This window comes from Lepidochelys kempii, chromosome 9, assembly GCF_965140285.1.
Source record: "Lepidochelys kempii isolate rLepKem1 chromosome 9, rLepKem1.hap1, whole genome shotgun sequence".
NCBI lineage: Eukaryota > Metazoa > Chordata > Testudines > Cheloniidae > Lepidochelys > Lepidochelys kempii.
Window position 1 is genome coordinate 76,690,094 of NC_136388.1, and position 60,948 is coordinate 76,751,041.

A 60,948-nucleotide genomic window follows, 5' to 3' on the forward strand; every position below is an offset into this window, starting at 1 on the left:
AACCACTTAAATCCTACTTTCTGTATTTAATACAATCACTTTTTACTGATTAATTAACCCAGAGTATGTATTAATACTTGGAGGGGCAAACAGCTGTGCATATCTCTCTCTCAGTGTTATAGAGGGCAAACAATTTATGAGTTTACCCTGTATAAGCTTTATACAGGGTAAAACAGATTTATTTAGGGTTTGGACCCCATTGGGAGTTGGGCATCTGAGTGTCAAGGACAGGAACACTTCTGTAAGCTGCTTTCAGTTAAGCCTACAGCTGTTAGGGGACGTTGTTCAGACCTGGGTCTGTGTTGGCAGCAGGCTAGTGGGTCTGGCTCAAACCAGGCAGGGTGCTGGAGTCCTAAACTGACTGGGCAGAAAAGCAGGGGCATAAGTAGTCTTGGCACATCAGGTGGCAGCTCCCAGAGGGTTTCTGTGATCCAACCCGTCACAATCTAGTTTAGTTTTGACTTTATTTTCAGTCTTCCAAATAGTTTGTTGAAAGTAATCCCAAGAAGTCATTAATAATATGTAACAGATTACTTACTGGATCCAATAAACTGTAATTTGTAATAGTCACTTAAATGAGCTTGCTCAGAAATAGAGGTTCCACTGTTTATTCAAGAAACATCCATTTTGTCTTTTCATACTCCTTCACTTAGTAACTGTTCTATGCCAGGTGAGAGATCATCTCCTTATTTTCATAGTTTTTCAAGATGATGTGATCTTGATAGGTCAGACCAAGCAATTGGACAGGTTTTTCACCTATATTATTGTTCTCTGTCTGCACCTAGCGTGGATCCTATCAAATGCCATTATTTTTCTGCAAGGCACAGAGGCATTTTATTAACAATCATAGAACCATAGAAATGTAGGATTAGAAGGCATTTGTGTTCTTGTAGAGTTTAACTCCTGTGAGGAAGAAGGAGTCGTTTTTATTTTGCTGTCTAGGACCTCAGTGGCCCTACTGATAAACCTTGCTTTCATTTGATTATTTCTGAGATCCTAACCAAGTTTCAATATTTATTAATTTTTTCATGCAGGTCTGGCTGTGTTTGGCTGCAGTATGTCACACCCACGAGCAGGGAATGCCTGCTGGCAGAATAAGAAAGAGAAGGGGAGAGATTGGAAAATCTACCAGAGACATGGGACTGAAAGCAGTACATCCATGCAGGGACAGTACCTGGAACAGCAGGCACATACTAGGAGAAGAGAACATTATGGTAAGGAAATTACTTTTTCCTTTTGCAAACCAGTGTTTCAGCTGGCCCCAGGCCATGACTGGCAGAATGCCACACCAAATGTTGCACTTCTTGCCTGGGCAGCAAGGACCCCTCCACATTTCTGTAACTAAATTGACTCTTTCACAGTATTGCCAACCCCAGGCATTCAGAAGTCATGAGTCTTGTCCCCTAAAGCCCCAGGATTGCCTTTACAACCATGAGATTTTAAAATGTATATAAATGTTGGGTTCTTTTTATGTGCCTTCTGGGTAACTTTAGGGTAAACTCTGGTCATATTTTCAAGCTCTTCTCCACAATGTTGAGAACTAGAAATTTCTAAGAAAGAAAGAAAGAAAGAAAGAAAGAAAGAAAGAAAGAAAGAAAGAAAGAAAGAAAGAAAGAAAGAAAGAAAGAAAGAAAGAAAGAAAGAAAGAAAGAAAGAGCTGAGATTTGTGTATTTATGAGACTCCAGGAACTGGGGTTTTAAGAAACATACCAATTATTGTAAAATTTCCAGAAGTCTCACAGTTTATGAGCTGGCAACCCTGCTTTCAGAGAAAAGAATTGTGCCAGCTATTAGGAATCTCGATCGTGAAAATCTCTGACACATTAAACTGCTGATTTGGTAGACCTTTTTATCAAAAACCTGAGAAAGCAGTGATGCTTGGGGACCATTGGAAGTTGCATCTGATTTCAGCAGGGTTTCCCTTTTTGAGCTGTAGGGAAAGCAGCCAAAGGCAGATGTCTCTAGAAGAAGAGACCCAAACTAACATTATGCAACTGAAGGTTTATTACAAATTGGATTAAAGAATAGATTACTGTAGTACACTCTGCAAGAGGCTAATCTTGCAGACCACTAGGAAAGTAACATCAGAGCTGGAGGTCACTACGGACAAGTTTGGTAGTGTGCTCCCCATTGAGCTTGTTAGATCAGTTTTCTAAACATTGAACTGGCTTCTTCATTCCTTATGCAAATCTATTTCTATATGTATCATCTACAGCCCTGCCTGGTTTGGGTCATGGCAATCTGCGAAATCCCTTCTAGCTACATGTGCTACCACAGGAGCAGAGATTATCTAGGTTCAAGAAGGAACTAGATAAGTTCATGGAGGATAGGTCCATCAATGGCTATTAGCCAGGATGGGCAGGGATGGTGTCCCTAGACTCTGATTGCCAGAAGGTGGGAATGGTGACAGGGGATGGATCACTTGATGATTACTTGTTCTGTTCATTCCCTTTGAAGCACCTGGCATTGGCCACAGCTGGAAGGCAGGATACTGGGCTAGATGGACCTTTGGTCTGACCCAGTATGGCCGTTCTTACATAGGTCTGTTGAGCTAACAGTCCCTAACTGAAATACCCAGAAGCTGGTGATGGGGCATTTTTAGTGGAGGCTCCCCAGCTCTGGAACTCCCTCCTGCCAGTGTGTTAGAGGCTGATGACTTTCAGAGCATGGTATAAAGACTCATATAATCTCTCAGGCTTTTGCTTGCAGAAAATGGTGATGTGTGTGGTAATGTGATTGTGGTATTATGAGGGAGATTGTGACCTACCCTTATGACACCCCACTAGGGAGGAAAGATAAACTAGTCTGTTTCCTCTCTGATCTGCCCTTGGAGTAACACAACTACGTGCTATCCTCGGCTCAGGATGGACTGATATTCTATGATTCTATGACTGTAATGTTCCAGTTTAGACCTACGTGAGTTATTTTTTCAAAACTGCTCAGAGACTGTGTGACGGATCCCCTTATACATTTAGAAATGAAAGAGACGTAATTTCAAGTGAATTATGCAGATAGCAATGCAGATGGATTTCAAATTAAAACAAAGGAAACCAAAAAAGATTCTGCTGGGTCAGTCTAATAGTGAAAACACATTGTCATCAAACTGGCCAAGGTCCTTTGTTCTTTTTTGATTCATATGTATGCAGAATGAATTGTGAAACAGTTAGTTTACAAGAAAACAAGTATACAGACTGCTGTATCATAACTATCTATTAGACACTGGCTTGACACTTATACATAACAGGAAGAGGATATTGGCCATATCAGTACAGAATCTCTTTAAAATATAGGTGTTATATTTATTACTAATGGAAATTTATGAACCTTGAGAACCCTTGTGAATATGTTTAGGCATTCTGGGGTTTTGTATAAGGTGGTGAATCAAACAAGTGTTCTAGGGCTCCATCCACTGCCATTAAAGCTAGCAAGACTTGAGGGTGCTCGCCATCTTATGGGATCAATGCTATAACTACAGCTAGGTGAAATCCAGGGTTCCATTCTGCAAGGGTTCATGCAGACATTTTCTCTGCAATTAGGTTCACACTCCAGAGTTTTGAGCTGAGATCCTGTCCTGCCTTTTTAGAGCAGAGCAGAGTAAAGGGGCCCTAAAATCCCCAGTTCCACCTGGGGGAGGTTTCCCCCAGCAAAGCACTGTGAAAGCTGTTTGTCTTGCAAAGACCTGCCCATTGGGGGTATGCCGGGGTGAGGCTTGGGGGAAATTAGAGGGGCATTTCAGGGACGATGCCACAGCACACCCAGCTGCTGAGATTCCAGGCAGCACTGCAGACCATAGTGCAGCCCCTAGAGGTTGCCCAAGGGGTAAGTTTTGCCATAGGCATCTCTAGCCAATTTATAGATACCTTTCCCCTCTGCTTCATGGGCTAAGTATTCTAGGCTGTGCTGTTTAGAGGTGCAGCCCAAAATCTCACCACTGATTTGCATATTGTGCTCATCTCACACAAACCCTCTTTGTCAACACTATTTTTGTTTGCAGCTGTGGAAAAAAAAAACCTCATTTTTACTTGGCTGTTGTCTTCATCATTTCTTTCTGTATTCAGTTATCCCCAAATATCAGCCATCCATATTCATCTTTGTGATTGACTGATAGATAGATATGAAGTAACATATTAAGGTCCAAATGTTCAGACTGGCCTTAATCAATTTTTCAGTCAAAATTCTACAACTGCAATCATTTCCTGCTGAAACTTATTTATCTGCTTCCGTTCATCTTAAAGTGTGCCCATGTGAAGCTTGGGGAGATATAACAGATGGCAAACCATGAATTAGAACCAGCCCTCAGAATATGAAGTCCTTTCAACCCAAACTTTCTCACTAGCTCAGCTCTCTTACCCAGGAAAAGCTGGGGAGAAAAGGTAGGCTATGCAGTGTGACCTGAATATCAATCACTCTGGGCTCTGGCAGACCATTTGGGACCAGGATGCTTGTTACTGAAGATTCCTCCATTCTCCTTTGAATCAAAGCACGGGAATTGTTAGCCTCTCAGCTAATCTCAGCAGCCATAGTGAGAGCCTCATGCATTAAAACCAGCAACAGCTTGAATTGTATCCAGAAACAAACCGGAAGACAACGCTGACCCTGGAGCACTGATATAATGTGCTCTCTTCAGGACCTGCCAGCAGGAAACAAAAGAGCAGCCACATTCCGCAGTTTGAGTGGTGCTTGTAGGTGGCTCCATGTCGAATACAGCAATCCCGTCTGCAGCTGATAGCAATATGAACTACTGTAGCAAGAATCACAGAGAAAAAATTATTACAAACTTCTGTCAAGATAGTGATAAAAAATATGTATATTCATAGCCACTACCACAGGCAGCTGGGGGGCTCAGCAAGACACCAAAGTAGCAAGCATGAACAAGATTTGTGCATACTCACTCAGCTAAGGATGCTGATATAATCTCCAGCATTTCATAGGGTGGTTTCCTCCCAGCCAACCAGCAGCAGCTCAGATAAAACTGAGATAGGCTTAGGGTTTGCTGTCTCTCTGGGGAAATCAACCAGACCAGCTACTGCAGAATAGCTCCCCATATGTACACTTTTCTGAAAGAAGACACTTTATCACAGAATAAAATGCGGGAGAGGTGTCACATGCTTCAGCAGATGTGGTGTTATCTCAACTTCAGTAAGGCTTTTGATACTGTCTCTCATGACAGGTTTCAGAGTAACAGCCGTGTTAGTCTGTATTCGCAAAAAGAAAAGGAGTACTTGTGGCACCTTAGAGACTAAACAATTTATTTGAGCATGAGCTTTCGTGAGCTACAGCTCACTTCATCGGATGCATACTGTGGAAACTGCAGCAGACTTTATATATACACAGAGAATATGAAACAATACCTCCTCCCACCCCACTGTCCTGCTGGTAATAGCTTATCTAAAGTGATCATCAAGTTGGACCATTTCCAGCACAAATCCAGGTTTTCTCACCACAGTCTCTACGTAAAAGAATAAATAGACACAAATCAGATGTCAAGAATTATAACATTCATAAACCAGTCGGAGAACACTTCAATCTCTCTGGTCACGCAATCACAGACATGAAGGTTGCTATCTTAAAACAAAAAAACTTCAAATCCAGACTCCAGCGAGAAACTGCTGAATTGGAATTCATTTGCAAATTGGATACTATTAATTTAGGCTTAAATAGAGACTGGGAGTGGCTAAGTCATTATGCAAGGTAACCTATTTCCCCTTGTTTTTTCCTACCCCCGCCCCCAGACGTTCTGGTTAAACTTGGATTTAAACTTGGAGAGTGGTCAGTTTGGATGACCTATTGCCAGCAGGAGAGTGAGTTTTTGCGTGTGTGTGTGTGTGTGTTTCCCTGGGGAAAAAAAGGGGGGGGTGAGAAAGCCTGGATTTGTGCTGGACGTGGCCCACCTTGATTACCATGCACATTGTAGGGAGAGTGGTCACTTTGGATGAGCTATTACCAGCAGGATAGTGAGTTTGTGTGTGTGGTTTTTGGAGGGGGGTGAGGGGGTGAGAGAACCTGGATTTGTGCAGGAAATGGCCCACCTTGATTATCATGCACATTGTGAAGAGAAAAGGAGTACTTGTGGCACCTTAGAGACTAACCAATTTATTAGAGCATAAGCTTTCGTGAGCCACAGCTCACTTCTCACGAAAGCTTATGCTCTAATAAATTGGTTAGTCTCTAAGGTGCCACAAGTACTCCTTTTCTTTTTGCGAATACAGACTAACACGGCTGTTACTCTGAAACCTGTCATTGTGAAGAGAGTTGTCACTTTGGATGGGCTATTACCAGCAGGAGAGTGAGTTTGTGTGGGGGGGGGGGGGTGGAGGGTGAGAAAACCTGGATTTGTGCTGGAAATGGCCCAACTTGATGATCACTTTAGATAAGCTATTACCAGCAGGACAGTGGGGTGGGAGGAGGTATTGTTTCATGATCTCTGTGTGTATATAATGTCTGCTGCAGTTTCCACGGTATGCATCCGATGAAGTGAGCTGTAGCTCACGAAAGCTCATTCTCAAATAAATTGGTTAGTCTCTAAGGTGCCACAAGTACTCATTTTCTTTTTGTCTCTCATGACCGTCTCATAAGCAAACAAAGAAATATAGCCTAGACAAAGCTCTCATAAGGTGGGTGCACAACTTGTTGAAAAACTGTACTCAGAGAGTAGTTATCAATGGTTCACAATGAAGTTGGAAGTATATAGTGAGAGGGGTCCCTGAGAGATCTGTTCTCGGTCTGGTTCTATTCAGTAGCTTCATAAATTATTTGGATAATGGCATAGCAAGTACACTTATAAAGTTTGCAGATAATGCCAAGTTGGGAGGAGTTGCAAGTGCTTTGAAGGACAGGAATAGAATTCAAAATGATCTTGAAACACTGAAGAAATGGCCTGAAATAAATAAGATGAAATTCAGTAAGGATAAATGCAAGGTACTACACTTAGCAAAGAATAATCAATTGCAGAAGCACAAAATGTGAAATGACTGCCTAGGAAGGTGTACTGCAGAAAAGGATGGTGGGGGGGGGAGTGTGATGTTATTGAAATGAACTGTAACCATATAGATCATTGTTGCAACAACTGTTATATATTTGCACCAAATCTTACAAAGAAGGTTCAGTAAGGTGTCTATGGAAAGGTTATGGTATGCTGGTTATGATTATGCAATCTGTATGCATGTATCAATTTCGTAGCTGAAATTATGATTGTTGGCTATGTACTTGTGTCTCAATGTGTTTGAATCTAAGTGGCTTTAGTGAAGCATTTGGTTAGCTTCTTGAGAAAGGAATTTGCAGATTAAGTGCCCAATCAAGAAACATTTAACTGACAATGGACTTTGGGAAACTCCAAACACTTAACTGACAGTGGACCTTGGGAAACGCCAATCCACATGAGAAGTCTTCCTGGGAACGTTCAAAGTAGCATGTGAGCAATAGCTGCTCTTCCTGTAAAGAACTGAGTCATGCGTGGATATGTGACTTGCCCTTGTGACTCCAAACTCCATCTTGTTGCTGTTATTTTCCACAGTAAGAACAAAGGGGTGTCCTTCCACATGGCAGAGAATATAAAAGGTCTGGGAACCCCTCCATTTTTACTTCAATTGTGCTTCGTACCTCTGGAGGAACTTTGCTACAAACTGAAGCTCTGAACAGAGGACTGAATGACCCATCCAAGCTGTGGATGTACTCCAGAGACTTGATTTAAGCCTACAGTTTATTCCATCACTGCTATAAGCCTGAACCAAGAACTTTGCCATTACTGTATGTAATTGATTCCATTTAACCAATTTTAGCTCTCATCTATATTTTTTCCTTTTATGAGTAAACCTTTAGATTGTAGATTCTAAAGGATTGGCAAAGCGTGATTTGTGGGTAAGATCTGACTTCTATATTGACCTGGGTCTGGGGCTTGATCCTTTGGGATTGGGAGAATCTATTTTCTTTTACTGAGGCATTGGTTTTCATAACCATTCATCCCTATAAGGAGTGGCACTGGTGGTGATACTGGGAAACTGGAGTGTCTTAGGGAATTGCTTGTATGATTTATGGTTAGCCAGTGGAGTGAGACCGAAGTCTTCTCTGTTTGGCTGGTTTGGTGTTCCTTGGAGGTGGAGAACCACCAGCCTGGGGCTGTGACTGCCCTGCTCTAAGCAATTTGTCCTGAATTAATACGCTCAGTTGTGTCCCACCAAAGGCAGCATCGTTACAGGGGGCATAGTGGATCACAAACTAATTATGAGTCAACAATGTAACACTGTTGCAAAAAAGCAAACATAATTCTGGGATGTATTAGCAAGAGTGTTTTAAACAAGAAACAAGAAGTCATTCTTCCACTCTACTCAGCACTGATAAGATCTCAACTGGAGTATTGTGTCCAGTTCTGGACACCACACTTCGGGAAAGATGTGGACAAATTAGAGAAAGTCCAGAGGAGAGCAACAAAAATTATTCAAGGTCTAGAAAACAGGACCTACAAGGAAAGAGTGAAAAAACTGAGTTTGTTTACTCTGGAGAAGAGGCCACTGAGGAGGTACACACGTCTTCAAGTACATAAAGGATTGTTTCATTATTACAAAGAGGAGGGTGATAAATTGATCTCCTTAACCACTGAGGATGGGTCAAGAAGTAATGGGCTTAAATTGCAACATGGGAGATTTAGGTTAGATGTTAGGAAAAATTTCTTGTAAGGAACAAATTGCCCTAGGGAGGTTGTGGACTCTCCATCACTGGAGGTTTTTAAGAATAGGTTAGACAAAACCATCTATCAGAGATGGTCCAGGTAATACTTAGTCATGCCTCAGTGAAGGGGATTGGACTAGATGACCTATTGAGGTCCCTTTCAGTCCTACATTTCTATGATTCTATGATTCATAGTTGGTGTAGGTCAAGTTCATTGCCCACAGAGGCTCCTTGCATCCCTCCATTCCCCTCTATTTCAGGGGCTCTCTACAACACCTCACCCTCATGCCAAAGGCTCTGTGTGTCCCCCCATTTTCCCCTCTGACACACACTAGAGGCTCTGTGTCCCCCACATGTCCCTGTACCTCATTCTACCCTCCCCCCATGCCAGGGGCTCTGTGTGTCCCCTTCCCCATATCATTGTCTCCCCATCCTCCCCACTATGCTAGGGGTTCTGTGTATTCCCCATGACCTGCTTCCCCCATTCCAGGGGCTCTCTGTGCCCCCTCCCCATTTTTCCCTTTTCACCCCCATATCAGGGTCCTCCATTTTCCCCCTGCCAGGGATTTTTGTGTCCCTCACATTCTCCCTTCCCCACATACCTAGGTCCCCTTTTGTCCCCCTCTATGCCAGGAACTTTGCCCACCTATTCGTCCTTCCCTCCCTGCCACTCCCTCACCACACTACACACACACACTTTTTTTTTTCCTGTTGGGAATAAGCCATTCAGGGAGTCAACCTGTTAAACTTTATTGGGAGGATAGACAGAGTTGTGATGGGAGGTACTGTTATGCTGAAGTGTGTTAATTTCCGCCATCAACTGGTTCTTTGATCTATAGAAAAGAAAGTTGAAGTTGCTGTGTCTAGTAACCATATGCTCCCCATGTGTTCCCCATTTCTCCCTTCCAGGTTTCTGATTTTCACCAAAATCTGTAGGAGTCTGCCTGTTGATGCCGAGAACATTCATGAAAAGAAAAGGAGTACTTGTGGCACCTTAGAGACTAGTGAGCTGTAGCTCATGAAAGCTTATGCTCAAATAAATTGGTTAGTCTCTAAGGTGCCACAAGTACTCCTTTTCTTTTTGCGAATACAGACTAACACGGCTGTTACTCTGAAACCTGAGAACATTCATGGTAATTTTGGAATTCATCACTTGTGGCATTCAAAAGTTATTGAACTGAGGGTAGGACCTCGCTTTATTCATCCAATTAGTGCACTTTCTAACATGAAGTAATTCTAGAATAAAATCACTTTAATTCTGGAATAGAGAGTCCACACAGGGAGCTCTTCCAGAACAGCTGTTGCTGAGTAGTTTGTTCCCTGTGTAGATAAACACTTATCTGGCATCACAAGTATTTAGGTTACTTCAATGCCTAAATTGTGGGGGCAGAATTTCACCCCCAATTATTGTTGCTCGTAGAAATGGAAACCAGTGTTTGAAAATCTGCCAGAAAGTGTTTGCAGGAGGGTGAATTTGTTTGTGACGTTTCCTGTATCTCATGCCCGGTTCTACACACCTGGATTACAATACGGTCCATGCAGTGTGTAAATCTTTATGCAGTTTAAATCGATAGCAGCTCTTCTGTATATCGAGTACGATATTGCGCTAAAATGGATTCTGCTAGAGCATTGTTTTTTAAGCAATTTTAAAAGCCCCACTAAAAGCCAATTTATAGCATTTTTAGTTTGGCAGTTTCAAAAGCTCCTTAGTTACCATTATACAGTAAATGATTCCACATGGATTTAAATTTTAATTCCAGCATATGAAATTGCCCCTGTGCTTCTGTCTGCAGTGTCACGTAGCCTGGATTGCTCTAAATAATTTACAGTAACATTCCCCTGCATTTGAACTCATTGTTCTCAGTCAAAAGCTGAGGGGAAACAGCATACTTCAGAATCCTAAAAATAAAAATTTCCGAGCAAAGAGAAAGAAAAAGCCATGTGTGAAGAAGTGGAATGCTTTCCAGTAGAAAGTGATCAGGAGGCTGTGCTATTACTTGTTGGGGAAAGAGAATTATTTATGAACTACAATCAAAGGAATAAGGGACACAAGGGCCAGATGCATCAGCTGTTTCTTTTTTTATTAGCTTCTTTTACACAGGCCAAAGAAAACACAAATATAGCTCCACTCAGTGAAAGGATAGCATTAGACCCAGATGTCCGAATATACGTAGGTGAAACAAGCAGCAGGTAAAAAAAATACTGAATCCGATAACGAAAAAGGGAGTGCCTACCCAGCCTGACCTGAGGGGCCTCTAGTGCATTTCTATCTATTTGACCATGCTAAACTGGTTAGCTGTTCCCATGGGAACAAAAGCAACCAAAATTCTGGAAAGAACCCTTCAAAATTCCATGGTCAGCATGGAAATGCCAGATAGAAAGCTGCTACTCTGAAGTGTTAGAGTCCTTAAGTTAGTGCTTCACTCCGAACAATCACACGCATGTACATACCCCTAATTTTTTAGTACTATCCAAGAAATTTAACAACATGATTCCCATTAATTTCAATGGAAGGGAGATGGTGAAAGATTCTCTGAGTGTGGATTCATGTAGTTGCACATTGAAAGAAAACAGTGGGGCATGTCGTGGACACGTTAATAGCGAGGGCTAAGCCATTCTTTTCTGTGGAAAATATCCCATGGGAGAGTAAGGTGCTGCCGTAGAACTCCACAAGGTTCATCATGCGCATTTACCACTGTCCTCAGCCAGGGTGGTTTGTAGTCATGTGACTAGAGCAGAGCATGTGACATGGCCTTTGAGCCCTGTGTAGCCTGAAAATCAGAGAAGAAACCAAGCTCCAAGCTTGTAGAATTAATGGCAGCTGCACAGCATGCCAGCCACTCTGCTTTGCTTCCCCAAGGCCCACACCCTTTTCCTGAGGCCATTGACTCCCCAGATGAGTCTGCTCTGCACCCATTGCTAGAAAGAAATGTTACCATTAACTTATGATTGTTTTGTAGTAGTGTTTTCACCAAGTTGCTAGGGCATCATCCTATACACCACAGCAACTCCCCACTGCCAGCCACACGTCAGGCAAGCACAACCCAAACCTGCAGTACCCCAGTTGTGCAGGATTTTCACAGCAGACTTCCACAAGTTCAAGGCAAACATGCCACAGAGTTCCATTCCCTTCTTCTGCTAGTTTCTGGGCCTTTCTGACCCCCTTTCACTCTCTTTTATTCTCTTCTGAGCTGTTCAACGGTGAGGAGCGTCTGGACTACAGTCAAGAAAAATAATTAATAATTAGGGTTGCCAATTTTGTTCGGACGTATTCCTGGAAGTTTCATCACATGACATAATCTTTCCTTCCTGGAGACTGCAGGACAATCCTGGAAGGTTGGCAAACCTATATTGATTTACTGATTTTTGTTAGTAAATACAGTCATATGTTGCCCTGGGTGCTTTCACTGTGATTGAAAACATACGGTGTAAAGAAAAAATCATATATAACAGACTGCCCATAAAAACACAACTAGTAATTACTCACCTATAATGAACAAACCCACTCCTCCTTTCAGACCCTATATTCCTCAGACCATTCACCCTTAAAAACCCTAAAGGGGGAGGGAAGGGTGCTCCAGTACTGAAGGGCCACCTTCTCAATCAGGCCCCGATCTGTTCAGACTTTGTCGAAGCCATAACAATTGGCTGAAACTCCTGCAGGAAACCAACAAGCAGCTGAAGCACTAGATTAATAAAATGCCTGTTAAAAGGATCGATGAGCTGGGAAAGAGGCTGATGACTGAATGGCACTGAAGGCATTCAGCACCTGGGAGAAGCAGGCCCTGAAAGCCAATGCCTCGCATGAGATCCATGGAGGGGAATCTGTGCTAATTGGCAGACATGGTAGATAACTGGAAAGCAGCAGGGTGGCTTCTTTACATGTGTTTCCACGCATCACAAAGGCATTTTCGAAGCCTGCACACCTCATACATATGTCACCCAGTCAAGCTCCAAAACATTTTTAGCCCACTGCCCCACAAATGTGGGTTATACAGTCTATTTACAAGGTAAACTCTCTGGGCCAGGGATTGTCTCTTGCTCTGTGCATGTGCAGCACCTAACACAACAGAGCCCCCGTCTCGGATGTGGCTTCTGATAGCTACTGTAATATAAATGATGAATAACAATGTTTATGTCGCTGAAGGCCATTGTGCAGGTATTCCATTATTTGGGTGGGTTAACTGCAGCACAGCCACCGGCTCAGATGTAGAGCTGCATAGCCAGCAAAAGGATGCTGCTTGCATAGAGATTTGCTAACACAAAAAGCAAAAATGAGCAATCAACAACATCAAGCTGACCATGAACATTTACTGAACGACATTTCTTTTAAAACAGCATAAACCCCTCCCACAACAAGATCACCAACAATCACGTCTGAATGTTTCATTCCCTTCTCGTCACACAAACGCTTTCCCAGTTCTTCCGCCCTTAATATGCGTGCAGAGCTGCCCCTGAGTTTCACAGGAGCTATACCAATATATCTGAGGATGGCACTGCGACTCTTGTTAGCTGTGCAGTTCTCTTGTCGGCAGTGTCTTTAAAATAATTGTCAGAAATTGTAGTGCATACATTAATACAAATCAAGACATTAAACTGGAACACATGGAATGAAAATGTTGCACCTACATGATCGTTCCCTCCATATAGAAGTGTGACATCCATTATCTTTACATACGTCGTTTACAGGAGCAGATCGGTATGCTACAGTATATCAGTTGAAATTATATGATCTATTTAAAATGTAGGAAGTAGAGTGTTACATAATTTCTCATCATAATGTTAGACTGCACCATAAACACAACCCCCAAGAACAGCAATAATGCAAACAGAAGCAAGTGTGCAAATCAGGGATCTTTTCTCACTGCTTGCATTGTATGGTATTTTGTGAGCTCCGTCTCTCCTGACAGCAGCTCACGTCTGAGGCAGCCTGAAGATCTTCCTTTCATCTCTCAAGTCACATTCTGGGTTACCACACAACAGTGCTTTGGACTGATTTTTGTTTTGGTTTAAGAGATCATTTTTCATTTATTAAAATGACTTATTTCCAAAACATTGCTGGTTCCCCTTTGTTCTTGACAAGGCTACTGATTTATTGCTAAGTACTATGTATCCAGTGCTCAAGCACTCACTTCATTTTGCCAAATTTTTATCACACTTTTATGAAAACTAAAGAATCTGTTTACATCTTTTCAGATGCTAAATCATGGCTTGGTAACAGCCTTCAGTTCTTCAGTCTTCCTAACTGACCAGAAATACTTCTCCAACTTCACTGAATTCCCACACCCACAATCCCAGACACCCACTCAACTACTTGGGACTCCCTCATGCACCTCCATCCTTCCCCTCCACATCCCAACATCCTCCTCCCTCTCTGTGCAGGATTTTATACTTTTTCAAAGGGAAGAACAGCAAGCGCTGATGTGACTACCCCTTCTCTATCACGCTCTTCTCCTTTCTTCATGCTCACACTGATGGTTTCTCACCTCCTAACCCCATCCTTTTGCAGCTCATTTCTTTGCTTGTCCACATTCTTCTATCATTCCTTCTCTTTACTACTTTATCTCTCACTTCTCATCAGTTTCCTTCCTCTGACAATACGAGCATTGTCTGGTATGCCCTATTCTAATTAAAACCAGCCCTTGCCCCCACAGGCATCTCTTAACTAATTACCTCAGCTGCTTTCACCTCCAAACCCATTGAATACACTGTCTACAACTGTTGGCTTGAGTTCTCCATATCCAAATTCATCCTGACCTCCTCAAAATGGGCTTCCATCCGCTCCACGCCACTGTAACTGCTCTCATCATGGTCTCTAACAGCCTCTTCATGGCTAAATCTGTACTCCATTTTCATCCTTTTCAGCTGCATTTAACATCTTTGTTCATACCTTCCTTGGGTTTCACCATCCTGTCCTCCCATGGTTCTCCTCCTAACTCTGCTCATACTTTCAGTGTCTCTTTTGGTAAGTCCTTCTCCCCTATCCCATATGCATCTTTCAGGGTCTATGCCACTCTATCTGGTTGCGCATATATCCGCCTATGTACATTCATGTTCTTACTACTGTTTTCCTCATCCTCCATCCCCTAGTCCTTCCAAGTGCTTGTTACATCCTTTTGTTGAATGTTGTTTAATTAGATTTTAAGCTGTTCCAAGAAGGTAACATCTTTTTCTTCTTGTACAAGCACCCGGAGGGGTCCCATTGGGACCGCCATAGGCTACAGTAATGTACATAATTAGTAATGATTATATTTAAAGGAAATGATCACTAGGTAGACAGTAGTATTAGCTGTTATGCACTGTAAGGTCTGTATTGAGGTTACAGTACCAGCAATGCTATCTGAAGCATAATATATTCTGCCTGATGTCATTTCTCTTAGCATCTTGTTTGGGCTTTTCAGAGTTTGTTGCTGTCTCTACCAAGGGATGAAGATCAAATGCTTCTGGAAGACCAAGGTACACTATCCCCCTTGCCACCAGGGCATCTTGTGCTCTGGCTTCAGGGAATATATTTCTCTGCAGTCTTCGGCTTTGTTTTCATGGCAGACTTAACACTGGTTCAGCTGTGGGTTTTCCCCTTAAGAAGCTCCACATTCATACATCCAAATGCCTCGATCTGTGCCATATGGCAAGGCAGCCAGCATGCCCTGAGGTATAGGAAGGACCTAAAATAGCTTATTCTGAGTACTGCTAACCCAACATTACTGCAGTGAAAACAGTCAGCCACAGCCAGTCACCTGAATCAATACATGATGGTCCTCCAATCCCTTTCTTCAAGCCCCCTAGGCAACCATTCTTTGTGTACTGACTTGCCATCTACTTGTACTCTGACCCAAACCAGAAGTGGTCTTCTTTCGTATGCCTCTGCTGAGACTCCTCAGTCCCACCCTGCTTGCAGCTGTTCCACCTTCACCCATCTCCGATGTTTTATCCAGCAGCATAATGCCAAGTACTTAGCCCATATATCAGCAGGCAGTCACCTAGCCAGAGGCTGAAACCAGAATCTTGATGCTGCTGGGGGCAGAAGCAAACCAAAAGCATGAGTTTAACTCCTCTGAGAGGTCCCCCAAAATGTATGATAGACTATCTCAGCAGCTGCTGCCTGATCATGGGATCAAGTGGATTGGACAGCAGTGCAGGGAGAAGATAAAGGTGCTCAAGGTGAGGTACTGGAAAGCTGTGGATAACAATAAGAAATCCAGTGCTGCCCTGATGTCCTGTCCATCTCATGATTAAATGGATCATGTTCTGAGCAGCGCCCTGAGCACAGAGAGTCGCTTCAGCATGGACACACCTGTGGAGCTGGGACAGGTTTGCATTCAGAACTTGGATGTCCGCAAAGAGGGTGCCCTCCGTCTCACCAAACAGCCACCCAGAGCTTGGGGGGACACCAGCCTCAAAGAGAGCTCTTCCTTGATCCAGACCAGGAAGAGCATAGCCAGGTGGAGGGGACCCAAATAGGAGAATCCAGGGAGGACTCTGCATCTCAGCCAGGTAATATGGTTATTATTATGAGGGATATTGCAAAATATTTGGGCAGGTTTTACCCTATACTCCCAGCAGCTGCTTCAGTTGCAGGTAGACATTGAGCCATTATGTTTGTCTAGACCTCTCCATCCCCAGCTCCCAACAATGCTACTTAAAATGGGGGACAAGAAAAAGACTTACAAACTGGCATCTTAGAGTGGCTGAATGCAGAAGCAATTTTTTACTGGAAAAGCACTTAATGCAAAAGGAAAAAGCCCAGGCAAAATGTACTTTACTGTAACTCAATTCTTAAAGGCACTACTTTCCAAATACCTCCCACTAGGCAGAAGCTGATTTATTGCTGTTCTTATCTGGGTCCACTTTTCATTCTGTAAATATTCTAAGTGGTCTCTGAGATTGCTTGGTAGGGCAAGCTTCCCGCCCTTGTAACTTGCAATCCTTCTCCAGGCACTTATCTGTTCATCTGCCACAAGGAGACAAAGCTCTCCTCCCCAAGGCCTGAAACAAGTGGCCCTTCTATTCTGGAACCTGAAGCTGAATGACATGTAAGGCTGCACCAATCCGAAATGGGATTAATAGAACCACCATTGCTATTCTCTACTTCCCAGAACCTGAACCACACCCTCATCTTCAACTCTCTTTCCCAAAAAGAGCACCTCACAGCAGGCAGAAAAGTGCCAGCTGAGAGAATCCTCAACGAGAACAGTACCCTTTGGAGATGGAAGTTGTTCCTACTTAGCTGCAGCTGCATACTGTGAGTATGAAATTATAAGGAGTCAGATTATTCAAACTTTTTCTTCTTCTTTTTGTCAGGACCAAGTGAGACAGTATTAGGTTCATACCGGGAATGGAAGGCAACTTGGAGGATCAGTCAGTGTGATCAAAAGGCTTCAGAATTTGAGGTCAAACAGACAGAGCAATGGCAACGACTTAACCATGGGTAACCTTAGCTGTGCATTGCCTGGTTTTCAGAAGTTTGAGTTTTGCTCAGCTAAATGCCCTCCCTGCAAGGGGTCAATAAACCACCAAGCAACTTTAACTCTGCAGTAATGTATTTTTTTGCTATTAAATTTCCTAATGTTTTGAACAGGAATAAGATACGTTGTTGATAGGCAGTAGTCATTTAGGCAATTGTGCATATCATGTCTTTCCATTTGCGTATCAAGCCAGCCAGCACACTCCCACATACAGCAGCTGGGCCCCACCAGCCCTGCTTCGACACACACCCCCAGCCATGCCCCTGACCTGTTCCCAGCATTCACTGCTTCAACCTCTCCCCCCACACACACACACACACACTACTGTACCCAGGCCATCCCACAACAAGCAGGGAACATATGTCTTTGAAGTCATCACTTCTGGTATAGAAACATTTCTCCTGATGTTACTTCCCCCATGCTCCCCATAACCTAACTCAAATGCAGTCCCTAGAGTGAGGGCAAGTATGTTACAGTGGAATGATACCCCTGGTCATATTTCAGAATAAGTGGACGGTGGAGTTTGTGGCAGGGCCAGCAACTGAGATCACAGACAGGATTTCTGTTTCCAAATACTGACAATTTTATGTCAGTAAAGATCCTCTGACCGCTGTTCAATATATGCAGTCGTGCAAGTAGGGTGGTACTCGCCAGTACACAGTACCGGCAAGAGATTTTGAGCGGGTACAGGGTACTGGAAAGACTTGGGGCTCGCACCCCTGCCCCCAGAGCGGGGGTGGGGCTGTGCTCTGCTCTAGGGAGGGCATTCATTCTTTATATGGCTTTAATAGCACAATGCATATGCTAACAAACTTAAACAAAGGCTTTGTTTAAGTTTGTTAACATATATATTGTGCTGTTAAGTTGGTCAGGAGTCCTCAAGAGGGGAGGTGGGGCGGGGGGAGGGATGGAAGGTGTTTAAACAGTGTTTTTGAGTCTGTTTCTGAATTATCCATGACATACATACTGCATTGCATCAAGTCCAAATCATTAGAGGAATGCCCCTGCTTGCACTGACCAGAGGATGTTTGGATTCTGATGTCAGCCCAGTTCTGCAGCCTGACAGGAATCATGCGTTGTCCCCAGTGTGCACAGAATTCTTCTTTGCAGCCAGACTAGTCTAACATGCATTTTGTTAACTAGAACTGGAGCAGAAAAACAAAGGCCTCATTTTCCAGCTTTGTGGGTGAGAGGAAGATAAGTGAAGATAATAACGCCAGACACTGACAGCCTTAAACCAGCTGCTTCGGGAATCTGCCAAGAACTTTGCTGAAAATATGTTCCTCATCTTAATAACAGATCTAAGACTTATCACACATCTGCCCATCTTTATTCGATGGAAGCTCCTTCTGATCTGACAGCTCAGGCATTGTCATTTCATCCAGAACAATTTACAAACTTGGAACCTAATCCTGTAAACTCTTAATCATTTGATCAATCCCACTGAAGACAATGGGACTATTTGCACGTCTGTGGACTTTTGGACTTTTGTGGTAAGAGTTTCAGGAGTCTGTTCTGTTCCTATAAAGGAAGGTGAATCCCCCATTGACATGCAATGTTTGGGTACAATACCATAATGCAGTTTAGGATACAATTCTACTTAAAATTTGTCTTTTAATAAGTTATACATATGCTTAAATAGCTCCTCACCCAACTCCCATATTCCATATAAACAGACTGAAATACTACATATTTTGGGGAAAGGTGGGTAGTTAAGCATGACGATGTTTGTATGTACAAAAACCCATTTCATCACTGTACTGGAAAATATAGCTGAACTTAATTTTCTATGGAATTTGAAGAAAGTTTAACAGCCCCAATTGTTTTCTGTGTTAATCAGTGTGAACCTGAAAAAATTACATGCCTTCTAAGAGAAAAGAATCGGTCCACACTTACTGGAAAAAAAATTCCTTCCAACTGGTGTTCAGAAGAGTGCTACAAGACACATACATAACCTCATGAGCAGAGGGCGGAGAGGATACTCTCTCACATTATGACCAGCAAAAAAAAATAAATAATAATAAAATCTTAAAGAGGCAAAGGGTCACAGATTTGCAAACCTAAAAACCTGTGTTTTGCTTTACACCACCTCAGCACATACCAGGTTTATGAACATTAAAAACTTAACTGCAAAGGAATACTGAAGCCTGTTAACCTGAATGTGTACCAGCCAGTATACCCTCACTGACTAAAGGTCCAGTCACACCTGAACAGATAAAAATTAATCTTGCCCTTTTAGGCTAAACGGAGTCATGTCACTGAGTCCATCTCTGTTGTTACATAACAGATAACAAAACTCCAGTGGGGCATGGTGCTGGCACATAGGGTCTCAGGTACGTGGTGTGATTTTTTCAGAATCTCTTTTGGGAATAGTCATGTAGGTGAAATAGCTGGTACTCATGATTATGCTATTTCTGTGCATGTATATTTATCTTGGTATCAGAAGTTATGAATATTCGCTATGTTTACTACATGTTTGCTCTTGTGGTAACACCCAAAAGGTATTTAGCCAGCACGTGAAGGGACAAGTCAAGTTGAACAGCCCATTAAGGAACACTTACCTCACAATGGACCCTGGAAAACGCCTGTCTACACTTAATGGACTTTTTGTGAATGTTCTAACTAGAATATGGGTGGGGGTGATGGACATGTAACTTGCCCGTGTGACTCCAAACACCATCTTTCACAGTAAAAACAGATTTCCCTTTACTTGGCACTTGGCAGAAGCTAAAAGGCCCTGGCCTGGAAACATCTCCATTTTGCCTCTTCCTGCTCCAGCCTCTGGACTATGAACATATACTAATGGGAGCATTCTAACCCAAGGACTGAGGACTTTAAGGTAATTTGGAGCCTTCATATTTCCTTGATCCTTTGCAGATGGATTTATGAGTTGGGTATGATACAGAGACTGTTCTAGCCTCATTGATTGCTGATTTCTCCCTTGCAATGGACAAAGATCAGATGTCTGCTGACTCTCTCATATGAGTCAGCAGCCTTTGATACCTGTGGTATAAGCAACATAGTCATTGCTTGTGTGGTTTTGTTCTTTCCTCTCCAGATGTCAAAGCCTGTTCCCATTGAACTCAATAGCAAAACTCCTTTTGATCTCAATGGGAACAGGATTTGGCCCCAAGAGATCAGAGAATGTGATTTTGATCAATTGCTTATCTGTCTAGAGACAGTTCTCACACATGTTCTGCCAGGCTGATTTTGTTTGCCCCTCCTGTATGTCAAGCTGAAGAAAATAATAAAACAATTTGGGCTGCAGTTCCATCACGCTGCACATGGCTCACACAGTTCTATGCCTCTTTTCCATCAAACCCAGATGGCGCAGCATCTTTCCTTTCTCAGTGCCTGGTGGAGAGCAATACTTAGACACAGGCAAGCTGGCAGAAGCTTAGTCTGGACATAAGGGAGGCACTGATAGTGTGTTAAGGGTGTGTGAAAGTGGGATGATTGTCCTTCCTATCCTTCTTTCATTTAAGAAGTTTTCAATTTGGGGTGCTTCTGGATCCTCAATGACACCTGGAAGTACAGGTGGCACCAGGGGCCCAAAGCATCATTTTATAACTGCATCTGTTTAACAGATGCAGTTACAAAATTTTAGACAGGTGAGGGGACGGGGAGAGCATGGGGGCCCTGGGCTGGGGGTGGGGTGGGGAGGAGTCACATGGAGGGTCACAGGGGGAGGTCAGGTGCCCTCCCCTGTGTCCCTCCCCTAAGTGCAGTACCAGCAAGAAATGATTTCTGCTTGCACCATTGAATAGATGTACCCCATCTCCAAGCAACAGTGAGGTGTTAGAGTGTGTAATGTCTCTATGGCATACTGTACACATTTTCTGGTCAGCCATGAACCCTCCAATTTCCCAATTAATGTTCTTCCAACATTTAATAGCCCTCATACTATCACTGTAGCAATTATTCAGGTGCTCAGCCACAGCAGAGAAAACTATCATAGCTCCTCGACACAAGTCTCTGATGTGGTCCAAATCTGCTCTCATCCATTGTATGAGGTGTAGACCCAGGAAAAGGCCCAATTCACTTCCATCGGAGTGAAGCACCACAATGTCCAGTAGATCACAACCACCTAAATCACCAGTTGGATGCGGCATAGTGGGAAGAACATGATGACAATGCAGGCCACCTGTGTCCACCCAAATCAGCATGTAGTCATCAATCCCCACATCATGTTGTACTCCTTGCTCTCCTGGAAACTTCTACAACTTCATGATCCAGGAATCACCCAGAATCCACACGTTGACAACCCTTGGTGGTCAAGATATCTGAGCTGTCAGTTCCAAATCTCCACGCTGTGTGTTTTTGGAAACATCATATTAAGTAGCCCCGAGATCAGGAAGTAACCACTTCCTCCGGCCCTAACCCCCTGCAGGGATTAATAAAATACAGATTTTCTCAAATAACCAATCCAAGGCTTTTTAACCACCCATCCTATGTCCTGTCCCCTCTACAGCTGCAAGTCCTCTCCTTGTCCCTGTCCCCCTCCCCACTGTACCCCATCCTTCACAGAGTTCTCTGTCTTTGGCTCCTTCCCACTTGATATAACAAAAATTGTGGTTAGACTGGCTGCTGTCTCTTCTGCTGTGCTCACAGGAAGCCTCCCCAAAAAATTAAAACACACAATATTATAACAGACACCTTGTAGCAAGCAACATGAGCTATTAAATCTTTATTGCACGAGTGTACAAAGGTTTGGACGTGAAGCATCAGTGGTGGCGTATTCCCTCAAACTACCCAAGCACGCACAAAGTAACTGCATAAAAACCCTCTCCCTTTTGTGTTGGCACGTGTGCACTGTAATCCTTCTAACTGCACATTTACACAAGTATAAAAGTGAGCATGTTCTTAAATATTGTTCACAGTTTGGGTCCCCCAAAGAGTTAGTGAGTGTCATGTACTATGTTACGTAAAACTCCACTTGCTCCAGCCCCAAATTCCTTCTCTCCTCTGCCCTTAATGCCCTTCCCTTCCCAGGAAACAGTCATCTATATAATTTTCCCCCCAAATACTTTGACTACATTCCCCCCAAAATAAAATTGCTACTCATGGCTCACAAATTGTGGCAATCTCCAGATATTCAGTCCAAAACTTGTTTTGGCTTAGGTGGGGACTTGGGATTAAGGTATCCTTAGTTATGTTAACTGAAGGGTGAATTCACAGCCATCAATCTTAGCAGGGTCTGCAATTCATGCAGTCCTTAGTACCCCTCGGCAGCAGAAGGAAACTGAAGGAAGGAAGCAGAAGGTTCTCGGCAGCAGAAGGAAACAGTTTATGTGGAGGGCTATAACCCAGGAACCCCTTGGACAAATGACCCCAAATTGAGGTCACTCGTGCTATCCCACACCCCCATAAGGCATACAGAATTTCAAAGCAATCCAAATAAGTGTTCAGAGGTTAGCGTGTTTACAAGAGTCAAGCTGTAAAACATATACAATAGTGGGAATGGAAACTCTCCAGATGTCTTTCCTTATTGGCTCATTGCATTGTAAACTCTGTACTTTTTCTTGAATACCAGCCTCAGTTTAGATCCTCCAAAGATTTAAGGGGTGCCAGGCACTACCTTGGGTAAAAGTTGACAGCTAGAGACCATTTTGACCCATCAGTCATTTGATCTCTAGCTCAGCAGGGGATGGGAAGAAACCACAAAACCCACACCTTTTTTCAAAAAGATTGTAGGCAACCCTACTCTGCTCCTGCCTGAGGCACACCAGATTTCAAAGGAATCCTCTGACTACATATGTCAGTCTGAGAGGACTTCCAGAAGTCATCCTTTAAACAGAAGCTGTGATGCAATAGTCAGTGAGTAGCACGATACTGCTTTCAGTCAGCCAAAGGCACATTCCACCACATCCTGCATTGGCTCAGCATGTAGTTAAACTGGCTGGTGCATATCAGGATCAACCATCATCAACAAAGGCAGCAGAAAGTATGCTGGGTCACAGACAGCGGATTGATGACTGTGATGAGGGGGGAACATGTACTGTTTGCCCATTGCCCATGCTGAAAAAGTCCAGACCTCTTGAACACTGTAGCACCATGCACCCTGCCTGTCAGTGCATCTGAAGCAGTATCCCCATTCCTTTCTTGTAAATGTATGTATTTGCTTGAAATGGCAGGCATAGGATGGGTACATACATGCCTTTGATTGCACTTGCACAGCTCAGGAACCTGAGCCATTCAAGTGTTGGATCATATTAAAGAAGTTCTGTATTAAAATCACAAATGAGTTTGATTCCCCATAGTTTACTAATTAAGAGGTCTCTTGGTTTTCGGTACTGTTTCTCTCCCTCTATGTGTGAAACTTGCAAGCTGCTAATTGTGTTAGTACATTCTAAGACAGAGTCTGTTCTCAAAGCAATTCTTTGTAACAACAACTACTCACACTGAGAGAGACTCAAAGCAATACTCTGTAACAACAGAAACAGCACCCAGAGACTCCCCGCCCTTTTGTTGTATTCATCTCGCTTTGTTAACAATTGTGATTAAAATAGAGATAGAGGATGTATGTGGATGGATGCTTGGTGTGGATAATAACTGAATGATCAGGGAGGTGCCAGCCTAAGAATCCAGTGTCCATCGGCTGAAGAAGGCGTCAAGTGGAAATAACCAGAGGACGCCCGGAGGGCAGACTGGAATCCACCCAACAGCCTCAAGGATGGGAGAACCAAAGAACAAGATAACATCTGGCAGCACGGAGCCGTCAGGAATGTGCCTTTTGCTGATTGATTCAGCAACAGCATGATGAAGCAATTCCCATAGACTGGCATAGGAAGAAATTCCTATAAAAATTGACTCTAGAAAGTGAGAACTTTGGGGTCTGATTCTGCAAACCAACCTCCAGGAGCATCAGATGAGCATCTGACAAGGCCCTGCTCCCTTCTCATGTCCAGGCCACCTGGCCAGTGGCTTGGCATGAGCAACTATAAGGCTGGTAACTATGATAACAACCTTGCAGAACCTGTGTGTGTGTGTATGAATGAATGTGTGAATAAATATGAGATTGAATGGAATGTTATAGCTATAACTAAGGGTATGTTTACACTACGGAATTAGGTCGAATGTATAGAAGTCAGTTTTTTAGAAATCGTTTTTATATATTCGAGTGTGTGTGTCCCCACAGAAAATGCTCTAAGTGCATTAAGTGCATTAACTCGGCGGAGCGCTTCCACAGTACCAAGGCTAGCGTCGACTTCTGGAGTGTTGCACTGTGGGTAGCTATCCCACAGTTCCCGCAGTCTCCGGTGCCCATTGGAATTCTGGGTTGAGATCCCAATGCCTGATGGGGCTAAAACGTTGTCGCAGGTGGTTCTGGGTACATATCGTCAGGCCCCCATTCCCTCCTTCCCTCCGTGAAAGCAAGGGCAGACAATCGTTTCGCGCCTTTTTTCCTGAGTTACCTGTGCAGACGCCATACCACGGCAAGTATGGAGCCCGCTCAGGTAACCGTCACTGTATGTCTCCTGGGTGCTGGCAGACGTGGTACTGCATTGCTACACAGTAGCAGCAACCCATTGCCTTCTGGCAGCAGACGGTGCAATACGACTGGTAGCCGTCACCGTCATGTCCGAGGTGCTCCTGGCCACGTTGGCCAGGAGCGCCTGGGCAGACATGGGCGCAGAGACTAAATTTGGAGTGACTTGACCAGGTCATTCTCTTTAGTCCTGCAGTCAGTCCTATTGAACTGTCTTATGGTGAGCAGGCAGACGATACGGATTGCTAGCAGTCGTATTGTACCATCTTCTGCCGGCAGGCAAGAGATGAGGATGGATAGCAGTCGTATTGCACCATCTTCTGCCGAGCAGCCATGAGATGTGGATGGCATGCAGTCCTTCTGCACTATCTGCTGCCAGCCAAAGATGTAAAAGATAGATGGAGTGGATCAAAACAAGAAATAGACCAGATTTGTTTTGTACTCATTTGCTTCCCCCCCACCCCGTCTAGGGGACTCATCCCTCTAGGTCACACTGCAGTCACTCACAGAGAAGGTGCAGCGAGGTAAATCTAGCCATGTATCAATCAGAGGCCAGACTAACCTCCTTGTTCCAATAAGAACAATAACTTAGATGCACCATTTCTTATTGGAACCCTCCATGAAGTCCTGCCTGAAATACTCCCTGATGTAAAGCCACCCCCTTTGTTGATTTTAGCTCCTTGAAGCCAACCCTGTAAGCCATGTCGTCAGTTGCCCCTCCCTCCAGCAGAGCAACGGCAGACAATCGTTCCGCGCCTTTTTTCTGTGCAGACGCCATACCAAGGCAAGCATGGAGGCCGCTCAGCTCACTTTGGCAATTAGGAGCACATTAAATACCACACGCATTATCCAGCAGTATATGCAGCACCAGAACCTGGCAAAGCGATACCGGGCGAGGAGGCGACGTCAGCGCGGTCATGTGAGTGATCAGGACATGGACACAGATTTCTCTGAAAGCATGGGCCCTGCCAATGCATGCATCATGGTGCTAATGGGGCAGGTTCATGCTGTGGAACGCCGATTCTGGGCTCGGGAAACAAGCACAGACTGGTTGGACCGCATAGTGTTGCAGGTCTGGGACGATTCCCAGTGGCTGCAAAACTTTCGCATGCGTAAGGGCACTTTCATGGAACTTTGTGACTTGCTTTCCCCTGCCCTGAGGTGCATGAATACCAAGATGAGAGCAGCCCTCACAGTTGAGAAGCGAGTGGCGATAGCCCTGGGAAAGCTTGCAACGCCAGACAGCTACCGGTCAGTTGGGAATCAATTTGGAGTGGGCAAATCTACTGTGGGGGCTGCTGTTATGCAAGTAGCCCACGCAATCAAAGATCTGCTGATATCAAGGGTAGTGACCCTGGGAAAAGTGCAGGTCATAGTGGATGTCTTTGCTGCAATGGGATTCCCTAACTGTGATGGGGCCATAGACGGAACCCGTATCCCTATCTTGGCACCGGAGCACCAAGCCGGCGAGTACATAAACCGCAAGGGGTACTTTTCAATAGTGCTGCAAGCTCTGGTGGATCACAAGGGACGTTTCACCAACATCAACGTGGGATGGCCGGGAAAGGTGCATGATGCTCGCATCTTCAGGAACTCTGGTCTGTTTCAAAAGCTGCAGGAAGGGACTTTATTCCCAGACCAGAAAATAACTGTTGGGGACATTGAAATGCCTGTATGTATCCTTGGGGACCCAGCCTACCCCTTAATGCCGTAGCTCATGAAGCCATACACAGGCAGCCTGGACAGTAGTCAGGAGCTGTTCAACTACAGGCTGAGCAAGTGCAGAATGGTGGTAGAATGTGCATTTGGACATTTAAAGGTGCGCTGGCGCAGTTTACTGACTCGCTTAGACCTCAGCGAAACCAATATTCCCACTGTTATTACTGCTTGCTGTGTGCTCCACAATATCTGTGAGAATAAGGGGGAGACGTTTATGGTGGGGTGGGAGGTTCAGGCAAACCGCCTGGCTGCTGGTTACGCGCAGCCAGACACCAGGGCGGTTAGAAGAGCACAGGAGGGCGCGGTATGCATCAGAGAAGCTTTGAAAACCAGTTTCATGACTGGCCAGGCTACGGTGTGAAAGTTCTCTTTGTTTCTCCTTGATGAAACCCCGCCCCCCCGCCCCTTGGTTTACTCTACTTCCCTGCAAGCTAACCACCCTCCCCTCCTCCCTTTAATCATTGCTTGCAGAGGCAATAAAGTCATTGTTGCTTCACATTCATGCATTCTTTATTCATTCATCACACAAATAGGGGGACGACTACCAAGATAGCCCAGGAGGGGTGGTGGAGGAGGGAAGGAAAATGCCACACAGCACTTTAAAAGTTTACAACTTTAAAATTTATTGAATGACAGCCTTCTTTTTGGGGGGCAATCCTCTGTGGCGGAGTGGCTGGTTGGCCGGTGGCCCCCCCACCGCGTTCTTGGGTGTCTGGGTGTGGAGGCTATGGAAGTTGGGGAGGAGGGCGGTTGGTTACACAGGGGCTGTAGTGGCAGTCTGTGCTCCAGCTGCCTTTGCTGCAGCTCAACCATGCACTGGAGCATACTGGTTTGGTCCTCCAGCAGCCTCAGCATTGAATCCTGCCTCCTCTCATCACACTGCCGCCACATTTAAGCTTCAGCCCTGTCTTCTGCCCGCCACTTACTCTCTTCAGCCCGCCACCTCTCCTCCCGGTCATTTTGTGCTTTCCTGCACTCTGACATTATTTACCTCCATGCATTCGTCTGCTCTGTCAGTGTGGGAGGACTGCATGAGCTCAGAGAACATTTCATCATGAGTGCGTTTTTTTTTCTTTCTAATCTTCACTAGCCTCTGGGAAGGAGAAGATCCTGTGATCATTGAAACACATGCAGCTGGTGGAGAAAAAAAAAGGGACAGCGGTATTTAAAAAGACACATTTTATAAAACAGTGGCTACACTCTTTCAGGGTAAACCTTGCTGTTAACATTACATACATAGCACATGTGCTTTCGTTACAAGGTCGCATTTTGCCTCCCCCCACCACGTGGCTACCCCCTCAACCCTCCCTCCTCTTCGTGGCTAACAGCGGGAAACATTTCTGTTCAGCCACAGGCAAACAGCTCAGCAGGAACGGGCTCCTCTGAATGTCCCCTGAAGAAAAGCACCCTATTTCAACCAGGAGACCATGAATGATTTCTCACTCTTCTGAGGATAACACAGAGAGATAAAGAACGGATGTTGTTTGAACACCAGCAAACATACACTGCAATGCTTTGTTCTACAATGATTCCCGAGTACGTGTTACTGGCCTGGAGTGGTAAAGTGTCCTACCATGAAGGACGCAATAAGGCTGCCCTCCCCAGAAACCTTTTGCAAAGGCTTTGGGAGTACATCCAGGAGCGCCGCGAATGCCAGGGCAAAGTAATCCTTTCACATGCTTGCTTTTAAACAATGTATAGTATTTTAAAAGGTACACTCACCGGAGGTCCCTTCTCCACCTGCCGGGTCCAGGAGGCAGCCTTGGGTGGGTTCGGAGGGTACTGGCTCCAGGTCCAGGGTGAGAAACAGTTCCTGGCTGTCAGGAAAACCGGTTTCTCCGCTTGCTTGCTGTGAGCTATCTACAACCTCATCATCATCGTCATCATCTTCTTTGTCCCCAAAACCTGCTTCCGTGTTGCCTCCATCTCCATTGAAGGAGTCAAACAACACGGCTGGGGTAGTGGTGGCTGAACCCCCTAAAATGGCATGCAGCTCATCATAGAAGCGGCATGTTTGGGGCTCTGACCCGGAGCGGCCATTCGCCCCTCTGGTTTTCTGGTAGGCTTGCCTCAGCTCCTTAAGTTTCACGCGGCACTGCTTCGGATCCCTGTTATGGCCTCTGTCCTTCATGCCCTAGGAGATTTTGACAAAGGCTTTGGCATTTCGAAAACTGGAACGGAGTTCTGATAGCACGGATTCCTCTCCCCATACAGCGATCAGATCCCGTACCTCCCGTTCAGTCCATGCTGGAGCTCTTTTGCGATTCTGGGACTCCATCATGGTCACCTCTGCTGATGAGCTCTGCATGGTCACCTGCAGCTTGCCACGCTGCCCAAACAGGAAATGAGATTCAAAAGTTCGCAGTTCTTTTCCTATCTACCTGGCCAGTGCATCTGAGTTGAGAGTGCTGTTCAGAGCGGTCACAATGGAGCACTCTGGGATAGCTCCCGGAGGCCAATACCGTCGAATTGTGTTCACAGTACCCCAAATTCGACCCGGCAAGGCCGATTTAAGCGCTAATCCACTTGTCAGGGGTGGAGTACGGAAATCGATTTTAAGAGCCCTTTAAGTCGAAATAAAGGGCTTCATCGTGTGGACGGGTGCAGGTTTACATCGATTTAACGCTGCTAAATTTGACCTAAAGTCCTTGTGTAGACCAGGGCTAACTGCTTAGTATGATTCTTTCTGTATTCACAATAAATGTGGCATTTTGCCTTTTCCCTTTTAATAAGATCCTGCTGGTTTTTATTTTATTGGTATAACACAAGTCCTGCCACTGATTTTTCCAAGCCTTATAACCATGGAGGCCTGCAGAGCATTAACTGCCTTGCAAAACCTCCGTGACCACTTTGCTAGCTCTGGTTTTACCTACCTGAACTGATTACCAGCAGATCTGTCGCCATCTAGGGTTGCCAGCTTCCACAAGGTGATAGAAGCATGCTTCTGGAGCATTATTGGCTCTCTTTATCTGGGTGCTTTGCTACTCAAGGGCGGGGGCAAGCTCCTTACCCAGCTCCAGGAATGTGGCTTTCCTGGTGCAAAAATTCTAGGTTTATTGCTGGTCGCCCCATGTTTTCACTATAATGTGGTCCTGCCAGTGTATGCTTGAGGTCTTGGTCCAGAAGTGAGGATCTGCAGAGGAGGGAATCTGCCAAGAAAAACAGCATCAGCCTCTGCCTTCACCTTCAGGTCAAGAGCAGCCTCTGAAACACCCACCAGCATCTCTTGGCAACAGCTTCTGCAGATGCACAAAAAAGCAACCATGCCTTCATAAAAGCACTAGTTATTAACAGGAACAGTATTCATACGCTAAGCCTATCACAGCATACCACCACACCAGCCTGGGGCCTGCCAAGCATTGAATTTCCCAGATCGAGATGATTTCCTCCCACAATCCCCTGAGTGGGCGGATGAGTTGCCCTACAGCACCTTGCGAACATGAGCCCAGAGAAATGCGGTGAGGTGTGGCACAATGAATCTTGGGTTACACACGTCTAGATAGCGGCTTGCTTATCACTGAGCAACAGCACCAGCGCGGATGCAGGGAGTGAGAGCAAAGGGCAGATAACGACAGTGTGGTCCCGCTGTAGTGTGATAGGCTAACCTGCAACTGCTTAACTCATGAGTAGCATGCACTGAAGATGTGGCCTTGGAGAGCCTTCTCCTGGTCACTCTGTCCAAAGGGCATGACTGCTCTGCTGCAGCTGAGAAGGGAATGGAACAACTCCACTGTGCTTCCAGCGCCCCTTGCTTTCTAGTCTGTGTTAAACTCTCATAAAAATTGAAGTTGGACCCTCGTTGCTTCATAAGCTACATGACAGTCTGAGATTTTAAATTGCACACGTGCAAGCTATGATTTTTCAATCAGAAACTGCAGTCTCATCGAGTCCAAGGTGGCCCAGCAGTTCTTCGCACATTTAATTTTGAAAACAGGTAACAAAAATGGGAAGCCTCAGGACAGTGAGTGTGGAAAGGGGACCGGAAAAGGTATCTGGAAAAGACAAACTCAAAGGCATCCTCTGATCTGCTCTGACTCACTGCCACATACTCCTGATCTGCTCTGACTCACTGCCACATACTCCAGAAAAAGGGATACAGCTTGTCTATTTATTTTTATTTGTCTGTTATTTATTTTTTTTACACGGTTGATAGGGTTAAGCCACTCCCTAGCCACAGGAATTGGGGAGGGACACAAGCTGTTCTTCTTTTAAAGCAGGAGAGGTCTCAGCTCCATAGAGTTCCTGCAGCTGGGAGACCTTGGAGCCGAGAAGAGTCAGATGCACTTGCAAGCCTCTCTCTCTCCTTTTTTTGTTTTTATTTCCCCATCCATACCCCAAAAATGTCATGACGTGACTTTCACTTAACTGCAAATATTTAGATATTTGTGGGCTGTTCTCTTCTTCCCCTTTGAGCATTAGCCAATAGCCACATGCTGCCTCCTCTCACAGCAAAGAGCTGCCTTAAGGGAGGATCGTTACAGAGGCTTTTTTAAACCACCAAAGAAAATGCAAATAGTCTGTGTGCTCTTAGCATATGCTCTGGTATAACCAGCTTGTTACTGAAGCCAGCCCTAGACAGATCTGGGAAGAAAATACTGAACTTAGACTTCCCCAGAACCTTTCATTTACTTCTAAGGGTGAAAACAGTGAGAAGATCCTGTGTGTCAAGTTGGAGACTTAAAAAGTAAGTTGATCTGATGTTTAAATGCTGGTTGCAAAGATTCTTTCCATGTCTTTAATACTGCAGATTGCTAGGTACAATGAGAATTGCAGAAGTGGCAGGAGAGTCTTATCTCCTCTCGTCAGCCTGATTTTGCAACCTATAGTTAGGCTTTTTTCATAAATTATTTAGAAAATTGCATGTTTTAACTTGGAAAATACAACTAGAGTGACATAATGGGAGAAAGATAAGGAATACTTGTGGCACCTTAGAGACTAACAAATTTATTTGAGCATAAGCTTTCGTGAGCTACAGCTCATAGAGACTAACAGATTTATTTGACCATAAGCTTTCGTGAGCCACGAAAGCTCATGCTCAAATAAATTTGTTAGTCTCTAAGGTGCCACAAGTACTCCTTTTCTTTTTGCGGATACAGACTAACACAGCTGCTACTCTGAAACCTGTCATAATGGGAGAAGTATGCCTGGGGCAGAACACTTGCAAAGCTTCAGTAAGGAACATTTTAGGGCTTTCTGTGGATCCCTCAATAGTGTGGAGGGGGAAGTTGTTCAGGGGTTTCCGGGGGTGGGGGAGGATGTGTCTGCCCCAGCTTCAATTAGGAGAAAACATGGCTTTATTTCCAAAGTTTAGAAGTTTGCTGGTTTCTCTGTCTACAGTAACTGACGGGGTTATTTTCTGTTCCCTCAGATGTAATGCCAGACTTTTTGATAATTTGTAGAAGAATCTGAGATGTGGAAGAAAACTTTCAAGTCTGGGTGTCTACAAGTGAGGTTCCTCAAATCCAGTTAGGCATCTGCACCACTGAATATCAAGCCACCTGTATTCAGATGCTTAACTATGGATTTAGGGACCTCACTTGAGGCATTTACTGGACTGACGGACAGGCTGCACATTTCCCATCTCTGGAGGTGAGCACTGTCTGCTGTTTTTTCAAGAAGGTCAGAAGTAGGCAAATCTCTTTTGAGGACATTAAGCTCTCCGCTTACATAATAATATTAAACTTACCCCCAGCCAAAGAACCCTACCGTTTCTCATTTATTCTACAGTGATCATTTTAATACCTCCTCTCAGAAAAAAAAAAAGAAATATTAGTATTAGGATGGGTGAACATAGCTCATATCTTTGGATCTGGGAAGAATTTATATGTATTGACTGAAAAATTTGCCTCATGACCATCAATGTTCCAAACAACCTGCTGAAAGCTATTCAAGTCATAACAAAAATCTTGACTAAGGCTGGCAGTTTGAAAGTACAGTATTTGTAACCAAGCAAATACTAAAGAAACCAAAAATCTCTATCTGATGCCATTTAAATTCCTGTATAAGAGATAGGCAATAAGTGAACACCAGCCATCTGTATTTTAACCACTGTGTTATCTACACTACTTCAGAGTCCGGGGTTAAAGCACTGGTGGCTTGTCTGTACTAGCACTCCCAGCTTTTTTATCACTAGTGAAGCTGAACTGGTGGTAACAACAGTGGGAAATTTAAAAGAAAATATCCAACGTAGACAGGACCTTCAAGAGAGCTTGAATGGTATCACATTAAGACTTTGAGTTTCTTTAGTGTTCACTTGACTACAAATACCATACTATCAAATTGCAAGTCAGAATTAAATACAAAAGCAATGTTTACCTCTTAAGAAAATATTGATACATCAGGATAAGACTGATAATGAAGTTTTATTGTTATTGGTTATAATTCATATTATCTGGGAAGCAAAGGAAAATCTATATAGCCTATGTCTCTCAGAATCTGACAATTACTTTTGTTTAAGAGACTGCTCAAAGGAGCCCTAAATCAACAATGTAACACTGTTGGGTAAAAAAAAAAATCAAATATCATATGGGGATGTATTAGCAGGAGTGTTGTAAGCAAGAGGTAAGACTTAATTCTTCCACTCTATTCCATGCTGATAAGGCCTCCGCTGGAATATTGTATCCAGTTCTAGGCACCACATTTCAGGAAATGTAGATAAATTGGAGAAAGTCTAGAGGAGAGCAACAAAAATGATTTAAAGTCTAGAAAACAAGATCTATGAGGAAAGATTGAAAAAATTGGATTTGTTTACTCTGGAGAAGAGAAAACTGACCGAGGGGGAAGGGGTGGGACACACACATAATAACAGTCTTCAAGTACAAGATTATTATAAGGAAGGGGGGGGGGGAATTTTCTTGTTAACCTCTTAGGATAGGACAAGAAGCAATGGGCTTAAATTGCAGCAAGGGAGGTTTAGGTTGGACAATAGGAAAATCTTCCTGTCAGAAGGAAAAGGAGTACTTGTGGCACCTTAGAGACTAACCAATTTATTTGAGCATAAGCTTTCGTGAGCTACAGCTCACTTCATCGGATGCATACTGTGGAAAGTTTAGAAGATCTTATTATATACACACAAAGCATGAAAAAAATAGAGAGGGGTGGGAGGAGGTATTTTTTTCATGCTTTGTGTGTATATAATAAGATCTTCTAAACTTTCCACAGTATGCATCCGATGAAGTGAGCTGTAGCTCACGAAAGCTTATGCTCAAATAAATTGGTTAGTCTCTCAGGTTCCACAAGTACTCCTTTTCTTTTTGCAAATACAGACTAACACGGCTGTTACTCTGAAACCTTCCTGTCAGAGTAGGTAAGCACTGGAACAAATTGCCTAGTGAGGTTGTGGAATCTCTGTCAGTGGAGGTTTTTAAGAACAGGTTAGACAAACACCTGTCAAGAATGGTCTAGTTATGTAGTCCTGCCTTGAGTGCAGGGGACTGGACTAGATGACCTACTGAGGTCCCTTTCAATCCTACACTTCTACGATTCTGTGGTTCCACATATCTTTATTTGCAAGGAAAATACAAAACACACAAGATGAAAAACGTTGGTGACCTTTTCAAACCATATCTCCTCAAAAGTTAACAGCTCCACAGATAGCATATAGATTTACCTAGGAGTAGCACAGAACCATAACAAAAACAACAAGGAGTCCAGTGGTACCTTAAAGCTTATGCCCAAATAAATCTGTTAGTCTTTAAGGTGCCACCGGACTCCTTGTTGTTTTTATGGATACAGACTAACACGGCTACCCCCGATACTTGAAACCATAACAAAAGTATACTTCAGCATAAAATTTTTCCTACTTTTTAAAAAGAACCCACAGCTGATCATCTGCTCCTAATCAATATGACAGAAAATTTCATGGACGTTGGACACTAACAGAAAGAGCAGATGCGGGCAGACTAGATGATCCATGGGACTGGTAATAGAAGATGAAGCATTTCTCATGTAGCTTGGCTTGAATCCAGCCCCCGATTAGCTATGACTGAGAGCTGTCCTTTAACAGCTTTTTAGTAAATAGATTTCCACATCAGAACGCCGCCACCACCATTTGAAAGTTTCGCTGGCACGCTTAGTCCTTGTCCACACTGGGAATTTGCCCCAATTTCAGCCATTGGTGGCCAGCCACCAATGTAACTGCGGTAGTGCAAACTTCTAGTGTAGAATGCAAAGCCTCTATTTGCCCTGGGAAAGTTTACCCCTAACTGAAATGGTTGTAAAATGCACAGGTGCAAATTATGGCTTATAGAGTCTTTGCCTGTCTACACTGGGAGTTTGCACTGGCGTAGCTACACTGGGAGCTGAAATCAAGGCAAATCCCCAGTGTAGACAAGGCCATAGTAAAGAGCTCAAGCAGTCAATAAGCATAGAAAATTCATTGCTGTCTAAAGCCTAGGGCTGGTCCCTCTGGTTCAGAATTAAAGCTAATTGATAGGGCAGTGTGGGGACCCTATATTGCCATTGCCTGTGTGTCTGTTTTGGGGTAAACAGATGACCTCAACCTCCAGCACTTTCAATCCAGCACCTTTCACAGGCACTACAATGCACCTAACATTTCACTGCCATTCTCTCTTTTCTGCTATGGGCATCAAACTTAGTCACAGGTGCTAGGGACTGGCACACTTCTGCTTACTGACTGCATGGTGCAGTAAAACGCTTTGGGGAGGAGATTACAAAGGCAGAACACACACAACCCACATTACCCAAACTTACTTGTATTAGAGTCCCTCAGCTTTGGCCAAACTAGTGGGCAAAAGAAAGAGACTTAATTAAAAATCTAATAGCCAAAAGGCTCACATAACTGAAATGGAAATCCTCCTCTATTGCTGCCACCCTGCAATCACTTGCACACGAGTAATTTTGCACACAAATAGTCCCACTGAACTCTCCTGAGAAAAGTTATGAACGTGCGTAAGTGGTTGCAGGTTCAGAACTGAAGGCTAGAGGAACTAGGGGCTTTATCCTTCACAGAGTGAAGTCAACCACATTATTACCAACCTCAACAGTTCAGAATTCATGAGCTGAGGCTCCCAAAAGATCATTATTGCCTTAAAAATCAGGAGATTTTTAAAAATAATACCTTTGGGGTTCTTTTTCTTTGTCTTCTGACTTCTGAGACCTTGTTTCACACTTTCAAACTTTTCTCTGCAACCCATGAGGGCTAGAAACTTCCAGCTTTTTTCAAGATAGATGAGTTTCTCATGCAATCTCTTTATTCCAGCAGCTGAGGTTTCATGAATTACACCAAATATGTTGAGACTTGAAATAAGATCATGAGAGTTTGTAACCCTGTCAATGGCAAAGTTCCCGTGGACCTCAGGGAGGCAGGATCAGGTTCTAGATCACCGGTTCCCAAACTTTTTGCCTGCATAATCCTATTTCCAGACTTTGTTGCTACCTGCAACCCCAGACAGCATGGAAGCCACCATTTTGGCGTGAACCCACTTGGGGTCATGACTCATGACCCATAGACTGGGAACTGCTGACCTAGACAATCCAACCAGAGACAACATTATAAAAAATAGACTATAAAATAAACATGATACACTGTGGGCCTGATCCTGCAAACAGAAAGAAAAATATACAAGTCACCACACTGATCTTGCAAGCTAACTCAAACCTATGCAATATAACTCAGCAAGGTTTTCAATTTGTTCTGTATGTTCTGGCTATCCCTCACTCTATCCTTTAAGCTAAAATATAACAATAAGGAATTTTTAAAAGCAGCTTTCTGAGTTCAGTGTTTGCAGGCAGCTCACATACTCCTCCTCAGAGAAAATTAAATCTGGCTCACATCATTAAGAACACTAGAATTGACACCTAGGGTTGATTATGCTTTAACTCTCATTCTAGAAACAGCCATAGTATCATCTTATACTTGGGTTTGTCTCTTGTTTATGTAATTCTTTAGTGCAATTTTCCAGTGTAATTTATTTAAAACCCACTAGACGCTACAGTATATGAAGAATTAGTAAGAATAACAAAACTAAATCCTCTCTAAATTTTTGGTGGTTATTTTAATTTGGCATATACTTTGTTCTGGTTAATCGTGGCTGCCCCCTTCTGGTTGCTTACATGCCTACCATGTTAGCTGCAGCTGTACATAGATAAATGGTTCAATGCATTGTCGTTGTGTAAAGAACATAAAAAGAGAGGGATCTGTTATACCCTCAATATGTGAACAAGCAGTTGGTCTAAGTCACAAAGTTCGGTCCAATTTTTACCCAAGGTTGGATGTTTGGATCCAGGGTTCTGGTTCTGCCACTATTTAAAAAAGGGTGGGGGGGGATTATGTGTAAATTTTATGTCTGGATCTGGACTCAGATTTGGAACACCTGCACAACTGAGGTTTATTCAGATCCAAGGTTTTGGTTGAAGACTCCATCAAGTGTAGACACAAACTGATTTAGTTAAAAATTCCTATTTATGACTACATCAGTAGAGGCATTTGGTCATGTTTGTAAATTAGACTTTCCATGTGCCTAATTCATATGATGCAAAACTAATCTAAATCATCATCGGCTAGCATATAAATTCTTTCAACAGATACACACAAGAATTGGCACATATTTTATTTGTTATAATCAGCCTACTTGTTTGAATGCAGCACATTTCATCAGTGGTTTTTAGTTTCGCTTACAAATGACTCGTGATTTTAAAGGAAATATTTAATCATATTTAGAAACCCGACAAATGTCAGTGCTCAGCTGTTTTAAAAGAAAAGCATGATCAGAAACTGCTGTTGACTAGTTGCTTGTCTTCTTAAGGATAATAACAGAAACAGTAATTTATGTATAATAGCCAACACCTGGGGGAGATTGGGTCCTCAGGGAACTAATAGTGGGAGGGAAATCCTTCCTACAGTAGATAATTGGTTTTAATTAGTCCCAGGTTGAGGGCATAGTTGTGCAAAGTGTCACATAGAATCCTCTCAACCAAAATCAGGATAGATTTGTCATCCAAATGCAACTGTGAACATCCTCTCAGGTCCGTGAAAGCCCCATGGCCCTTGCTTATTTAAGTTTGCATGTTGTAAGGTCCTTCCATCCACAGCCTCTCCCACCACTGCAGCCGCACCTCTTCCCCAAAGACCATCAGACTCATCACTGAGCTACTCTAAACAGGGAGACTATCTCCTGCTGTCCATGGGAAGACCCATGGATTATCCTGAGATATCAGACCTTAAGGTCATGATATTTTTATGTATGGAAAGCTATTAAAGGTCACTTTTAGAGTTTTTGTTGAACTCATGGTAACTAGAGCATCTGGTTTCAGAGATGAAGGAAAACAAAAAGTAGTCCCAATTAAGTTTTAAAACTTCCCGGAATATTTATAAAAATAGACTTGCTGTAAAATGTTTGGCACATCTAGAGGGCTTGTTAGGGTAGGATGCTATAAATGTTATATCGTTTGGGAACACCTGCATAACCCCGTGATGCCTTTCCCACTCCTGAGTAATCTGACCATTCCAAACTTACATTATTTATTTATTTTGCTTATTTTGTTTATTTATTTGTTTATTTCGTCATTGTATTTCTGTAGTGCGTAGGAACCCTGGTCATGGAACACGACCCCATTGTGGTAGGCACTGCACAAATACAGAACAGAGACAGGCCCTGCCCCAAAAAATTCACAGTCTAAGTAAATTCATGCAGATAAACCCTTACCATGCCATCATGTATTAATTCTTTCTCACATATGTAATCTCAAACATCTTGCTTGAGAGTGAAGACACTAGGCTTTTTTAAGTGGTTGACGTATCTCTTTGTTTTTATTCATCTGCTTCAAACATTATAAAATGCGACTGCTAATATCAGACAGCCTGATATTCTAAATTGCTCTACATAAAGCAATTGAACTGAACGAAACCCACAAAGAGGAACAGAGTCTGTGTAAGGAAGCTAACCTAGGCAGGGATAGGGGATTTGCCTATTCTGCTCTGAGTCAGAGAGAATGTGTTCTTGCCCACTGCTGGGAAGTGGCTCTGACCAAATCATTCTATATATTTGCTTGTCCACTTCCAAATCTCACCTGCCCCTCTACAGGCATACAGAGGGGTTTGTTACAAATCACACACACGATAGCTAGCATGTCCTTCAGAGATTGCTGCTGAGCATTTCTAATATTATGTCACCCAAGAAATATTTATTTGATACAGAAGTTGTCCAGTATTAAAGGAAACCAAAAGTGATTAAATGCCTGAGCTCAGCACTTCCCTTGACGATTTCAGAAGACTGACCTTACATGCCGCCTTGCACCACACTAGTGTGCACTTCCTAAATGGTGCTGCGTAAAATGTATGTTTTTTTCTTTGTTTGGGGGAGTAAATCTTTATCTTCATAGCACCTCTTTCAATAGTCCCCATCACAGACCTAGATGGAATTCATCCTCATCATCTTTTTAGCATCTGAACTATTTACATATGTAACACCCATTTAAGGGCCAGAGATCTGGGACCAGCCAGCCCTGTTCACTAATCAAGTGCAGCTAAGAAGGGGATAGCTGTTTCTTATAAAGAGCTGTAGGAAGATGCTGCAGGAAGGGATAGTCTCCTGCAGTAGTTCCTGGGGAAGGGAGACTGCAGGTGGGAAGCCCTACATGTTATGGCCGGATAGAAAGCCCCGACTGGAAGTTCTGTTTTTCTATTGTGAATTTCTTGGAGGTTTGCACAATGAATGGAGACTGGAGGCAGGGATAAAAACTGATTTGGGCATGGGATGATTCCCCAGTCTGGTGAGTAAAGCTAGCATCTTACAACAAAAGAAATGCTGAGTCACCAAAGGGAGATTATAGAAAGCACTAATATTAAAGAAATGCATCCCATGTTGTCTGAAGCTTTTCCTGATAGTTAACTTCCCATTGTAAGCCCTCCTCCCACATTTGGGGGGGAGGGATAGCTCAGTGGTTTGAGCATTGGCCTGCTAAACCCAGGGCTGTGAGTTCATTCACTGAGGGGGCCATTTAGGGATCTGGGGCGAAAATTGGGGATTGGGCCTGCTTTGAGCAGGGGTTGGACTAATCATAGAATCATAGAATATCAGGGTTGGAAGGGACCTCAGGAGGTCATCTAGTCCAACCCCCTGCTCAAGGCAGGACCAATCCCCAATTAAATCATCCCAGCCAGGGCTTTGTCAAGCCTGACCTTAAAAACTTCTAAGGAAGGAGATTCTACCACCTCCCTAGGTAACGCATTCCAGTGTTTCACCACCCTCCTAGTGAAAAAGTTTTTCCTAATATCCAACCTAAACCTCCCCCACTGCAACTTGAGACCATTACTCCTTGTCCTGTCCTCTTCTACCACTGAGAATAGTCTAGAACCATCCTCTCTGGAACCACCTCTCAGGTAGTTGAAAGCAGCTATCAAATCCCCCCTCATTCTTCTCTTCTGCAGACTAAACAATCCCAGTTCCCTCAGCCTCTCCTCATAAGTCATGTGTTCCAGACCCCTAAACATTTTTGTTGCCCTTCGCTGGACTCTCTCCAATTTATCCACATCCTTCTTGTAGTGTGGGGCCCAAAACTGGACACAGTACTCCAGATGAGGCCTCACCAATGTCGAATAGAGGGGGATGATCACGTCCCTCGATCTGCTTGCTATGCCCCTACTTATACATCCCAAAATGCCATTGGCCTTCTTGGCAACAAGGGTACACTGCTGACTCATATCCAGCTTCTCGTCCACTGTCACCCCTAGGTCCTTTTCCGCAGAACTGCTGCCTAGCCATTCGGTCCCTAGTCTGTAGCTGTGCATTGGGTTCTTCCGTCCTAAGTGCAGGACCCTGCACTTATCCTTATTGAACCTCATCAGATTTCTTTTGGCCCAATCCTCCAATTTGTCTAGGTCCCTCTGTATCCTATCCCTGCCCTCCAGCATATCTACCACTCCTCCCAGTTTAGTATCATCCGCAAATTTGCTGAGAGTGCAATCCACACCATCCTCCAGATCATTTATGAAGATATTGAACAAAACCGGCCCCAGGACCGACCCCTGGGGCACTCCACTTGACACCAGCTGCCAACTAGACATGGAGCCATTGATCACTACCCGTTGAGCCCGACAATCTAGCCAACTTTCTACCCACCTTATAGTGCATTCATCCAGCCCATACTTCTTTAACTTGCTGACAAGAATACTGTGGGAGACCGTGTCAAAAGCTTTGCTAAAGTCAAGAAACAATACATCCACTGCTTTCCCTTCATCCACAGAACCAGTAATCTCATCATAGAAGGCGATTAGATTAGTCAGGCATGACCTTCCCTTGGTGAATCCATGCTGACTGTTCCTGATCACTTTCCTCTCATGTAAGTGCTTCAGGATTGATTCTTTGAGGACCTGCTCCATGATTTTTCCAGGGACTGAGGTGAGGCTGACTGGCCTGTAGTTCCCAGGATCCTCCTCCTTCCCTTTTTTAAAGATTGGCACTACATTAGCCTTTTTCCAGTCATCCGGGACTTCCCCCGTTCGCCACGAGTTTTCAAAGATAATGGCCAATGGCTCTGCAATCACAGCCGACAATTCCTTTTGCACTCTCGGATGCAACTCGTCCGGCCCCAGGGACTTGTGCATGTCCAGCTTTTCTAAATAGTCCCTAACCACCTCTTTCTCCACAGAGGACTGGCCATCTATTCCCCATGTTGTGATGCCCAGTGCAGCAGTCTGGGAGCTGACCTCGTTCGTGAAGACAGAGGCAAAAAAAGCATTGAGTACATTAGCTTTTTCCACATCCTCTGTCACTAGGTTGCCTCCCTCATTCATTAAGGGGCCCACACTTTCCTTGGCTTTCTTCTTGTTGCCAACATACCTGAAGAAACCCTTCTTGTTACTCTTGATACCTCTCGCTAGCTGCAGCTCCAGGTGCGATTTGGCCCTCCTGATTTCATTCCTACATGCCCGAGCAATATTTTTATACTCTTCCCTGGTCATATGTCCAACCTTCCACTTCTTGTAAGCTTCTTTTTTATGTTTAAGATCCGCTAGGATTTCACCGTTAAGCCAAGCTGGTCGCCTGCCATATTTACTATTCTTTCGACACATCGGGATGGTTTGTCCCTGTAACCTCAACAGGGATTCCTTGAAATACAGCCAGCTCTCCTGGACTCCTTTCCCCTTCATGTTATTCCCCCAGGGGATCCTACCCATCCGTTCCCTGAGGGAGTCGAAGTCTGCTTTCCTGAAGTCCAGGGTCCGTATCCTGCTGCTTACCTTTCTTCCCTGTGTCAGGATCCTGAACTCAACCAACTCATGGTCACTGCCTCCCAGATTCCCATCCACTTTTGCTTCCCCCACTAATTCTTCCCGGTTTGTGAGCAGCAGGTCAAGAAAAGCTCCCCCCCTAGTTGGCTCCTCTAGCACTTGCACCAGGAAATTGTCCCCTATGCTTTCCAAAAACTTCCTGGATTGTCTATGCACCGCTGTATTGCTCTCCCAGCAGATATCAGGAAAATTAAAGTCACCCATGAGAACCAGGGCGTGCGATCTAGTAGCTTCTGCGAGCTGCCGGAAGAAAGCCTCATCTACCTCATCCCCCTGGTCCGGTGGTCTATAGCAGACTCCCACCACTACATCACTCTTGTTGCTCACACTTCTAAACTTAATCCAGAGACACTCAGGTTTTTCTACAGTTTCGTACCGGAGCTCTGAGCAGTCATACTGCTCCCTTACATACAGTGCTACTCCCCCACCTTTTCTGCCCTGCCTATCCTTCCTGAACAGTTTATAACCATCCATGACAGTACTCTAGTCATGTGAGTTATCCCACCAAGTCTCTGTTATTCCAATCACGTCATAATTCCTTGACCAGGACCTCCAGTTCTCCCTGCTTGTTTCCAAGGCTTTGTGCATTCGTATATAAGCACTTGAGATAACCTGCTGATCGCCCCTCATTCTCAGTATGAGGCAGGAGCCCTCCCCTCACAGACATTCCTGCCTGTGCTTCCTCCCGCTTTCCCACTTACCTCAGGGCTTTGGTCTCCTTCCCCTGGACTAGATGACCTCCTGAGGTCCCTTCCAACCCTGAGATTCTATGAGATTTTGGATTTTGGTAGGCTAACATATAGGGCTCTTCTGAAATGAGTGAGGGATTTGTATTATCCCTAAATGGAGTGAGGCCTGTGCAGGATTTTGGCAGCTAACAAGCATCTATTCTAGCTGTGAGCAGCCTCAACCTTGGAGTTGTCTTCAAGTTTATTTTTAAATATTTTTTTAAATCGTTCTCTGTACTAGAAAAGGCTTCTTTGTACACTTTGTACACAAAAATTGCCCTATGGGCTTTCTCCTGCTGAGGTCTGTCCTCATGCAAGAAGGCCTCCGGAATGGTGTGGAGGGAGCTGGGATTTGCCAGGCATTTAGAGAGTGAGCACATTAAAAACAGGAGCGAGTAGCTAAAGGTGTCCCTTTTGAATACATTTTAAAGTTCTATATTTGCTGACCAGTGATTATACTGCTGTCAGATATTTCCTTCTCCCCCTTTTAACTAACATGGAAGTTAGAACTCGGAAGCCAATAAAGTTGTCTGCGTTGCAGTTCCAACCAGTACTACTGCTAGTTTGGAACCAGTGGTAGCACCAGTGGGGATTTTTGTTTTGTTCTTTTATTTGCTTTTATTTTACTTCAGAATGAATGAGTTACGAGAAATTAGCATGGGATTTTCAGAAGTTCTCAGTGTTGGGCTAACTCCCTTCGCGGTCAATGGCAAAACTCCAATTGATTTCAATGGGAGAAGAGTCCAGCCAATGCTGAGGAATTTTGAAAATCTCACCCTTTATGTTTATAATAAGAATTCTCTGGGTTTAAGAACATTGATCCTGCCTTTTGTGGGGATAGTTATGCCATCAGATATTTGAAATATTAGCTCAATATGAGCCTTCCAAGCCCAACCCCAAAAAACAAACAAAAAACCCACCTTTCTGTCTTTTCCATTTAATAATTGTGTTATATTTTGATGTACTGCTTTATAAAACTCACTTTTATTTTTCATCTTTAGACTGTAGGTCTCAAGGTGATACCTCTCAGGCAGAGCCCATGGATACCTCAGGAAATACGACCGTATTGTCTGGCGACAACTTGACGTGCCCTTTGACCATTGACGACTTCCGAAATAAAGTGTACTCCACGTTGTACTCCATGATTGCGATTCTAGGCTTCGTTGGAAATGGCTTTGTACTGTGTGTCCTCATAAAAACGTACCAGCAGAAGACAGCCTTTCAGATCTACATGCTGAATCTTGCAGTGTCAGACCTCCTGTGTGTATGCACCCTGCCTCTTCGAGTAGTGTATTACGTTCACAGAGGCAACTGGTTCTTTGGTGACTTCTTATGCAGAGTTAGTTCCTATGCATTCTACGTCAACCTGTACTGTAGCATTTTATTCATGACAGCCATGAGCTTCTCTCGCTGCATAGCCATAGTTTTCCCCGTCCAGAATCTCAATTTGGTAACTGAGAAAAAGTCCAGACTGGCATGTATGAGCATTTGGATTTTTGTCACACTGACAAGTTCTCCTTTTTTACTGAGTGGGTCTTACCAAGAAGGTAACAAGACAAAGTGCTTTGAACCTCCAAAAAGTAGTCAGATGACCAGTCTGCTGGTCCTACATTATATTGCGCTGTTTGTAGGCTTCATTATCCCCTTTAGTGTCATAACAATCTGTTATGCCATGATCATAAGGACCTTACTGAAGAATTCACTGAAGAAGAATCAGTCTACTCGTAAGAAGGCCATCTGGATGATAATCATTGTAACAGCTGCCTTCCTGGTCAGCTTCACACCTTACCATATTCAGCGCACAATCCACCTTCACTTCCTGAAGAGGAAAGACTCCAGCTGTGAAGACATCCTTTTCATGCAGAAATTAGTAGTTATAACCCTATCCTTGGCAGCTTCAAACTGCTGCTTTGACCCACTCCTGTATTTCTTTTCAGGGGGCAACTTTCGGAGGAGACTTTCCACATTTAGAAAGGCTTCCTCCTCCAGTGTGATACAGGGACCCAGGAAAAAGTTATCATTAAAGGAGAAAGACGAGGAGGCATTTCAAGAAAGCCATAGACAAGCTTGATGTGTAGTGTAGCTGTACCTCCTTTGTAAAGTTTTTTGAGTGGCGCTGCAGTAGAAATAAGCTCACAGTGGGACACCCATGATTGCAGAACTCCTGCAGGAGAAATGAACAAAACAAATGCATCTTCATCAAAGTTAAATAGAGACAAAAATCCAAAGGGACCTGCTTCTACTCATTCCTTTCTGACCAGACACCCCTCTGGCTGCCGTTTAGGGGTTTATCTGATCGTACTGTGGAGCATTCTGAGGGTAATTTTAAATTCCAAGATACTCAAAGCAAACAGGGCTGAAATGTGCATGGATATTCTGAATACGTGCTCAGAAGACATATATATTCCGCCCCCCACACCACCACCACCACCACTAAACAAGTTACATCAGAGCAGCAGGAAAACATTTGCCGGCTGGTAAATTCATGCAAACAAACTCTTCAAATCCCAGATAAGGTCATGAGGCAAGTCTACAAAGGCCATTAGTCACTGAGCCAGTGGGAAATGTAAATATTTGCCAAGATAGAAGTTGATGGAACTTATGCAAAGTGGGAGAGTATGCACTGAATCCCAAAACAGACACTGATTTCACAGGAAAATTTCTTCCCTATTCCCAGTTATTTATTGCCCTGGCTTTTAACTTTCAGTGGCATAGATCATTGATTGTCACCACCTAATTCAGAAGGGCGTGTGCACAGATGACTTTAAGCCATCTTTACACTTCCCCAGTTGTGGACCAGTTATGTGGCAGGCCCATCTTTTGGTGTAACTTAGAGCAGCCTAAGGACTGTTCTAACTTGTACTAGCTACTAACAACCCCAAGGAACTGATCCTGCAGCCTGGGATTAGGGAAACCCCAGCCATTAGGGGATGGCATAGGAGCTACTACACTGGCTCTGCATCACCAGATGAAAACCCTATGCAGAAGTAATCCTCATGTGACCATTTATGCAAGCTTTATGTACACTATAAACTGGCAGAGCAACACAAAGAGCCACACCATACTAGAGGATCTGAGCCTATATCTTCCCATACAGGAACTGTATTTGTCCCCCCTCCTCCCCACTCTTGCCTATACATTTCCTGTAATTTGAGTTCCCTTTTGCAAATATATTACAACACACCAGTTACCTCAGTTCACAGCTACAAGACCTTTGAATGGCTTGCTGTCTATCTGAATTTTACAAGTAAATCCCGAGATATAGTTCTGGTATGTGCCTCCCAAACAAACACTTTGGCCCCAGTCCTGCACCAATTGAACCCTAAAAACATGAGTAGTCTCCTTGAAGCCAGTGGCTGCTTACATACAAAATGGGAACTGACTGCTTAGGAAGGAGTACTGTGGAAAGGGATCTGGGGGGTCATAGTGGATCACAAGCTAAATATGAGTCCTTGACCTCTGAGGCTAGGACAAGAAGCAATGGGCTTAAATTGCAGCAAGAGAAGTTTAGGATGGACATTAGAAAAAACTTCCTAACTGTCAGGGTAGTTAAGCACTGGAATACATTGCCTAGGGAGATTGTTGAATCTCTTTCTGCAGTTTTTTAAGAACAGGTTAGACAAACACCTGTCAGGTGTTTATATAATACTTATTCCTGTCATGAGTGCAGGGGACTGGGCTAGATGACCTCTCAATGTCCCTTCCAGTCCTATGATTCTATGAATATTAAGCTATGCATCAGTCAGGCTTTGCGGGGCTGGGGTGGGTGGGTTGGAAAGGCATATTTAAAATTCAAGATACAGAGTTGAACCCCACCCACCTTCCCACCCTAGCTCCTCTTTGAAGTGTTTTCCACCATAAAGTGGCATTGTAAAAGAGGGCTGAACAGAGCAGGGTTATTCTAAGTTGCCTATGTAGCTTTGGGAGCATTCCTGGAAGTAATATTAAACAGCAGTAAGTCATTAGGTACATTTTCCATATTGAAAAGGAGTACTTGTGGCAGTACTCCTTTTCTTTTTGCGAATACAGACTAACACGGCTGTTACTCTGAAATTTTCCATATTGTATTTTTGCTCAGTTATTAGAGGCTGGGAGGATGAGCACCAAAACTCCACATTTCCTCCTTGCAGCTCCCATGTCTTTCCTTATCCATGACATGTCCCAGCCTTCAAATTAATGCTGATTAGCAGGAGGACTTTCTGGCTTCCTCTGACCAGGGGCGGGGTTCCAGTAATGTAGTATTTTGGGTTGGCACTGTTCTCTCCTGCCACTCCACTCTATTCTGACCACGCAGGACATGCTGGTCTCAAGCTGAATTTTGCCTGCTCGAGGCATGGAAGCATGAGAGACCTTCTCTCCTTTCTTTCTTTGGGTTCCTGTCAGCTACAAGAGCTTTCCAAAGCTCCTGTGGCACCCCTCCTGCCAGGTATTTCATTGAACAACCTTAATTTTAATGTTAAAATATCTTTTTTTTAACACAATTAAAATAGAATAGAAATATCAATAAGAGTGGAAATGCAGAGGCTACTGCTGTCCAAGACTTAAGCAGTGAAATACACACTTAAAATTCTCAAAAAAAAAGGAGGACTTGTGGCACCTTGGAGACTAACCAATTTATTTGAGCTTAAGCTTTCGTGAGCTACAGCTCACTTCATCGGATGCATAAGGTACCACAAGTACTCCTTTTCTTTGTGAATACAGACTAACACGGCTGCTACTCTGAAACTTAAAATTCTGCCACCAAACTCCAGAGAGGCTTGGAGTGATTTCCCTTGCCTCAGGGGCAATGTACACAGTCTCTGAATAACCTTAAATCATCACCGCCCACAAATGACTTATCCCTGAGCCTCATTACTGCCCACAAGTGACTTATCCCTGAGCCTCAGGGCTTGTCTAGATGAACAGTTAGTGTGCAGCAAGCTGGGGTATAAATCTACAGTCCCCTAACTGTCCATGTGGACTCTGATACCACTCCCTAAAAGTTCCCCAGTGTGCTTTGATCTACTCCACTTTGAATTGGAAATAAGTCAGACATATAAGGTGTAAGCCTGGCTCTGTTGCAAATTTGCAGTCAACGGGACATTTGCTATTGATTTGGATAGGACCAGGATTTCACCAATAACTGTGAAAAGAAAACGTTTTGCCAAATGATACTGCCACCTTCCTGGATCATAGCGATGAGAAAATGTTTTTGGTTAAAAGGGAAAACTAAGGAATAGATTCTGAAGTCCCTCCCACCCTTCACTCCAAACATACTATCCACGTACACAGTATTTACCACAGCCCCAGGAAAAGCTGCTTATTAAAATTTTGTCAGCACATCGCATGCCTGCAGGTTAGTAAATTAGGCAGTCCCAAGGCTAGAAGCATTCTGAGGTGGAATCCCAGATTAAGCAAATTGAATGTACCTTGAGAACCTAGGAAAAACATTGTACTATAAGGAAGTTCCTCTACTAAGCAGAAAAAAAGATTATAGACGAGAACGTCTCTCCAGACACAACCACTATTAATACTGTTCCTCTTTGTACTCCCACGGGGGAGGCTTTTATAAGCAGGGAGAGCCTGAACAGCTGGTAGCTGAACTGCAGTTTCTGCGCCCCAAGTAACCCCTTATAAAACTGGACCCAGCTGCTCTCTGCTTCATAGCTGACTAGTCTCACCTCACTTTCTTGCTTTATGTGTCACTTCCTTTTTTGCTGGGTCAAGGAAAGTGGCGATATATTCCAGGATTAGAGGAACCAAGTCCCAGAGGAACCAAACTGAAGGACATCAGGTGTGTTTTCTGCTTGATTTATAGGTGTGATACACACCGATATCCCAGCCTCCCTCAGACAGAAATCTGTTTGCTTTTAATTCACAGTGAAAACATTTTTTTCCAATTATACTAACTTCTGTTTGGGCTGCCATTGTGAATATAAACTTACAGTGTTCCAACTTTCCAAATAAAACAGATTTATAAATCGTATCAGCGCACATAGAAGTTAAAGCATAACTTAAGGTAGTAACCTGTCATATAATGCTCACATAATAAAAAGCTTTGAAATGTGGCTCACGCTGTAGGCTTTATTTCAATGGGACTAGTCCTATAAATAATTGCAGTAACATAAGGCTCTGTGGCCCTGATCCTGCAATGATCTCTGCATGTAGGCAGGGGTCCAGACACTCAGAGCTCACTGAAGGAGTGGCATCTATATTTGGGCAGTGCTGTGTAAATGTATGAGGCTATAAAGTGATTTTTAATTTTTAAAAAAAATGGCCTCCCGCCCCCCAAAAAGGGGTGATTCCTGGCTGCACATCTTGCTGTGGAAAAGATAAAACCCAAGACCTCTGGAAAGATCATAAAGGAAAACTACACAAAAAAGAAAAAGATAGAAGATGGTTTACTATACTTAAGGTAAACCATGCCGGTGTCTTGTTAGATAACTGTACAGATGAAGGCTAGGCACGTTACCTTTAAAAGATAAGTTGGGGGCAGATTTTTGTCATTCATCCTATATCTAAGACAGCACCTTTGTGTTTTTTAACCAAGAAGGAAGGAGAAGTGCTCTGAACAGTTACAACGAGGAGTCCAGTGGTACCTTAAAGACTAACAGATTTATTTGGGCATGAGCTTTTGTGGGTAAAAAATCCACTTCTTCAGATGCACGGAAACAAAAAACAGTCTCCCTTTCTCTGGAATGCTGCAGACACTGGACCGAGGGCCCTTGGCATACTAGAAAAGACATACAGTATAAAGACTCTTGTAAGAGTGAGTATCTTATCTGCAAAACAAGTAGTTAAAGCAAAAATTGTTTAGTTTTGTGGTCTTAATGCAGTCTGACAGTTTTCTGTATAAAGGAAATTACTCTAATATTGTAAATTAAGAGTGGTCTACATTGTTGTGTTCTGAAGAACGTGTTCTTTAGGTGTAATGTAAAGTGTTACAGCTGTGTCTCAAGCTATTTATATGGTGTTGTCAGTGGTGTCATTGTATAAGTGTGTTTGCACGGACCTATTTTAAGAGTGTGTTTCAAAATATGCATTAAGTACTATAGATATATCTAATGAAAAATGTTCCATGCAATGTATTGTACAATAAAGATTTATGTATAACATTTCTTATTTCATCGTTCTGTCTTTGATGACATAATACGAATAGTAAGAAAAGGTACACCGGCCTGTTTTTGTATAAGAGGCAAGGCTTTTGTACTTACAAAACAATTACCAGACACAATTAAAAGAAAATGTTGCCAGTTATAGTTTGAGACTTGTTCTCTGTGTTCTGATTTTCCAGTTTTAAAAACTCGGGATAAGGATTCTTCTTAATTAAGATGTGATACTAAAAGATGATATGGTGACCTGTGCCTTTGGGGGCTGTTGTAATGGGGCACAGCTTAGAACAGCCTGAACTAGCATGTTGTCAAGAAGATGTACAGTGGATGACAGCTGCCTTTGCCCTCTTCTCTTAGGTCCAGTGCTAAGTGCAGCTTGGTCAAACCCCAAGCCTGGGCCCCCATGTCTATACAACTTGTGCTATGCCTGTATCGTTCAGTGCTGAGGGGAATTAAAAGCAAACATATTCTGTCCACATCTGCAGTCCCAGTGTGAAGAGAAACGTCTGAAAATGCAGATAGCTGGGCCTCACAGAAACAGCCAAATAGCTGAATATAAAGACAGCAAAACAAGCAGCATATATGTGAGTGACACCAAAATAAAATTAAAACTGTTCAGCAAAGATGACCAGAGGCCACTTGCATGATTTGCAGAGAGTCCCATGGTCACAGGTCTCTCACTGTGTTCCTGGGTAGAGGAGCCAATCCAGCAAAATTAATAACCTGCAAGTAAATTGCCGTAGAATGTGTATTCATTGTTAAGCTATAGAAGTTCCAGTGGCTACAGTATTGCACTCATTCTTGATCATTTAATTTGAATTTGGCCATATGTAGAAATCTGATTATTGGACGAATGGATTTGTGTAAAGTAATAATGTTGTGTCTTTTAGGGTGAAATCCTAGTTCCACTGAAGCCAAGGAGAGCTTTCCATTTGACTTCAATGAGGCCAAGATTTCACCCTCAGCATTTTCTGAAATGCTGGTAAAACAGGCTAGAAAATAACTTCCATTTGCCCCTTTCCTGATGATGTCAGCCGTGAATGGGTTTTTATTTCAGCATAGGGTTAGGAAATGTACAGGGACCTGAAGAGAAATGCTGGGGCAGAGAAAGAGAAACCTACCTCTCTGCTGGCCACTCATTACCATTGTGAAACTTGCTTCACTCGCAGATACTTGTGTTAGCTCTGGCAACGCTTTTCTAGGTTTCGCTTGTTGTGCCAATAATAAAGTGATAGAAACTAGGGAGAGAAAGATGCCATGCTGATATGATGATGACGTGTAGTGGAAATACCTAGAAAAAGGAGACAGAGGCATCAATATCTGCCTAAGTATAAAGAACGTAATTTTTGGCTGCATAAGCTATAATACATGGTACCGTAGTGTCACCTAGTGATTGGTCCTTGAGAAGTAAATTGGTCCTTGAGTTTTGCAAAATTTCATCCTTTCCCTTTTAATGATCAGACAGTTTTCCTTGTGGAAGAGCCTACGTCTCTATACCTAATTTATAAATTAAGGTCGAAACGTTAGTGCTGGCTCAGCAAAAACACACAGCTATCCTTTATTTCTGAGCTGGTGAATCCTTCAATTTGAGCACCCAGAAAAATCTGACTGAGTCCAGCCCCATTCTGTCTCCTTCCTCTCTCCATCCTTCCCTCTGTTCCTTTCCCTTTCTTCTCACTCCCACTTTCCTTTCTTCTCTTGCACTGACCTTTCTACTGTCTCCTGTCACTCTAGTCCCCCTTTCTCATTCCCTCATATATAGTCAGCTTCTCTTGTTCCCCCAGGCCCTACACCATGCATTCATATCTTGCAGGTGTAGCTTTCCTCCAGCTTCTCTGTCCCTGCTTTCCTGTTCATACACCCACCCTCTCTCCTTTGTAATGTTGGATTGGGAGAGAACTTTGGTATATGGTGGGATTGTCAGTTACCTCAAATCACCTGCCTGTACTACAGGTCCTAACTTCCAGGATAAGAGAAAGCAAAAGGTGGCACACGCCACGTAAGCTATTGGCTGCTTCAGCTTTTCCAATGATGTCTATCTCTATGCCAGCATGGACAAACAAATTTGGACTAATCCATTTGGCAATATTTCCTGTATTTCCTCTGTGATTAATATGGAGAAAAGAATCTGTAGCCTCTAAGTAAGGTTAAAAGGGAGAGTCGGGTGTGGGTGGGGGATTCAGCAACTGTCACTGTTCTCTTTGGGTGAGTCTGGAACCCATGCCCCAGTGTGCTACTATTGCACATGTAAGCAGAGTCGGGATGAGCTCCACCCTGACATCTGGTGGTGAGGTGTGGCAAGTTGTGGAAAAGAATTTCAGGGGCTGATCTCATTTGCATAGGCACACCCTCCCCACCTAGAATGAGCCCATAGCTGCCCAAGTGGTCACTTTGGTTGCTGTAGGCTCTCCAGTGTCTCTGTTATTTGGGCAAGAAGAATAAATTGTTATTATCCTGATTATGGGAATCAAGGACCGTGGAACTGTACTTGGCCTTTTGTTATGATGGAGGGACTTGCCATCAACAAAGTAGCACTCGCTAGGCAAGGGACATGGGTTCCAAAACTCTGTGAATGGGGAGAGGCTGCAGATAGGTATTAGTATCTGGTGGTGTGGGCCCCTTTTGTGAGGCCCTGAAACATCAGTTGCACTGCTGTCTTGCTCTGCTGTGGAATGAATATTAGAGCTAATTTTGGGTCTATTAGGAGTCTAGCTGCAGGTGCTGAGCTGAATTCACTTTGGCTTTATGGTGTACCAGCACTGAGGCTCCTACTACTACAAGCTGAAATCACTGAAGGGCTAAAATTACTAAGAGCTGTAATCACTGAGCTCTGTGTTAAGTAGTGGGGAACCTGAAGATCTATTGCAGAGCGGAGCAGTTTGCAGGACAGCTGGAGCAGCTTGTGGACCGGCCGGTAGAGCAGTTCACGGGACGGCAGGAGCTGCTTGTGGAGTGGAGTGGTTTGTGGAGTGGATTGGAGTGAAGCCCTATGGAGCTGTGGGGAACTCAGCTTCAGATCATGTAGCTCTTTCCCCACACAAACACATTTTCACCCAGACTGAGGAGTAACACTCTGCAGATGAACTCTTGAACTCTGGGGCTGGACTTTTGGGTTGTTGGACTTTTTGGACTTTGGGTGATTTTTGGGTTGCTGAACTGAAGAGACGTGTGGGTTGTTGGACTCAAAAACCCGAGGGAAAGGACATGGCCCAATTTGCTGGGGTGGGTCTTTGCTCATGGTTTGGTTGATGAACCCTAGTTGTGGTGTTCTCCCAATTTAATGCTGATGTCGTTTACCTCATGTTATTAAAGATTCTCTGCTACACCGAGACACTCTGCTTGCAAGAGGGGAAGTATTGCCTCTTTGAGGCGCCCAGGAGTGTGTGTAAGATTTTCCCAGGTCACTGAGTGGGGGCTTGAGCCAGTTTTGCATTTGCTTTGATGAGAGGGAACCCCTGTGTACTGAACCCGGCCCTTGCTGCTATCAACTCGGCCTGGCAGAAGGGTTACACACATGTAAGGAGACTGTTGCCCCCTTACTAACATTCAGTGGGGGTGTTTTAGTTGCTAGCTCCCACTACTAAAAAAGGGGAAGGGTCGATGAGAAATCAGGAACCTGAGACTAACAGCCCCCAGGACCAATGGAGAGAGGCCAATGCTCCAGGTCAGCCTGAATGACAGGGTGGGCAGGCTAATTAGGGAGTCAGGAGGCCAGGGAGGTCCCGTCCTCCGTGTGAGCTGGAATTGCCTGGGTCAGACAGAGTGGGGCCGAGCTAAGGAGAAAGCAGGGGCCCATGCGGAGCTGGGGAGCAGAGCTGGGCCAGATCCAGAGAGAGCAGACTCTGTCCTTGGAGCAGAGCTGCAGCAACCAGAGCCAGAGGGGCCAGAAAAGCAGCCCAGGAAGCCGGTCAGTGCTAGGAGAAGAGACACAGAAGCAGCCTGCAGAGCAGACCTGTCCTGGGAGCAGAGCTGTAGCAACCAGAGGCAGAGGGGCCAAAGAAGCAGCCCAGGGAGCTGGAGGCAGAGCAGCAGAAGCAGCAGCAGTGCAGAGACAGAGTGGTGGAGCTGGGGCTGGAGCAGTCCGGAGCTGGGTGTGTTGAGCAGCTGGGAAGAGCGAGGGGGACCATGGGCAGCGGGCCCAGCACAGGGAGATGCCTCAGCCAAGAGGCTCTGCAGGCCAGGCTTGGATCGTAACCCCGACAGGGCGGGGGCGACACTGGGAAGAAGGGTCCTACCACTTAGAGCCTGAGAGTATGAGGCCACCACCAGAGCAAGTATCCAACCCACAGCATCCCTGCAGCACAGCCAGAGCCTGAGAAGAAGGCGTGAGACTTACAAGGAACAGACTGTGAACTGCCCTGACATTCCAGAGACACTGTTTGTGATGTTCCCTGCCACAGAGTGGGTTGATGTGTTTCCTTCAACCTTTCCCATTTTTCCTTATTCTTTTTAAAATTAATTGTTGATTAAATAACTTGCATTTGCTTTAACTTGTATGTAATGGTCAGTGGGTCAGAGAAGTGCCCAGTGCAGAGAGAGTACCCCGGAGTGGGGACACCCTAGCCCCTGTCCTAGGTGACCACAGCAGGGTTGGGGGTTGAGCCCCCCAGGAATCCTGGGCCCAGCCTTGCTGGGGTTACGAGGACTCTGCCAGACAGGAGAGTGGAAGGGGAGTCCTCAAGGGCAGGGAGGCCACTGGGTAAAGGAAGTGGGAGCGAGGACTCAGATCCTTTCGCTAGCCCACTTCACCGGGGTAGTGCAGAAGCCAGGAAAGTTCCCCTCAATAGCGGGACTATTCCCCCATTTTTACACACAGTGTAATGTTGGAGATGCGCGAAGTGGCTTGTCTCTTTCTTGTTAACAGTAGACTAATGCCTCTGCGTGACACTAGGTGGAGCAGCACTGCAAGTAGTGCTGGTGATGATTTACTACCTGGAGTTGTTGCCTTGAATGATGAGTAAGGCGTGTTCGGAAGATTGCACTGCTGAAGGTGAGATATAAAACTGAAGTGCCGATTGCTTGTGACGTTTCAAGATCCCATGGCACTTCTTACAAGTAGAGGGGTGCTAGCCCTGGTCTCCTACACAAATTCCAGTGTGGATAATTACATTCTGCCTACCTAAAAGCCCCTGTCATTGCAGGTGCATACAGTATTTTTCACTAAACTCTTGTCAGCTGCTGCTGTTTTTAAACAGCTTCCACATCCCCCCAGAGGTGGGTGCATTTCACGGAAAAAGAGAAATCATAGAGTCTGATAGGAAAAGTGGGGCTGTGTGATGGATGAAAAGAGCTATGTAAATGTAAAATAAACATCATCATTATAAATTGAGCCACCTGTATGCTCAGGGCTTGATGCAGCCTAAATACCAAGGTCCTCTGAGCTGTGTCAACCAGAAAAAGCCACTGAAGGTTGTTCCATGGCCATGGTGAGGCCCAACTATCCTGGTTATAATATACCCTGCTGGGAAAAGGAAGAAAAAATACCCCAGCTGAGTGGCTGAAGTTGAGCTGCTCTTCAGTAACATGTGAGGTGAAGTAAGTGAGCTCCCCATTACTGGACAGCTCTATAACTCAGCACCTGTGAAAATTAGACCTGAATGTTTATACTTAGAAAACCAAAATCCAGTGGCCTGATTTTCAGAGGTATTGAGTCAACTCCTCCAATGAAAGTCAATGGGAGCTGAGGGTATTCATCAACTTTGAAATCAGGCCCTTTGGCATCTAGCTTGAGGTGATGAAATTTGATTGTTTTGGCCTAAGAGATTTTGCCAAGGTCATACAAGATGTCTTCTACTGGGCTGCAAATTGAACCCAGGTCGCCTACTGCCCAGACTTACTTGTAGCCACAAGTCCTCCTCATGCAGTCTCTTTAGCAGGTAGTAATTCAATGGTCCAATGTGTGGCCTCCCAAGAGAAAGGAGACATTCTCAGGTTGTGTATGGTTTCTTTGATGTTCCTGAGGCATGCACCTTACCACAAATCCCATTACTGCTCTAAAGGGTCCATCAGCTCTTGAGCGATGAACCCAAAAGCGTGCACACACAAGCCAGAAATAGTTGCTTTCAACGGGGTGGTCTTTGTGCTGTTACAGATGCTCAGGGAACATCAGAAGTCATATTCTCTTTCTTATTTTGGCCTTTTACTTGAGTCTTGACCTTTGTATTCATCAGTATGATAAGTAGTAATATTGTATGCAGTGTAGTTGTAGCTGTGTCAGTCACAGGATATTAGAGAAACAAGGAGGATGAGGTCATATCTCTTATTGGCCCAACTTCTGTTGGTGAGAGAGACAAGCTGTTGAGCTGCACAGAGTTGTTCTTCAGGAAAGCCCCTCTCACCGACAGAAGATAAAAGATATTACCTCACCTACCTTGTCTCTCTAATATCCTGGGACCAACACAGCTACAACTAATAGTAATATTATTATTTGAGTTAACACAGAGAAAGGGTAAATGAGGAAATTAGACACTGGCAGTAATCTTTAACACACTATATCACTTTTGTTTGATATTTCTTGTCTGTTTATATCTTAAAACAATGTTCTCAGTAATACCGACTGACTACCTCCCTGGCCTTTTTCAGCTAGCAACTTTTCATGGATTATCAATATTGTCAGCCTCAGTATTGTCAAATCTCATGAGTCAGGCTCCACCCACCCCAAAATCATGAAATTGGACAAAAAAAATGTGGATTTTTTTGTAAAATATAGTAGATTTTTTGTTCTTTTTGTTTGCCTTCGGATTTCAGAGCTTTTAGGGTACTCTTGGATCACATTTTCAGGCTTTTCTCTGCAACCATGAGGGATAGAAACTTATTCTCTTTTTTTTTTAATTAAAGCTGAGATTCTAGTGTGATCTGTTTCCTCCAGGAGCTAGGACTCTACGAAAAACAAAATATCACCAGAGTCATAATACAATCACAAGAGTTGGCAACACTGCATCGTGGGAGAAGTGGGTCTTGAGGACGTATTTGAAGAAGCGGTTAGTAGCTTAGAGAGACAAGGTGGGTGAAGTAAGACCTATTATTGGACCAACTTCTGCTGGTGAGAGAGACAAGCTTTCACAGAGCTCTTCTTCAGGTCCAAGAAACTTGAGTGTCACAGCTAAATACAAGGTGGAACGAATTGTTTAGCATAAGTAGTTAACACCTTGACCTTCAAGGGACCATTCAAGATGTAGTGTCCCGTTAACACCTTGACTGACTAGACAGGGGAGAATAATGATACTTCTCTACTCACAGGTGTGTTGTAAGGCTTTGCTTGTAACGGTGTGTCAAGGTTCCTTCCCCACTTTGAACTCTAGGGTACAGATGTGGGGACCTGCATGAAAGACCCCCTAAGCTTATTCTTACCAGCTTAGGTTAAAAACTTCCCCAAGGTACAAACTTTGCTTTGTCCTTGAACCATGTGCTGCCACCACCAAGCGTGTTAAACAAAGAACAGGGAAAGAGCCCACTTGGAGACGTCTTCCCCCAAGCCCTACACCCCCTTTTCTGGGGAAGGCTTTATAAAAATCCTCACCAATTTGTACAGGTGAACACAGACCCAAACCCTTGGATCTTAAGAACAATGAAAAATCAATCAGGTTCTTAAAAGAAGAATTTTAATTAAAGAAAAGGTAAAAGAATCACCTCTGTAAAATCAGGATGGTAAATACCTTACAGGGTAATCAGATTCAAAACATAGAGAATCCCTCTAGGCAAAACCTTAAGTTACAAAAAGACTCAAAAACGGGAATACACATTCCATCCAGCACAGTTTATTTTACCAGTCATTAAACAAAAGGAAATCTAACGCATTTCTAGCTAGATTACTTACTAAGTAACAGAAGTTTTGAGACTGCATTCCTGATCTGTTCCCGGCAAAAGCATCACACAGACAGACGAACCCTTTGTTTCCCCTCCCCAATTTGAAAGTATCTTGTCTCCTCATTGGTCATTTTGGTCAGGTGCCAGCGAGGTTATCTTAGCTTCTTAACCCTTTACAGGTGAAAGGGTTTTGCCTCTGGCCAGGAGGGATTTTATAGCACTGTATACAGAAAGGTGGTTGCCCTTCCTTTTATTTTTATGACACGGTGCTTTGAGATCCTTGCATGAAAAGAGCTATGCATAGGGAAGTCACCCTGCATTTGTGAATACTTTTACTCTAGACCTCAGGCTTACTTGAGGCAACATAAATCAGACGGAGAAAGTCTATTTAGGGCTGTGCAGTGTGCTTTGTTATTAAATTACAGGATTGTGCTCAGAGAATGTTTGATGGGCTTATTCTATGCACTGAAGAAGAAATAACTCAATATTACATTATAACAATGCACAATGGATAAGATGCTTCCAACCAGACTGAGCTCTGAGTCTTACTCTTTCCTCATCTCACGGCTGTTGTTCTGGGTCCAGTTACAGCTTAGTCCATCTGTGGATTGGAAGTGTGTGATATGGCAAGAAAAAATGCAAAATCTCCCTACCAATTCGAGAGAGAAATTTTTGCATCCTAGTTTCATTGGGTACTCTCTAGTCACTATTAAATTACCCCAAGGACTGTGGTAGCAGGTTCACAGGTGTCCTATAGCCTGTAGCTAAGTGGGAGTGAGCAGTATGGATCCCTTTCACCCCTACCCTGCTGTGCATAGCTCCCCAGAACAAGACCTACTTTCTTGAAATTAAATTTCTCTAAAATAAATTGTAACTCTCAGTGTGCAGTCTTAGGAATTGATTCTGTTCCCATTGATGTTAAAGGGAGTTTCCATTTCACTAAAAATGGTGACCTGCAAAAACATCTCTGTTAATGCAACATTAAGGGTGAGCAGCTTTGGCCCACAAAAGTAACATACATGCTTAACTGCTCAGCCTTACCATTGCAGGGTTGGTTTGTTTCTTTTTGCATCCTTACACAAAGTGGAATGCAAGTCTATAAGCGGAACAAAAATACAAAGGATAAAAATAAACAATCAAACATATGCAGTAATCAGGGCAGCCAGTTCTTTTTGTGTTAAGGGACTTAAAAATGGCAAGTAATGTGTCAGTTCCTAAAAGAGAAATGTTGGTACATTTCTTCCTTTAACAAAGCAGAGGAACAAACTATGAGCCTGAGGAGCAAACTTTTACATACATGAATGGCTTCCATATGTGTAATCAGTGGGATTAAACATGTGAGTAAGCGTTTTCAGGATCACCTTCTATTCAGGTGAAGAATCTGCTTAGTTTAACTTATCATAATGATTGCTAGTTCATGTTTGTGCTGGTTTTCAGAGATGGTCTGAAACAGACACCTGCTGCAGGCCAGAGATTGTATAGGGACCTCTGGGGCAGCAGGCTGACCACAAACTAGATTTCTGTTTACAAAAATAAAACAATTAATCTTTCTGTTTTTAGGAAAATAGCACAAATCTTTGTTTCAAATAAAACCAAGCTTTGTCTTCTTTGCACTCCTTTTCAACATCTGCTGAACCTCTGCGTTTCCTCCTACAAATGCATCAAGATATTGGGCCAATTTCTGCTCTCAGTTACAATTATGCAGCCTTACTATGTTTCCTGGGCAAAACAGAGAACTAATTTGGACCCATCATATTTATCAGTCCTAGATTTTAAATAGAACATTTTTGAACACATTTGATTTAGCATCAATTTTGCGTCCCTCAGACAAGTCAGAAGACAGAGCAATTGTTTAGGCCAAGATTTTCAAAAGTGACTAGTGACTTTGGATGTCTCCATTTTTGGATGTTCAACTTGAGACCTTTTAAAGTCATGTGATTGCCAAAGGGCAGGTGCCCTGATTTTCTAAAAATTGGGTCATTTTAATGTGTGTCTCACATTGAGTACCCAAAACTGAATACCTTAAACTTGCCTCATTTTCAGAAAGTCCTCAACACGCGCCACTTTAAATGGTCTCAAGTTAAGTATCCAAAAATTGAGACACCCAAATCACTAGTTGCTTTTGAAAATATTAGCCTTAGTATCTTCTGTGTGTGCATGATGTACGCACACACACACACCCATACTATAGAATTATCTAAAGACTAATCTAGCTTCTAGTACTTTAACATGACATAAGCCCTCAGTTGGTTTGCCTCAGTCCCTGAAAACATTTCCTTCTTTTGGCACTTGTGATATTGTGAAACACTGTAATGTAAGACTTTACTATATCCGGTCTTATTAATGCTGGGCCAAATTCCTCAAGTGCTTATGCAAGAAAGTCCAGAAGGGACTCACAGGATTTCACAACACTTATTTCAGGATGTTTATTTAATGTCTCTATAGTAAAAGACTTTTATAGCTGCAGGGCTTAAGAAGTAAATAACTTTTTATTTGGCTTACCAAGCAGTGCAGAGTCAGTGTCAATGTGCTAAACATTTCCTACAATAAAAATAAGGGGAGTTGAAGGTGATCAGCAACTTGCAGGATTGGGCCCACTGTGTACATGTAATTTGCATGGTCTTGCAGCCCAGCCTTGTTCTCACTGATTTAAGTCAGGGCCAGATTTCCAATTAGGCACAGTAGGCACGTGCCTAGGGGCACCAGCATTCTAGGGGTGCCTAAAAGTTAAAAGTGGGTGTGGCAGGACAGGGTAAACCCCTTTAAGGCCCTGCCAAAATGCTGGCTGCAGCCTGCTCTCTGGCCAGGGGTAGAGACACAGGTATTCAGCAGGGAGCCCAGCTGCAAGCCCTAAGGAGGGCTAGCTCAGAGGAACATGCTGAGCTAAGTAGTGACAGCTGGGCTGAGGCATGAGCGGTCTATAAAAGCCCTGGGCAAACCTCAGTGGGATGGCTGGCCTGGGAGGAGACAGGAGGGTGGTATCATAGATATTAAGGTCAGGCGGGACCATTATGATCATCTAGTCTGACCTCCTGCACAACGCAGGCCACAGAATCTCACCCACCCACTCCTGCGAAAAACCTCTCACCTATGTCTGAGCTATTGAAGTCCTCAAATTGTGGTTTAAAGACTTCAAGGAGCAGAGAATCCTCCAGCAAGTGACCCGTGCCCCATGCTACAGAGGAAGGTGAAAAACCTCCAGGGCCTCTTCCAATCTGCCCTGGAGAAAAATTCCTTCCCGACCCCAAATACGGCCATCAGCTAAACCCTGAGCAGATGGGCAAGATTCACCCGCCAGATACCCAGGAAAGAATTTTCTGTAGTAACTCAGATCCCACCCCATCCAACATCCCATCACCGGCCACTAGGCCTATTTACCATGAATATTTAAAGATCAATTAATTGCCAAAATCATGTTATCCCATCATACCATCTCCTCCATAAACTTATTGAGTCTAATCTTAAAGCCAGATAGGTCTTTTGCCCCCACTGCTTCCCTTGGAAGGCTATTCCAAAACTTCACTCCTCTGATGGTTAGAAACCTTTGTCTAATTTCAAGTCTAAACTTCCCAATGACCAGTTTATATCCATTTGTTCTTGTGTCCACATTGGTACTGAGCTTAAATAATTCCTCTCCCTCTCCAGTATTTATCCCTCTGATATATTTATAAAGAGCAATCATATCTCCCCTCAATCTTCTTTTAGTTAGGCTAAACAAGCCAAGCTCCTTGAG

At 43.8% G+C, this 60,948-nt stretch overlaps 1 protein-coding gene across 3 annotated transcripts; it reads left to right on the top strand.

Moving 5' to 3' along the window:
• The first annotated feature begins 30,593 nt into the window (after positions 1-30,593).
• Positions 30,594-49,355, top strand: CYSLTR1 (cysteinyl leukotriene receptor 1). 3 transcript variants are annotated; one of them, XR_012160947.1, is made up of 2 exons: positions 30,594-31,021; positions 31,706-31,882. XR_012160947.1 is itself a non-coding variant. In XM_073360945.1 (2 exons), exon 2 carries the CDS (start codon positions 43,358-43,360, stop codon positions 44,387-44,389), a length of 1,032 nt encoding a protein of 343 aa, XP_073217046.1. In that variant the 5' UTR covers positions 30,594-31,021; positions 43,320-43,357; the 3' UTR covers positions 44,390-49,355. The 3 variants fall into 3 exon arrangements, 2 of the variants coding, with proteins under 2 accessions (XP_073217046.1, XP_073217047.1); XM_073360945.1 differs by lacking the exon at positions 31,706-31,882 and adding an exon at positions 43,320-49,355; XM_073360946.1 differs by lacking the exon at positions 30,594-31,021 and adding an exon at positions 43,320-49,355 and having other exon boundaries at positions 31,876-31,926.
• The last annotated feature ends 11,593 nt before the right edge of the window (positions 49,356-60,948 follow it).

Coding starts and splice junctions, on each gene's coding strand:
- CYSLTR1 (XM_073360945.1), top strand. CDS start 43,358: ATGGATACCTCAGGAAATACGACCGTATTGTCTGGCGACAACTTGACG.